Source organism: Chelonus insularis, unplaced genomic scaffold, assembly GCF_013357705.1.
Source record: "Chelonus insularis isolate UGA/USDA-ARS -01 unplaced genomic scaffold, ASM1335770v1 contig_61_pilon, whole genome shotgun sequence".
NCBI lineage: Eukaryota > Metazoa > Arthropoda > Insecta > Hymenoptera > Braconidae > Chelonus > Chelonus insularis.
In genome coordinates, this window is record NW_023276669.1 from 264744 (window position 1) to 336832 (window position 72089).

A 72089-nucleotide genomic window follows, 5' to 3' on the forward strand; every position below is an offset into this window, starting at 1 on the left:
TAATACCAAGTATGAAAGAGAAAATTCGTCTCAAATTACAGTTACCTGACAATGCCAATAATGTAGAAATATTAAATAAAATAAATTCAATTTTAGATAATTTTAGCAACCCATTTTGCAAACTAGAAACTGAATATGAAAAATTTAGAAAATTTAGTCATTTCTGTCCTCCAGACTTTATCATTAGTCAGGCAAGAGTAGCAAAAAAAATTAACAATGAAATTTATGATAAAATTATTAATGTATTATTAACAAAAAACATCCAAATGTTGTTTTTGAATTCTGTCACCCTTTTTTTAGAGGTAAAGTTATTCTTTAATCAGCAAAGTATGTAAAGCAAAGTTTCATATCTTCATGTGAAGAGTATGAAACAATTTTCTTAAAATTTTTCTTAGCATTTATTATAGATAAATTGTATAAACAAATACGTTTTTTTAAATCAATGTATCGGCTTTTTATAAACAATTATCACCAGAATGTCCGTTTTTCCTGAAAACTCTGCGTTTTCGAAGCTTGGGGAGAAAATGTTAGGCCGTCGGTAGAATACCTCCGAGTCCAAGTCAGCACAGATATTCAGCATTCAATTAAAAGAAATTTTATATAAATAAAAAAAACGTATTTGTTTATAAAATTTATTTAAAAAAAATTTTAAAAACATTTTTTCATACTTTTCACATGAAGATATAAAATTTTGCTTTACATATTCCAAAATTAGGGTGACAAAATCCAAGAACAACATTTGGATTTTTCTCAATATTGAAAAAATTGTTTCGGAAAAACTGAGATAGCCATTTTATAGAGCAGGAAAAATTCTATCTGTTTTCAAATTGGCTATAAAATGCGCCCTTAAACTAAAAAAATATAAAGGTGCAACGTTCACGAAAAAAATTTTCAATTAGGAATTATTTTTTTAATTGTTATTCCCATTCTATAATTAATGCACGATAGCATAGGACTCAAATTTACGGCTACTAGACTGTAAGAAATGTGATCCAAGGAAGTTTATGAAAATTGCTGCTTCCAGATTTTGGTAAAAATTTTTTTTGCCACTCTATGTTTTTTTTATGACTATGAAACCGGAAATGCGCTAGGGGCCCATGCAGGCTCAAACATATCAGGTGGAGTTTATACATCTATTACATGCATGCCTCCAAAATATGCATCATCAGTGAATAGCATATTTCTTACACAACTTTTTTACTCGGATGATAAATAAATTTTCGGTAACAAAGCAATATTTAATGTTTTGATAAACGAATTAAATTATTCACATGCTAAAGGAATCATTATAAAAATGAATGATAAGAAACAAACCGTTTATTTTCAATGTATAACAATGTATATGTAAAGCATTTAATGAACAACGTTCACTACTTTGTCAAGAAGACTTCAGATTATTATGAACTCTAGAAAATTATTCAATTGATTTGAGTTTAGCTAACTAGAGTATAACTGGGATTGAAGAGCTATGTGTATGGAAACGGTTGAAAGGGTTGCATGTATGTAACAATGTATGTGTAGACATAACCTACGAAATGTATGAGGGCGTTTGCCCTTATGTTATGACAGAGATCTTGAATTATTCATTATTTGAGCTTCGAGCGTTTACAATCGATATATTGAATTTTCGTTTAAAAGTATTCCAATTCGGTGAATTAGAATCGTCTTACAACCCTTATCAATTTTCATTAGATGAATCAAAAAGTACCCGCTGAAAGATGTCAAGAATTTTTGCACTTTTATCGGATGTATCGGTATTTTTGCATGATAAAGGCTGCACAATTACACATTTTGCTAATTTACGATTCATAAATTATTATAGCAATCCGATTTTCATGTAGTGTAGACTTGAACATGTCTTTACTTTTTAAGATTTTTAGAATAATACTTACTAACTTCCCATTAGGAAGTTGTTGAAATTGGGTCGATTGGTGAAAGTTGATTTTTCATCATATCTTCACGTTTCATGGTTTTTGCAAGCATACTGACCAATTTTTAGAATGATGTGTGTGTGTACGTACGTATGTATGTATGGACGTCAGCATTTTTTTTTGTTTTCGATATTTCAAGAACGGATTGAAATATCGACTTCAATCAAAAATAATTCGAAAGATATTATCATAAAGAAGATTTAAATGAAATTTGAACAAATTCGGTTAAGCCGTTTTTTTTTATAACAAAATAACTCATAAAAAATAAAAAGATTAGCTATTTAAAATGCTTTTTAGTCAAAAAGTAACATTTTCATTTGAAAATTGAGTCGATACTGACTAGACATTATTGTTTACAACTTAATATAACTTTTATCAAACATGCATTGTTTATAGCAATACGAATTTGTTATAAACATTAAACAATTGTGTTCATCGATTACCTAATGCGTATATCACATGGATTTGGATGCTCTCAAAAAAATAATATTATTAATGATGGGTTATGACTCTTAACAATCACGCATTGTTTATAACAATATGAATTCGTTATAAACAATTCAAAATTGTATTCATTGAATAAGTAATGTGTTGTAACGATATTTTTCCACTGGAGTAGGTGTACTAAATATTCACCTTCCTCCAGGACACTATTTTACCAGCTTACATCCCTGGTTCGCTTATGAAAAGTATAAACGACGGGCGCCAAGTTATTTTTAATTGCCAGAATACCTAAACTGGCAAAGCTTACATCAAAATTCCTAAAACCTTAAACCTAGACCAAAACTTACAACTAATTTTAAATCAGAATCCAACCAAAATTCTCAAAAATCTTAAAACTAGTGACAAACTCTTAAAACTCAACTTAAGTAAGATGCTGCTGGTAAAAGGTCCTGACAGGGGATCTCCTGGAGCTCAATTATGTGGGTTGTGGAGAGAGGGTCAGGGCCGGTAAGGAAATTTATCGGTTGTACCCCATAGAATTTACCCGAATAATCAGGAACACGATGGAGTTTAAGATTCCCCGTTACATAAATCCATTAAAAAACAAGTATCGAGTAAATATGACTTGATTAAACAAAATCAATCTTTCTATAGCCATGCTGCATTAACCAAATAAAACTATTTCACAATCAAATGCCTTCGACCTAAGTTCTGGAACGTTCTACAATTTCTTATATTATTTAAATATTCTACAAAACTTTATATATTATCGAATCTCAATAAATGACTCAAAGCTAAATACAATCGAGTTCTATCTTATAATTTTCTCTAAAACCCGAAGCAAAATCATCGTTTCTCCAATTGACTGTGTCATTCTGAACTGAACTTATTGACTAGACTAAATCACGAGAGCAAACCAAGGGTGGATCAATCATCTTTCATTATATTAGCTGAAATCTACTAAACTACTGAAAATCCTACCAAAATTTAGACTTGATACGACTTAGAGGAGCTGCAGAGGATACTTAGATGTCGTAATCTAGTCTCGACTGGTTCCTGGATGAACTGGAACCTCCTCTCTGCACCAGGGATGTCCCTGCGGTCCGCCATGTCTCTACTGTCTGCTATCTTCCTCCTTTACTTGCTCAAGTTCTTCAACCTCCACTCGCTTCTTCCATCTTCACGCTTCAATGGCTAACTCCTAACTCTCCTCTCCAAAGCCAAGTTGTTACTTCTTCAACAGCCAAGTTCTAACTATCTTTCCCTCTTCAATTGTTCGATGTCTTATCATTTTCCCCTCCAATAGCACAAGTATTTCGTGATTTGTAGGATTGTGTCCCCATTAGTAGTTTCCCCACAAGGCCTGCAAACTTATAGCTAATTCTCAAACTTAAATCTAATTTGTTCACAAAATCTCCAAAATGCACATTCCACACCTCCATCTCTTCTATTGGAGTGCAACGTTGCTGGACTTGATCGGATGATGACAACTCATAGGGCTAGAACGTCTCCTAGCATGGATCATCTAACGGGTGGCACGTTTCGTTTAGCCTTCTACTCCACGTTAGCGATCCACTTCTCCACTTAATGGTTCTCAACTCCACAAATGATTATTTCTTCTCCTCTACCAACTCCTTTTCATCCTATTGAGTCTTTTCCTACTACCAGAGCTACATACATGATCTTCCAACCTTGCCAATTATCGTGTATACTGATATTTTAAATTAACAATCGAAATAAATAATCATTAACAAAAGTATATAATCGAGTAAAATAATCTTTTAAGCACAACGTGAACAATTACTGTAATGACCATTAAAATAGGTCCTGGAAGCTCCAAAAATATAGAGAGCAACACGTGAATAATAGCTAGAGCAAACTAAGTGGGCTATGATTAGCCTTCAATATTAATTAATTATTATTTAAGACGTCAATGGGACGTTATCCTAAAAATAATTCAAAAAATTTTTGCACGTTCGTGATGACCGGAAGACATTTATTTGAATTTTTTAGAAAAAAAGTAAGGGTGAACATTAATTATTTGTGAGAAAAAAAATTTATATCTCCCACATAATTACATGATGACTGGAAGTCACGTGCGAAAATTGGCATACATGTTTTTAGAGATGTATAGAACATGTATGTACAGTTTTAGCTTGATGAAGGTAATTATGTGGGAGAAATTAATTTTTTCTCTCCCACATAATTTTTTTTTTGCGCTAAAAAATCGGCAAAAAGTACCCAAAAAAGTGTAGCTAGATCGATAGGAGGTTAAATTCTCTATCGATCTATATGTATAATTGTGGGACCTAAAATTGAGAAATTTACTCTAACATTTGAAGCGCGTAGATCTTGGAAAAATTCTCGTCTGATAAATTTCGAGCTCGGAAAGACTTTTTAACTACCCAGCATGAGCCTAAAACATCCCCTCTTCACTTACCGTACAGTGTCTTTGTCACACTTACGGTTGGAGTGTGCATTTCACTCGCACTCATGCTTCAAAATACTCGGCGCGTGTGCAGAAGTTTTATGTGAGTGCGAGTGAAACAGAGAAATATCTATTTCTCTCTGTCGCACCCAACGGCACCAGAAGAGGAAAAGCGCGCTCGGGACCCCAAATATTAAAATCTGTATAACTTTTAACAGGTGAAAGATAGAGCAGAATTTTGAATAGATGAATTGTTTAATTTTTCATTCTGCACATTTTGAGCCCAAAATCGGGCTAATCGGTGCATTTTTACAAAAATTAGAACTATTTAAATAATTCATTACTAATAAGAAGAATGAAAAAATTAATAAAAAAAATTTTTTTTTCTCTGAGAATATAGTTTGATATCTCATGTTTCAAAAAAAATCGCCATAACGTGATATTTGTAGCGTTAATTATTTTTTATTAATTTTCTTAGACGCAATTGAAGCTTTTGTTAATAGTGAAGCTTCAGTCGCGAATAACTTTTCATCTATCATAGATATGAAAAAAGGTATTTAGTACTTTTTTTATTAAAATTACATTCTGAACAGCTTTTATTGAAATTCGCGATTGGGGGCGGTTTTTCGCGATTTACTACCCCCCTATGCGTAATATTTTATTTTTAATAAATATTAAAAATTATAATTTGTCAAAGATAATTTAAAATATTATCTACCGATCAAATGAATCTGAACCTTCTGAAAATTTTCATTTCAGGTGCTGAACATTGTGACAGAAATTGTTTTTGTCGTTGAACTCACTCACAATACTTTATTTAAAATAAAAATTTTTGTCTCCATTTAAATTATCGACGCGTTTTCGTTAAATATTGTCGTTGATAGCAGTTAAATATCATCGTAAAATATTAAGTAAAAAAGAATAAGAAAAGTAATAGACCTAAAAAGTATCAATAATAGTCACTTAATAGTTGTAGCAAATGAACATTATTTTTCAAACGAGATATTATAAAACTTCATTAATTAATATCGAAAATAATTCATTACAACAATCTTTATTTGGCAGTAATCAAATAATTATAATATAAAGGATATCATACTGTTAGAAATGATCAAAAATTGTAATAAGCAATTTCTTATTATTAATAATTATTTAATTTATTTTTAATTATGATATAGTATTTTACATAAATTTTAAATTAGTTTTACGATTATTTAACAGCTAAAAATTATTTGTCATAATTTAAAGTAATGTTTAATAGTTAGTAGTCGCGAAGAAGTGTTTTCTATAATATTTAATAATAACAGTTAAATATTGTTAGTCATAATTGATTATTGCTAATAACAATTTGATTGAGTAAGTTACAGTAAAAATATCATAATAATATCAACAATAATGATAATAAATAAAATATATAGTATTTTTATTTATTTACTATAGTCGTGTAGACCGCGTGGGCTGCACCTTTACCAATATTTTTTAATTGTTTTAAATGTTTACTAATCTCAGTTAGAAGCAAACTGTCGGTTTTTAGCCTTATACGCTTACAGGCAAATTTAAATTAAACTTAAACGGTAATTTTGAAATCTGTTAGGACGAAAAATTTCAATACAATTTTTTAAAATTAATAAAATTAATTTTACGAAAATCCTCCGGTTCTCAATTCAATAAATAAATCACTCGGGTTTACATTTTTAAGAAGGAGAATTAGTTTTAATTTATTCTTCTTACTTTTTTTGATTGAGTAAGTTACAATAGAACTATTAAAATTTATCACATCATAAGTTGTTATTAATCACTACGCACGTCAATAAAATACTCTGTTATCATGAGAATAGAAATATACGTAGCTTCAATCATGTATTTATATACATTAAGTATACTTCAATGATTACTTCAAAATATTTCAGAAATTACTTACCATGATTGAGACATGTTGAATTTTTAGGAAAAAATTTTATTGAACTAAGAACATAAATAGTAGATGTTTACTATTCAAGAAATGAAAATTTTGGACATCTTACTGTTTCTTGAAAACTGGACTATAAATGCATCGGACCACAATGAAAATTTTTTGGAGTAGTTCCAAGCATTCAAGAAAAATAATTCTTATGCAGGTAGCATCTTTACTTTTATTATTAGACCAACAACAACGGTTGTATTTTTCATTTTTCTTCAACAACAGTTGGAAGAAATGAAATATAATACAAATAAAAAAGTAGTATTTTTTACCTTGAGTAATTATTATGAACTTTTGAATAGCTTTGCAAGGTATCAAAAGTTCAACAAATGCTGACAAACATCATTTAATGCTGACCCATCCTCCATAGAATGATAAAATCTCTGCTTATGAAGCACCAGGCTTATCTTGTGCTCGGCAGTAGATCTTTCTCAGTACACGAAAGCTGTATTATATTCAATACAGATCCTTTTATGTCTATTTTTTAAAAAACTGTTGACACCTTTGTATATACAAAAACAATGAGTTTAAAAAATTGATTTTTTTTTATGAATTGCGTGTAAAGCACTGAAGTAGTAACTTTAAATCAAAAAATATTTCAGTATTGTGATTTAAAGTGATAGCACTGAAAAATCAGTTAACAATCGCTAAAGTCATAAATAGAATTTAAGAGTACAGATTCATGATATACATAGTTATCATTTGAATTTTTTAAAAATAATTTTTAATGTAATTATTATACGAGTAAACCAGATTGTGATGTTAAATACAATTAAAAAATGATTCTTTACTATATTAGTACGCCTCAACTCCCTAATTTTTTTAGTAAAATTAAGCAAGTACTCTGGTTTCATTTTATATGCAATAACAAAATCAGGCTATAAAAATAAGTATGTTTTATTCACCTAATTTTTTTTTTAGTGTTATAACAAAATACAAATATTTTAATGTAAAATACAAAAATCATTGATTATTTTAACCACTAAACCTAATGCTGTTTCAACATATTTCATCATTTGAATAACAATTAAAGCATGCAAAACTAAAAGAAGAATTTCTATTTTATACATATACTGTAGTCTATCCATTAATGCAAAATAAATTCTTTTCGATGCTTTGCTTCCGAATTCACTGAGTCTTATAATTGTATGATGTAATTTAACGGGCTCATTGCAATCTTCTTCTATAAGAAAAAAACAGTATAGATCAAAAATTGATCAGTTGAAACCAGTTTACCCTACATAAAATAAATATTAATTTCTTACCCAAATCACTATAAATTTCATCTTCTAAAGCAGGCAAATATTTATCAAGCATTAATTCCGCTAGACCAGTAGTATTATCGACTGTTTTTAGTATATTTATTCCAGTCTCAGTGGACATAACTTTGTCTGCTTGCTGCCAGCTATAAACTCTCAAGTAATGAACTCTATAGTAAGTATGAAGAGTTATTATTTTCACTTTATGCTTTGTTTCTTGTTTCAAATCTATGAATATTTGAACAGCAGGACGAAGTCTCTTTAACACGAGAGATTTAGTCTTGTCAAGTATCTAAAACATTGAAAATTCTTTTTATTAAATTTTAGAAAAAGTCAAAGATACGAATAAAATAATAGAATATTTTTTTTTTTAGATTCTTAACACAGAAAAATGTAATAAAAATATGTAAAAATAAATGATCTGAAATATGTAAATATATTCTGTTCTTGCAAAAATTTTAATAATGACTTACATGACAAAGATAATAACCAATAGATATTATGTATGCAATGATAAAATTACGGTTTTGTTTGATCAAAGTATGTATTTTAATGAAACAGTTTTTTTCTCTTTTGTAAGAACATTTTATGACTTATACGAAACAGATTGCCAACTAAAATAAATGTCAAAATAATTTAATTATGTAAAATTTCAGTTCATACTGCCAAAAATCTAATATACATTAGTTTTTTAAAAAAAAGAATTCGTTTCAATATTTATACTGATCAATCTAGTAATAAAAAAACAGATGAGCAAATATTAAAATTGTTTATGCTTCCTTTGAAGTATCGGTAAGCTTTATATATTCGTAATTTTTGTAATTGAGTATAAAATGATTTTTAATAAGCCCCTTTAGATTTCCCTGAATAATACGGGTTTTCCTTGTATTTAAACAATTGAAAGTGATTATTAAAGTTAAATAATCATTTCATTTGAAAAATATTCTTCTTAACAAAATTGAATTTTTAATATACCTACCTGTTTTGGATCTTCTCTGATGATAGGTAGTTTAACTTCAACAAAATCAAAACCATAGCAAAGAGTTTTATCGAGATTATGAATCGGTTTCTCCACGAGTTTTGTTACAGGTACAGATTTTTCAATAACTGTAGCCAATACCATTTCAATAGTTTCTAGAGCCCAATTTGTGAAGGAACTCGCACTTTTTACTTTTTCATAGACTTCCGTAGATTTATCCCAAAGATAATTAACGCTTGGAATTTGAAGAGCTCTATTAAATGCCTGAATTCCAAGATGATTTTCTATTTGCAGTGAATCCATGATTGTATTTATTATTCTTCAAGAAAAAGTTAGATTTAATAAATTTATTAATATTTAATGAAAACATATACTAATATTGGATGTATAGATAATTATTTAATTATTTTATAAATAAATGAAAAAGGTTTATTCCAAAAATATACATACATAATACGTCCAATAGTATTCGAAAATATCAATTTTATAATTTCTTTTCGTCTCTTTTTCGAATCGGGTCATTGACAATCAAGAACTGTACCCTGATCTCTGACCCATGTCAATATAAAACTTAATTGTATTAATGTGTGTTGTACTAAATATATTATGTATTTTTTAATTTGTTCATATCACTATATTTTGTTACACATTTCTTGCTTATACGTGATACTCTTTGGTACTAATAAATCATTGAAATTAGTTAAAGTGTCTGTCACTAAATAATAAAATTTCTTATATATAACATCAAGTTGTCAGTGTTATTAAAGAGAATTTAATTACAAAGATATTTTATTTAAAAAAAAAAAACAATTTTTATGTTTTAACAAAATATTTTATTTTTAATGATGACAATAACACCGAACTGAACTCACTGTCTACTACATCATACAGAACACATCAATACCACTTTACTGTTTCTTTCACAGTAAAAAAAAATTTGAGGGCGCTGCAGTAGAAAAACACTATTTTCTTCAGTACCATTATCAATTGTAGAAGAAATTCGTATTATCGACATCAGATCACATTATTCATCATGTTTTTAAAGTTACATATAGATTAGAGGGAAACATAGTCGTCGATATTACTGTAAATAGCCAAATCGGTCATTATTTTCCTAAAATACTAATCGATTTAGGACAGCCCATCCTTTATAATAATAAATCTTGTACAACTGGTATGTCTCTCTAATTAAATTGCCAATAACATCTGTAAGTAATTTTAGCGTTTAATGTTTATTATAATAATAGTATACATTATGGTAAATAAATTAATTTCATGTACTGCTCAATTCACTAGTATTTAGTTTACCATTTTTGATAAAAAAATGATGATAATTTAGAACATTTATTTGCTGTTTATTCCGTAAGTTTTCTTTCAACTTCTTTAAAAGTATATGTGATAATTAACATGATATTATAACTTTATTATCGAAACTTATTGTAAATATTCTTGTACAATCAAGCTACCAATTTATGTTTATAAAGGATAAAAAATTATTTATAGTAAATGATTTATTAGTAGATGAACACAACTCAATATATAAAAAGAGTTAATATTTAATTATTCATCTAGAAAAGAAAAGCAATGAAATCAAATCTTAATCACAGAAATCAAATATGTACATGTATTTATTTAACTTTTGGTAATAACTTGGTTAGCCTAAATTAGTTTGTTTTATGATGTAAAGATAATGTTAATGAGATACCTTTCATGGATAGAAAAAAATATTTGAAGTATCAGAAATGGAAGTACGAAATATGGCTAATTTGTTAATAATAATAAAATAAAAGAAGATATAAATTAATATTAGTTTATTTATTAGAAAATGTAAAGTGCTAACTCAGACTAAAAGTTCCCTAGTAGCCAAATCAATGTGAGACTGACTAGATTTAAAATACAATTATAATAGCACAGAAAATCAATGGTAACATGTTCTTTTTATTTTAGAAATTTTATTGTCGTTCCAAGAGGTAAAAAGTTGAAAAAAAACAATCATGAGGGAGGAAATGTCATACACTGGCGGGGTCAAACCGATGCCCATTGCAGGTCGTATGGTTCGTCAACGTGAACGTCTTCTTGGAATGACTGATGAAGAACGAGCTTGGCGTGCACAATGGTTAAAAGATCAGCATTTAGCTCCTGAGGAGCCCGTTCCTAATCCGGAATACTACAAACAACGTTATAATGCGTTTAGAAGATTTTATAGATGGCCCTTAGATCAGCTTGAAAATTTTTTAACACCCAAAATAGGAACTGATTGGGCTTATTGCTGTCGTCACGGAATAAGCAAAACATTTTTTGCTCTCATGTTTACATATTATATGGTTTATTACTTCAAGTATAATTCCAATGATTGGACAAGAGTTGGTGGATTAAAAGTGTCAATGTCAAGACCTGTCATGTATCGTGACGATCCGAACTTTCCAAATTTCCAAGAAAAAACTACAAGAGAATTCGCTGATTATGGTTTCAGTAAATCTCCACTTTAAGTTAGATTTGGTTGTAAATATAGTATAATGAGGAATAAATGTGTTAAATAATATTAAATATTGAACAATTCTATTATTTTTTTCAATACTAATCATTTACAAGTTAGACTTTTATGTAATAGTCATATAAAGATATAAAAATAACTGTTTAGTACAACTTTTATGGGTTTACAGTATAATTAAAAATGGTTTAACACTTAATTCTTAGTGATATGTTTTACGAATTTATTTTAATGATCTTTTTTTTCTTCAACGGCTGGTGAATTTGTGATTTCTTTATCAAGATTCAAAAAATGTGTTAGATGAAGAATAGAAATAACACTAGAAATATAATTTCCTACGTCTTCTTTTTTTACAGTTTTTAATTGAGCAGAAACTGAATGATATACACGATTAGCCATCTTTGTTGACAATTGACCAATAGTTTGAACGGCATGAAGAACTTTGTTTTCATCTGCTGATACGGGAGCTGTAAAAAATTTTTAGTTTATTACTAAAAATTTATTATTCCATTTTATAAATTATTTTTTTAAATTTTCTATTTATTTAATACCGGGTTGATTTTCTTCACCAAGAACTGAAGGAAAATAATGATCAAGTAACCTGTTGACAAGAGCACTTGTATTGTCCACTCCTTGTATAGCTAATGAACCATAATGAGTACTTAGAAGTTCATTTGCTTTACTGATGCTAATATCTTTAAGAGCAGTAGCCTGATTTGCAGCAGATTCTTTGATAGAGACTAATTTTTCAATTGTTGGTTGGAGTGAACTACTCATAACATTTCTTGCAGCAACGTATATCTGAAAACATCAACAGTAAATTTTTTACAACTTCATATTCACTAATTCAATTTTTTCAATGATAATAAATTTTTATAGCTTGAGAGTTAATTTACTAATAATATAATTATAGTGTAAGTTGATGAAGATCAATATTTTATTGATTCACTTTAATCATTTAAATTTTTATTTGTATTAAGGATAGAGTTACAGTTTTAATAAATCTTCATAACTTACTTCTTCAGGTGGTTGTTTAACAATAGGAACTTTCTGCTCAACAATATCCAATCCTTGACACAATTTTTGGTCGACAGAATGTATTTGATCTTCAAATTTTTTAGCTAGAGGATTTGCTATTGGAGCTGCTGTAGCAGTTGCGTAATGAAGTCCAGCTTCGGCAAAACTTAATGCCCAATTAACAAGATGATGAGAGTCTTTTAGATATGAATATGTAGATCCAGTTTTTTCTATGGCTGAATGTACTGCTGGAATATTTTTTACGCGATCAAGTACTTCTAAACGCGGTCCTTGACTTGTTGGACTTTGTACTGTTGGATCTGTCATGATTGCTAAGATAATTTTTCTGATTATTTTATATTCAGAGATGAAAAACAAAAGATATTCAAGCACGCATAACAATCATTTTTCAATCTATTTATCTAATCTAATTGAAATAAGCTTCAAGAATATTTTTGATTTGAAGTAAATGAATTTTGTGATAGAAAACTGAAAATGTAGCCTAGAAAGTTCCGGTAACTCTGATGTCGAAAAGTATACATATTATTTACGAAAATAGTTTTAACAATGTTATAAATATGCTTGAACTTACATGTTTTAATGATAAGTTGTGAACTAAAATATTGCTTTTGGCTAAAAAAGTTATCAGCATCTACTGTATCTAAATATGAACTAACGTCTTGTGTGTAATATTACTTGATTAAATACTTTTGTTTGGCATAGAAAAGTGGGAGAATCTTTCAGGAGTGTATGCTCCACATGGCTCTTCTTATGTCTGACAAAAGTTTCTTTTCATCATTATTAATTTACTCATAAAATATTTGTTTCAGATATTTTTTAGTTGATCAGAGAAATAGAAACAAATAACTTTTCTTTATAATTGAAATCTTGTAATATTTACATATTTAATCAAAATGATTGAAAGAATTCGTAATTATTTACTGATATAAAGCCCTGCCGTTTAAATATTGACGTGGGGGTCACAAACACATCATCAAAATAATTTATATATCATTCACGGAATTATGTATTTCAATACGTGGTTATTATTAATATTTTTATGAATCATTAATTTCAATGTGATGACAAAACTTTCATCATTTAAAGATCAATGTTCAAAATTAATTAACTGTATAGGTGAGTTAGTAATTATTTTTGTAAATTTAGCTTCAAATTGTCTTTGCTAATTACGTGTATTAGCTGCAACCTGTCATTACTTACAATTAAGGTGAAAATAACTTTTTCTTTCCTTAACAAGAAATGTTTTCACCAGAAGAACATGTGATTGAAACAGTCTGATATTTTTTTCCACTAAAATTAGTACTTAAGAAAGATTTAAATTACTGTCTTTATTGAATCATTAAGTACAAAAAATCATTAATTTACATAATAAGATAAATTTGAATTCTTATTCCTAGCTTTTTTTTACAATAGTCAAGTTTTTATAAAGTACATCTTTTGAATTAGTTATAAATGGTTTTTAAAGTATCAAAAATCTATATGAAATATGAAAACTTTATGATTTTTTATAAAATTTTTTTATTGCATTAACAAGTATTCAATTATGGCTGTCACTCTGTTTTGACATGGCCATTAGTTTCTTAAGAGTCATTTTTATTTTTTATTGGACTCGTGAATTTATGAACTTTATTGTTGATTACATGAAGACATTGGGCGATGTGTAAAAACTCAACGACAGTGTTAATGTAAGTCTTTACTGCATACTTGTTGACCGTTTGAAGATTTCGAATAACATTAGTATAAACCCGTCGAGCTGCTTTATTAGACAGTTTTCCAATAGTCTGTAGAGTATGTAAAAGTTTGTCTTCTTCCACTGAGGCTGGTTCTGAAATTAGCATCAACATGTTGGTAAAGTTTTACTTATTAGCAGTTACAATGTAATTATCAGTTTGGAAAATAGCAAATAAAAAAACATGTATCATAGTTACAGTCAAAACTTACCAACAAATTCTTCATTACCAGTAGCAGGAAAGTATCTATCAAGTAATTTATCAACCACAAGAACTGTATTATCAAATCCTTGTATAGCTGCAGTTCCATAATAAGAATCAAGAATTTGATTTGCTCTATTCCAGCTGCGTTCTTTTAGCACTGAAGCTTGGGTTATAATTAAATCATTAGCGTAAGTGATAGTAGATACTGCTGGTCTTACGGTTTGCAATGCAAACATGTATCCTTTTTCCATTATCTAAACAATGAAAATTATGTAGATATCAACATGAGTACGAGTTAATAATAACTTACTATACATGTTTTTAAAAAATAATTATAGATTACCTGTTCTGGTGAATCTTTTACGATTGGAACAGACTCTTCGATCTTGTCCAACCCTATACAGAGAGTATAATCAACAAAATGGATTGGAATCTCTAATTTCATAGCGATTGGTACAGCAAAGGGTACTGCTTGTTTAGTTGCATTACTCAATGAATTTTCAGCCGTAGAGAGAATCCAATTAATTAACTGATGAGAACTTTTGACACGAGAATATGTTGACGCTGATTTAGCTAATGCTCGTTCTACTAATGGAAGTCCACAGACTCGATGAAAAGCTTCAAATTGTGGCAGTTGAAGCATTGTTTCAGTCGCTGTAGCCATTGGACGGTTTAAGATGATAGATATAAATTGTTCTACTCAACTAAATTATAGGTATATGGTTAATGATTCTCTTCTAAGAAACCTTTTTCTTAGTAAAATTTTATTGATATTTTCTCTTCCGCAATTTCTTCAAATCTTATGAGACCAGCACTTGAAAAAAAGGTCACTTTCTCTGAAGAATTCTCTGAAATAGTTATAAAATGTAAAAAAGATATTTTAAATGAATTGTTGGAGAACGAGAGATTGGTCTCTTAAGATTGATCAATTATTGTTGATGGAAAGTAAGTATATGTAGTTATTTATTTATAATATCAGTCTCAATTGTATCACTGAAAAATTATAAAATACACTCAAATAATCAGTTTTGATTGATTTATTTAATCAAAATTTTAAGCAAAAAATCTTTTCATAGTTATTGGTGCTTAGTTCATAAAACTAATAAGAAGTGACAGTTTCTAATTAAAAGAAGTTTGTACCATGTTTAACATAGTATATATGACTGATATAGCAATTTGGTTTAAAAATTCACTGATGTGTAAGTTAACACGACTTTTAATAAATATGAAAGTGTAACTGTTAAATTAATTTATATTTTTATAGATAATAATTTTTCACTTATTTAAAAAAAAATAAGAAAAAATAATAATAGTATTAATACTTTATATAAATGTAGACGTAAATACTTATCATATAAAGCATCCTGCTTTCAGGCAATGACATATCGACAAACAATAATTTAAATCTCGAGAAATATAGTAAACGAATCGCATGAGCTTAAAAATAATTAAATTATCGCCAAATGATATCAAAAAATGCTCACCAATTGCGTAAAAATCATGTGAAGAAATTGAAAAAAATCATGAATTTATATATAAACCAACACTTGATGTTTACAACAAAAGTTATAAAAGATAAATATGTTTTGACACACGCACAAAGTTTACTAGTATTTCTACACGGTCTGTGACATCAATGAGAATGATTGTTGGAGAGACATGCGACTTATATGAATATGAACAGAGGGAGAGTGTAGTGCTAGCCGGCAATATTTCAGAAGAAAAACTACCACACATAAAGTTTGTATTCCTCATAAACACTGGTTTGTTACTCTGATACATCCTACTTTTCTGTCTCTGAAAGTTCAAAGTCCAATGAATATCTTTTCAAACTTCATCACTACTTTTATGATATAATTTCCAAACTCTGTTATCGGGGTAACAGATAAAGGAGATTACAAGTTACTATTATTTTCATCAAAATGTATTATATTTAATAACGAGATTAGTCGTGACGTTGAGAAATATAGCAAGCAGTCAATAAATCGATTGGTCAAGTTTCACGGAAATCTGAAGACAAGCACTATTGTGAAAGTAAAAGACAGTATGTACACATACGAAATATAATAAGTATATTTGTGGCTTGTGGTGTCTCGTCTGGAAAAATTCATCTATGAATCATGCAAAGAGTATACAAATTATCGACTTATCATGAGCAGACCAGACGACAGAGAATTTTTTTCTTTTTCAAAAGATTTTTTCAGTTCTACTTATTATGTCGTTAATGATAATTGTTTACAACGATGTAAAATGCTTTGTTAGTCTACACATCTTTGTCATTGAGGTCATTAAATTAGTAAATATTCATTTTGTTATCTTAGGGAATATCAGCAACAAGTGTTTTTCAATAATAAATTTAATTTATTTTAATACAACTCTTTAATCGATACCATTTAAGGCACGATTTAGACATTGAGACATGTGATTATTATGGTTTTGTGATGTTAACTTTTTAGGTTCAGGACGCCCAGCTAAGAATATTGCAGTTTTTTCCTGAAATCATATTTGTTCTATTTATATGAAATGCCTATTTGTAAATAAATCTGCCTTACACAAGTTCTGTAAATTTTTGTTCAAAATGAATATTGATCTTGTGAAATAATGGCATAGTTAACTTAAAATAAGATGAATTTTTATCTCATTGTTTAATGTTTGGTATATTTTTGATAGAATAATTTTAAAGTTTAATACAAAAAATTTTATTGTTTCTTTTTATGAATTTAGTTTAGTGTAGTTTTTAACGAATGTTTAATAAAAAAAATCTCTGAATTGAAATTTTACATTTAAAACGTTAAAAATTATTAAAAACAAAGTAAAAACGTTGTTTATAAAATATAATTCTTAAAATTACTTTTTCATTATTTCCATATCGTAATTTTACAACTTTTCAAATGACTATGAGTTTATAAAAACTCTGTTATTATCTTAGAAGGTAAATATTCATTGAGAAAAGTATTTATAAAACTTTTTCGAAAGAAATATTTCAAATATATTTATATTCTAAATGAAGCTATAACTTACTAAAAATGCAGTAGTTGAAATGTTAAGCCTTTGAACGGCTGCTTTTAGAATAGAAGCTTGAGATTCTTGTACTTCTGGCTTATAAGTAATTGAAGCTACCTATAAATTAAACACAATTAATAATTCCAAGAGTTTTCAGTAAAAGGTAAATCCATTATTGTATTACTTGAAAAATAACGTCAGCTATTGAGAGCAATTGATGTGAAATTGTTGTAAAAATAACTTCAAAATAAAGAGGACTCTTTGCTGCAAATATTGTTGCCGCATTTATTAAATGTACAATTCTGCGTGCAGATTCTCGTGTCAATAAAACCAAGAGTTGCTCAAGAGTCTTGGGACGTTGTTGATTTTCTGGTTCTGGGAGGCTTAATAACGCCCAGAGTTCTTTAGATTTCTGATAAGCTGTTTTGGGATCAGTTATAGCCTGGAATGCGAATAACATTTAGAGAAAAATAAAAATAAATTTTGAATATTAAAAAACAAAACAAAACTCATAGAACTTCATAAATCCCAATAAAAAAGCTGAAAAATTTGTGAAATTATTATGTGTGTGCGTAATTTATTTTATAAGAATTTGTGATTTCTATGAGCTTATTTCATCAGAAATATTGACTTCATTTTTTTAATTTTTACTGCAATCAACCTGCGTGACTACAACTATGGAAAAGTTACTAAAATCCTAATTTATTTAGAAATATTTAGAATAATTATTAACTTTTTATATGTAAGTTATTGTAATGGGTTCGATTTTTTAAATTGAAAATTTCAAGTGTTTATATCTGTATAAAAAATTTCTTCTTTTCATTGAAACTTATTAAATGTTCTATGCCAACATATTCATGAATCATATTCATTTTCAACACATTCTATAAAATCAAAAAATTATCATTACAGGACGTCATTTTTGAAATTTCTTATGTAAGAAAATTTATCATGTATCAAAGTGGTGAATTATACAAAGAAAAAAAATTCATTTCTCACTGCAAATCCATGTTAAATAAAATACATAAATATATTCCAATCCATGTTTTAAAGTCTATCTCTCTACTAAAATTAATTATTCTTGATTCAAAATGCTATAATGACATCAATAAAAAAAAACTCACGATGTTTTTTATGAAAATTTTTATAGCAGGAAATATTATTTCGTAAAATTGTTGCAGTTACTCAAGCTGATTACAGTCTACAAATGTAAAAAAATATCGGTGTTAAATCTGACCAACTTCATGACTTTTATAAGAATATGAAGGCACTCGATTCCTTGATTCTTCAAAGCTCGTGCCTCTGCCAACGTACGACGAGTAAGTCTTCTTTGCACTTTCCTTGAAAGTCTAGCACCATGTTTCAGTGTTCGAGCTGCCTTACTGTTTACTTTAATTACACTTGCATTGACTTCTGTTACTTAATGATGAGAAACAAAAAATTATTTACAAGGAAAAAAAATCTTTTTTGGCTTTTCAAAAAAATGAAAAGATTTTTGTCAATCTACGTAAATTTATTTGGATCATTTTTGTACACGGTACTCGCTAAAAATGAAACAATGGAAATAGTTGAAAAACACTGCAAAATAGTAATAATAATATCATTTTTTGAAACAGTTATATTTCGATAACTGGAAGTTATTGTTATTGAATCGATTGGTAAAATTTGAATTTTCATCATATTTCCACGTTACAACATACTTGCAAGTATACTGATCAATTTTAAAAATGATGTGTGTGTATACATATGTACGGATGTCAGCATTTTTTTCGTTTTCGATATTTGAAGAACGGATCGGGATACAGTCATACTCCTCTAATTTCCGCAACTCGGAAGACATGATTCTCGAAATTGGAAATTGAGGGTCATGGTACCGCTCTATGCTAAGTAGCGCGAGTGGGGAAAAAAAAGTGGGGAGTGAGGCCTGCTCATTGGAAATTAAGGGTTAGGAAATTAGAGGAGTCTGACTGTATCGACTTTAACCAAAACTTATTTGAAAGATATTTTTATAGAGAAGATCTGAGTGAAATTTGAATGAATTTCGTCGAATGTTTTTTTTATAACAAAACAACTAATAATAAATACATAAAAAGATGAACTATTTGAAATACTTTTAAGCGAAAGAATAAAAATTTCATCCGAAAATTTACGTTGATATTGACTAGAGACTATTGTTCACAAACCAATTATGTGTTGTTAAGAACAATTTAAATTCGTTATAAATAATTAATAATGGGAAGTTATGGACAGACATTTACTCTACCGTACCCAGGAAAAAATGAAATAGATCTACATTGATCTAATTAGATTTATTTTTTTGGCACAATTAGATCTACTCCGTTCTGTGTACATCTATTTTGATCACTCTAGATCTCTTGTGATCTCTGTAGATTTATTGAATTTTTTCATTATCGAAATTAATGGAGATATCCATAGACATATAGTAATTTGTGTAGATATTTAGTGATCTCACTAGATATACATAGATTTACTTCGATCAAATTTTCTTCAGTGTTTTAGATATGAGTAGAGCAAATTAGATCAATAATGTGGATCTGTGTGGATCTATTTCATTTTTTCTCAGGTATTTAATGAGAAGAGAGAAACCCAACGACAGATAAAACTTATGTTCTATTTTATTCAGTTAGTTGTGTTTTAAAATTCACTTGTTATCTTTTTCGATAGAAATCTCTAGAGTTATTTATTTAAATGAAAAAATTTATACAGAACACAGAATTAGGTTTAATAAAGTAAATAATAATTCTCGCAATTATTTGATGGTCGTTTTTTATCATATCTTGAATCAATGTACAATTAAAGACATTTAATCTAACAATACAATGATTTTTCCATAAATAAATATAATTAAGAATATAAGAATTTCTTATTTTTGCGCATTTTCCATATAAAATTTTTGTTTGAAAAATTTCGTCCGAAAATGTTAGCAAAAGAGAAATAATAAGTATCAGAGACAGCTTGATAGCTAATATTTATCTATTAGCGTGATTGATTATTTTTCTGCGTGAATACATGCGTTAGATTTGTTACAGATTTAGTTATTTGAATGGATATTATGTAGAGCCGTATATATTCTATTAAATGATTAAAAGTTTATAAATCATACTTTAATTGTACACAGAAAAAATTATTAAAATATGCCTTGGAAGTAATTAACGATGATCATTTAGTCATTAAATTCAAGTAGGTATTATTCTTTAATCAGTAAAGATATTTTACCTTCTCCTCTTTTATCAGTTGGATCGGCGGGTAAATAATGATCAACATATCCATCAGCAACAGTTAACGCGTCGTCCAAAGTTTCTGCGGCAACGGCAGCTGCTTGACTACCGATTTGCGTTACACTTCCGGCTCGTTTGATTACTGGTTTCACGAACTTATCATTCATGTATTCTCGTGTGTTTACGTAAAGCTTTGTGCAAGTAATTGAATTCAACGTCAATTACGTAACTGACTTATTTGTAACATCGTATATACAATTCATGTTTTAAAAAATTAAGCATAGAAAATATAAATAATTTTAAACTTACAATTTGAGGGGGTAAATTTACAGATGGCACTCTCAACTCAATAATATCAATTCCTCTACAAATCATTTGGTCAATTGCTGACGTAATTTTATTTAATGATAGAAAAGCAGGTTTAGCTGACGCTGTTACAAGTGCCAATGATTGTTCAACGGTATCCAAACTCCAGTTTATTAACGAATTGGATTTCTGTAGAAATATATAATAAATAATCAAGTTATAAATTGCTTCCCCTAAGAAGCTGATAATGAACATGCTAGTGAAATTTTTACTAATTCTATTATTCTCATAGGATTTACAAATTTTATAAATTAAATATTACCTTTATTTTTCCATAAATATTAGAAGTCAAATTGATGCTAGATTCGATAGCTGGAATATTTGAAATTCGAGTAATAGATTCCCAATGAAGATCTGTGTGACATCGTTGAAAGGATTTCTTTGCCATTTTCAGCTATTAGTTTTCTGAAAAGTAATTTTTTAATTGAAAACATTAATATTAATTTCATTATAAGAACAATAAAAATAATAATTCTTTATACAGTGAAAAAAGTTTAGAAAATTCATTTTTAGGACAAAAAAATTACCAGCATCAAGTCACAACAACTACCTCCCTTAAAATGAAACTGTATAGTTGATTCAAAATCACTGTAAAAGAAATAATGTTAACAAATTTTTCAAGAATATTCGCTTTATTCTTGAAAAAATAGTCTAGTTAAGTTAGACCTGAAATAGTAATTTTTCAACCTCAGTTAAACTTGACTGAAATATTCCTAGGCATGCAAAATTTGACTAGAAATAGTTTTAAGGAGGTTGCGAGCCAAGTGTCAGGGTAAAAAAGAGGGTAAGATTGCTCTGGAAGCTTTTTTTTGACGTCTTTTCGTATCCGTTTAACTATGAGGATGTTAAAAACCACTGAAAATCCAGTGTTTAAGAAGTGTTTGAAGAAAACTAAACGTGTAAAGTTTTTTTAATGTTAAACGCCATAAATAAACAAGAATTTTTAGTAAACATCTCTAATTATTTAAAAGTCGACTATAAACGCTGTAACACTTTAAATTTTTAGTTTTCTTCAAACACTCGATTTGCAGTGATGCTCAGATTTCCCGATAGTTGATAAAACTGATTATTTTCACAATAACCTATTCCACTCCAATACTTTGAAAAAAATAATTTAAAATTCGTTGCAATATTATTTTTTGTTCATATTTGATCATTAAATAAAGTCATAAAAACTTACGGAATTTCAACGAAGCTCGTCAGTGTCATTTAGAAAATACTTTATTTACTGTGAATAAAAGACCATGAATAGTATCTCATCAATTTGACCTATGACTTATGATTATAATTTACGTATGATCTCAAAAGTTTGTCACGAAAAGATAAATATTTAATACAATTTTCTTTCATGTATATTTTAATGAACACAATTTTTTGCTGTTTATTTCTGCTCGAAATTCATTAACTGTTGAAAAATCAACATTACACTACATACTAGAGAGCAAAGAATACTTTCTCTTAAAGAATGAATAAAAAATCTGTTTTTTTAACGCAATCGCTGCAGCAGAAAAAATTTTACATCATTTGATAACCGTTGTCCATCTCAGTGATAATTAACATCGAATTTGTTAGTCGGTGCAGAGGCTATAAGATCTTCTGAGTATTGTGTATTCTGTGATATATTTTTATAACAATCAAATAAATCAATATAGAAAAAAAAAACTTCAAACTGTTTTATTTTTAAAAACGATTAGACAATATTATTAATATCTTCACAACAATAAGATATTTATTTTATGTAAATGGAATAAAAGTTCTGTATACTTGAGATGCATCATAATAAATATTTCAGTCAAGCTTTTACTTGTATCTTGATTCACAAAAAATTAAGAAGAAAAAACCTGTGAATCCATGATAATTTTCTAATTTGCTAGGTCATTGTATGAGAAAAGAATTGTTTAGTAAGACCCGTGTAAAAGAAATTGGTTCCGGAGGCATACTGCCAGAGTTCCAAACTTTGAGACTGCCGTTGAGACGGAGTAGTACAAATTCGGAATTTTTTAATAAAATTTTTTTGTAAATAAATAGAAATTTAAAAAAAAATGGAGAATTATTCCATATTTAGCATATTTGGAATAAAAATTTTTTGGAAGAAAACATTTCAAAATTGAGGGGCTGGAAGTATATAGAAAAGTTTGGAGTAAAAGTTGTAGAGAATTTAATTTTCTACAAAAAAATATGTATACTATTTTTTCCTATCTCTTACCGTTTATTATTTACATGCGATTAAAAAGACTGTGGAACGTCGAATTTTTTAAAAAATTATTTTATACTTACAAAAAACACATTAGAGCACTCGTTTATCACTCTGACTATATTTTCTGAGGTTTTTTCTTTTTAATGAGCTTTTCATTAATTAATATTAATTTGAAAATTTCAAATTAAATTTTTTTGCATTTAATCTAATTGAATTTTTTTTTTCCTCTTCCATTCGATTCAGCATAAAATTTACGATTAAATGTGTGCTCTTACATGTATTTCCATTTTAATTCAAGTGAGATATACAAAAATTAAGAATTAAGCGACTTTTAATTTACTACGTTACTGCCACTGAGAGAGACCTCCTCCTCGTGGGTATACCTGGTAACTCTTCTCTTATTGTAGCAGGCCGAAGGCTAAGAGCCGCCATCACCACTACCTATACAATATGTCCAACCAAAGCAATAAAGAACAGTGAACGCAAAAATTGACGAAGCTATTAAGTACCATGGCAGAAATGGTAGAGATATGAATAAATAAACAAACACAAACATAAAATTTTGGCATATTGTTGGCATACTTTCAAAATATCGGAGATTGAAAGCTGAAACAGGGTAGTGAGGTTCTCTCGGGGCACGGACGATCTAGCGTGCTTCTACCCCCGAAGGGTTCTGAGCTGCCTTGTTATCACGTCGTAGGTCTCTTAAAAATGCATGTTAATATAGAGCTCTTAATAACCCAAGCCATATTCATCGGCCAGTGGGGGTGTGAAGATCTAGTCCAAAGGGGTGACTAGTAAATCACACGCAGACCGCTTTCCGGAAGCCCGTCCTTCTCCCGAAAATATTGTATGACGATACTGCGAAGGTTATTCCACCTCTCATATTTGATTGGGCGTGAACGAGGATTCACCCTTCAGTTTTTAGTGTACGAAGGTATTTCCGAACGCCCGATATCCTCTGTGGTCATCAGACTTCGACACCAGAGGGAAAAAGCTTGCGAATTTCTTTACCGAATTTGGTTTAGAAGTTCTTTATAAAATCGAAGAAGGTCCCACATACAGCTCTTCAAGAAGAGAATCGTACATAGACGTGACTGGACTCTTCTATAGACTGCGCCATAGATACCAGCGAATCAAAAAGCTTGGTGCAGATACCCACCGAATCACAGCAGCGAGACTTCGATACCGCCAGCAGGTAAGAAGGTACTCCCAAGCGATGAAAAAGGCGAAAACAAAGAGCTGGAAAAAGTTTGTTACAACCGAAAAAGTCCTGAATGCACTTCGCACTGCAGAGGGTAATGGAACCCTGAACTTTCGAGAAATAGCCAAGCGATTGCTGGCAGTACACGTGGTCGTTGACCATCCAGAAATTGACACAGATGAACAGAGCAGGATAAAGATAAACGCTCTTAACCTACCTAGCACAGATGATGCAGAACCATTTAACAAAGAAGAACTCAAGCAAGTCGTCCGAACGCTCAAGAACGGAAAAGCTCCAGAGATAGACTTGCTGGAAGTGAAGGTTGTTAAACGTGCAATCGCGTACCTCCTAGAAAAATTTCTAACACTTTTCAACGAATGCTTGTCCCAAGGCGTCATTCTTTGGGCTTATAAGGAAGGAACGATTCGTATGCTTCTAAAGAGTCCCGACAAAGATGTAGCAGACCCTAAATCATATCGACCTATATGTCTTCAATCAGTACTAAGCAAAATCTCCGAAAGTCTTATAAAAATTTGTCTTTCAACTAGCGTCCTTAAACAAGGGACCATCTCAGATCACCAATATGGATTTATGGAAGGGCGATCAACGGTGGATGCGATACTGGCGGTGCGAAGAGCGGTGCAAGAGTCTACGGAACGTAACGTGGTTGCATTGCTCTTCGATATCTCAGGCGCGTTTAATAATGTATGGTGGCCTTTAGTCCTCGAAAGACTAAAGTCACGAAACTGCCCTAAAAATATCTGCAAAGTAATGCAAAATTACTTTACAGATCGTACGGCGTCCGATGATGAACCTCAGGTTAAAAACACTCAACATATGGCAGGCAGAATGGGATGCGTCCCAGACGGGTCGCAAAACATACCAATTCTTCCCGAACATAGCAGATAGGCTTGATAATAATTGGATACGCCTGAACAATCTAATGACACCAGTATTCACAGGACATGGCATATTTCGTGCACAATATGCTACAGAAACAGATCCAACCTGCCCTAATTGCAATAGGGGAGATGATGACACAGTGGAGCACTTCTTGCTGCACTGTCCTGCACATACAGACAAACATAGGGATCTCATATCGGTCATACGTTCGGGAACGAACGTTGAGCTCAGCCTAACATGGCCTGAAATAGCACCAAAATTCGTCTAAACAAAAGACACATGTAAGGTCCTCGAACAATTTGTCAAAGCATGCGCGGAAGAGAAATTGTTCGAGGGAATCAGAAGAATCCGCGAGGGGGTGCGAGAAAAGAGGAGTGTAGCGCAAACAGGAGCAGCAATGCCCAACACACAGAATCCTTCGCCTCATAGAAGTAGTAGGTCATTACCAGCGCCGTAAAACATAGCTCGTGAACTTAATTGATCCATACCTGGGTATTGTCGGAGCACCTAGGCACAGGTTGCAGGCCTGCAACCTTTGCAGAACACCTGTAACCTGTGGATCAAACGGATACGGATTTTATTCTTCATTTTTCACCTCACGTCGTAGTGGTATGTCGTAAGGCCTTGGGCTCGTTACGTGTATCCCTGTGCCTGTTTCAAGGTGCAGGTATATGCGTCTCGGGAAACGCTATTGCGAAGAGAGTAGAGTTATAATTTCCCAGAGTTATGCTCTAGTAGACGAGGTACTCAATTTCCGTCCTTTCGACGGGGGAAGCAAGGATTGTTTGTCCAATCTTGAGTTCACTGAAATTTCACACAGAGTTCACTGATAAGTCGAAGATCACAGGAAAGTTGTACGATTTCCTGTACTGGCATTTGCACCAAGAGTCGTCTGATTTTCAATGTGTTGGCGTCAGTCACACAGACACAAGCGAGTTGTTCTGATGGATCTTGTGTGCGTGACTGTCCATGAGGCCGTAAGGCGTCTATGCCGCCATCATGCGCCTTTTGTAAAAAGGTGCTGATTCGGACCAACTTGAGCTTACTGATGATGTCTAATGAGAGTCAGGCTGCCTGATGAGTTTACAATCATCTCTATCGATGATTGACTGATGAGTTATTCCATTTCTGAGAAATATGCTGGAGAGTTCTCTGGGTTTCACTAGAGAGTTTGACTGCGTAAGTTCTCTGCTAGTACACACGTACCGAGTTGACTGTTACAACGAGTTGTCTATGGGTTGGCGTCGTCCGATGCTGCCTAAGAGTCGTCTGAGTACGAGCTACGTACGAATACTCGAGGTAACCGGCGAATACAGACGACAACGGTCTGTTTTTACCAAAAACTCTGCGCTCTCGAAGCTTCTAGATCTTTTAAGAAGGGATATCAATATTCAGTAACAATGGATGCATATTTAGTTTCCTAATAGTTCATTTTTACTTATCATCAATTTTTGATTGCACCCTACTGTTTCTGACTGTTAAAAAAAAAAAAATAAAACTTCCGATAAGTTGAATGTGGTGTGTGTTATATCCAAAGATATTTATGATTAATCAATTTGAAGAATTAATAAAATTGTTTGGTAGCGGCTAAAAGGCTGAACGAGGGATCTTGGACTAACAGGGTTTTCCTCTTCTGATATGTAGTACTAAATGGATTTGTTGTTTAAAAGAAATTATTGCAATGAAGTTTCATCTAGCGAGAACCTACACCTCAATGAATGAAATTAATGTGATGAAGTACCTCGAGAAGACTCTGAGGCACTAAATTTCCTTTTCGTTTACTTTATTTAAACTCGAATTACAAGTCGGTATAGACTACAATTAATAAAAGGAAAGAAACTCAAGAAGAGATGTATTACTCTATTTTTGTTTAGTTTAATTTTAACTGAGTCTTTTTGGAAGGCGTCTCGTTACGATAACTAAAGAAAATCATATTACTAAAATTTCAATAGATAGGGAAATGCTAGCGAATTCCATGGAATATTCAAAAGCAAAAATAAGGTCAGATGTAACAAGTACGACGTGAAAACGTTATTTACAAACATTAGTTTACATTCAATAAAATAATTTAGTGATGTCTGAAGAAAGAAAACAGTTTTGTGCAATTACAAATTGATTTATACGCGCGGAAAAAGCTGAATGTTTTTCCGCATGTGTATTGTTCTCCTGGTTACTAGTTGATTGAGTTTAAAGGGACAACATTCATTCTGCTTTTCATACGTATCTGCCGTTCTTCTAAAACTGACAAACGTAAAATTTTTATAAGAAAATTTAACGTTAGTAATAAATGGTGATTTGACTTAAAAAAAAGCAGATGAATGAAAGTCTGATGAACATTCTTACGTCAGCACTGAATCACGTGTGAAATTAACTTACTTGATGTGTTACATGTATAACGCCATTAACAATAATACGTGTGTGAATAATTCACATAGTTTTATGTGTGTAAAAAATGTCTACAAAATGACTATAGTTTATTTATTGCATCATGCATTATCTATGTAAATTTCAAACAAGTGTAACGGAATTTTAAAGTTGGAGTGAGGGTTGACTACTAGGATTAATATGACATATAACACAGAGTTATTTATTTGTTGTTGAGCCATCGCTAGCTCTACATAACAAAATTGGTGGCAGCCAATAAAAAGCTTAGAAAAGTATAAAGTAACAGTTGCAAAAAAAAACAACTCTTAACTACATTCATCTTTTTAGTTAGGAAATGTAATAATAAAGCATGCAGGTGCTTACTCCATTCTGAACATAGGAGTAATCTTGGACAAACTTGATGACGTTTGCTATTTTTCGATCTAGTAAGCGGGTTTTACCAAATTCCTATGAAGAAAAAACATCGACATAAACAGCATTTAGTACTCTTCAAAGTCACTATAAATTTATCAAAGTAACTTTCGGGTTAAAAAATAGTCCATCAATATTTTGAAGAATAACGGCTAAGTCTTTAAGAGAGCTAATTGAAAAAGTATGTTTTGTTGACCCGGAAAATATCATCATCGATGCATCAACGCTGGAGGAACATAATAATAAATTATGTCTTACATCCCGTAATTTGCTGGCGGTCTCATAGTTTAAGTTGGAAGAAAAAACTTCTTCAACTTGTTCGGGAGCGAAGACTCCGCTTCAGTTTAGTGGTGATTACGAAATAGATATATTAAGGTACAAGAATGTTTACGACATATGTCAGGGTATTAACTTACCACTGTAGAAGATGCACTCTCACACACTAGACAACAACAAAGTCTAAAGAACAAACAGACAAGTTGATGAATAAAGAAAATTACTTGCATTGAATTTTTATTTGCTGACACCAAACGAAGTTTATTGATTGAATAAATATAATGATTGAATAATTACAAATTCTTCAAGTACTCAGGTTACAGAATTTTTCTAACAAGGAAACCTCGCGAGGTGGTCACCGTCGATTTAGCTGAGGTTTCTATATAATAATCTACGTCGAAAATGATAAATCACGTATTTTCTTTTCTGCAGAGAAACGTTCTAGAAGGGTGAAAATCACCCTCAAAGTTGACACCCTATAAAGGTGATTTTCAATTTTCACATATTTCTAATCGAAATTTTCATAAATGACCTTATACGTTAAAAACAACATAAAATCATCAAGAATGATTCAGCCTTAATGAAGCCTTTGTTTACAGGGACATAAAATGTGGTAACTTGACTAAGACAAGTCGTTTCTGTAGTGAACATCAGCGCTTACGCGCTTTAGCACATAGACGTTATCATTCCATGGAAAATTTAGAACTTCATATGCCAAAAAACTGTTCTGCTAAATATCAACACCGGTTGGAATTGGCGGCAACAATTTGTAAATTAGAAATGGGACGTGCCTACGAGACGAAATATAATTCCTCATAGAATGCTGGTCATAAAACTTGGAAACTGAAATTAAAGTCTGATCTATTCTATCTTTAAAAACTTTGGACACCCCGAAGCAGTTGGTCCAATATTTGAAACAAATTAGAATGGTTTGAAGGCGCTTTAGCTGATATTCCTACATACAAAATACAGGGTTGTACATCACGTGGTAGAATAGCCTTTACTATTAATTATGAAAAGTTGAAAAGTGAGCCAATATGGCCTCAATATGGTACAATTGTTGAAGTTGTAGAAGGGGTTACGTGTCCGTAAAAAGCTGACCTTCGAAGATATTTTTACGCTTTCTGTATTAAGTATCATGAATAATAATAATTTATGCTTTCCACGCTCACTCGTTGTCGCTGAACATTATGCTGAGCGCGGCGAAATTCGTACAGGTGATCTACAAAAATATTGGAAGATAATGTGTGACCGACGGTGTAATTTGCAATGTGAAGCAGCCTTAGAACTAGTAGGCAGAGCTGGCGTTAAAATACTCCATCAAGGCTGTGGCCTTGATGAAATCAATGCTTTTCAACGATATTTTGGCTGCAAGGGTACGGCTATTATTGTGTTCGAATTTTACACCTTAGGAAAAAGAAGTCCACCCTTATTCGATGGTCGGCGGGTCGTTGAGGAGCATTGTAGTCTCTTCATTGCACATGCTTTATAAAGAGATACGGTAGTGTCTCGTGCGCCAAACATAAATCGCCGCTATCTTTCTCTTACGTCACGACGAGGCTCTACCTCGTCTTTATACAAATTATAAGATGATTTTTGCAGGTTATAATTTTTAAAATTAAAACTGTTATTTATTAATTGGCTTAAATAATTTTAAGATTTCATGCTTCTATTAAATCTTAACAGTCATAACTCCTAAATAAATATTGATTGTGGTATCTGCTGTTACTTTTAATTTGTTCAGTCAACCAACTGACAGATTTCCTAACCTCTCAGGTTAGGTGAAGCCCCCGAGTCAATTTCATTGTGACACGGCACTACACAGAATACTTATGGTAGTGTCGTAGAAAAAATCTTGAGAGCCCTGTATCTATCCTTCAACTTTCTCCTCCACTAATTAACATTCGAGTCACTATCTAGTAACTAAACGAGCCAATCATCTATCGAGACGTCAGCATCTAGAGAATTCCTGAGCCAATCACAGAGCGTTGAGTGACCAATCAAAATTTGGGGGTGGTAGTCCAACCTTTCTTTTTGGACTTTCACCAGTTGCTTTCAATATTTCGAGGAGAAAGCACGCTTTGTTTTTTTGAGAGTTCATAGCGGAAGAAAAAGAGAGTTTTTGAGAGTTCAAGAGCTTCGAGAGTATTCATTCAGCTTCAGAGACCTTTACAGAGGTTAATTGAGTGAATCGATCCATCCTAAAGTTCAATAATTTCACTGCAAGAGTATTTTTTTCAAGTGATTAAAAAACGCACGTGAACAAGTGTCAACCATCTTGCGTGAGAGTAAATTATCTAAACCAACGCGAGTGTGATTTTCTGAAAAAGAGACTGACTGGTGCAATAAACCTTAAATAAATTAGTATATTTTCTTGAAAATTGATGAGTTAAGAGTTTTTTTGTTTTGTGATCCCTCTTTATTCCTCCTCACATTTCGGTGTTCGAGTTAATTTTTTTTTTTGAGATAATAAATTCTGGGCTTCACGCCACATAATTCAATACCGAATTTCCTTTTTTCATTGCGTCGACTTTGTACACAATACGCGTTTTGAATATCGGTAATCTATATAAATACGTGGAATTAACAAAATTTTTTTTTTTTTTTTAAAGGCCGTTATTCCATCTTTACCATATTTTTCCGTAATTTTTTATTTTTCAAATGAAACTTTAATAAACCGTCTTTGACCATTACCCATCATTATCGTTAATAGTATATCTCCATGTCTAATGCCCTAATGTCCTTGACATATCTTTTGAAATCACTGTAAAAAGTACTTCCTTACAATTTATCTAAAGTTTTATTCTTGTTACTCATTATTTGATAATTTACTCACATATTTTTATCACCCATGTTGGAGTTAAACTATCATTAATTTGACTGTGATGCATCTTTTTTTATAGATATTAATATCAAAGCAATTCCTGTAGATCCAAGATATGTTATTCCTGAATTAAGATTGATTGCACTTTCTGTGCAAAGTTTTACCCCAATTATAATTGCACCCACTCCATACAGTAATGATCAAGCATTAATGGAGACACCTAAACCTACATTATTAAATTATGTTGCCAACGTTAATGATATCATTGCAGTTACAGGATTAATCCAGTTGACACTTGAATTAATTACTGTAGGAGGGAATTCTGTTGGTTCTGGTGTTATTATAAACGATAATTATCATTTGCTTGTTGAAGTGATTTTATTCAAAGAAGATGCTAATCTACGGACTACGTAGATGTAGCTGACGACAACGACTCAATAGAGGGTGTTAGTGATATGGTGGAAAGAGTGAGCATCGACCAAGTGTCATCAAACATTGCAGGCAACTCTCAGGCCGAAGGTGGCACCGAGACCACATTAAAGGTGCCTGAAAGAACATCTCCAGCGCGTGGTAGGTCAAAGTCACCACCAGCAATCGCCAACACAACACAATTCAAGCTGACGTCTCAGATGGCAAGGTACCAAGAGCTCCAGTTCATGTATCAGGATGTGCTTGAGCTAGTAAGACAGCCTGCGCTCATGACAATGAGTGTAATTGAAGGTAAGCTCCCACAACTCAATGAGCTGTGGACCTACTTTGTGGTAGAGCACGAGGCATTAGGTGTCGGGTGCCGGCTAACACTCTTCAAGCACCCATACATGACTGATCGAGTCTATGAAAGTGCGTTGCGACTTCACTATCACACCGAGTCAACGCTTCACCGTGTCAAATCTGAATTGCACGAAAAGGACATTCAGAAGTCACTAGACGAGTACAGATCGTCAACTCAGGAGGCAACTTAAGTCATTTTGCAGCAGGCAACTCTCCCGGAAATAACCCTTCCGACGTTCTCAGGCGACTCCTCAGAATGGACCCAGTTTTGTAAGATGTTCACGTCTCTGGTACATGATCGTCAAGATCTACGACCAGTTTCCAAGCTCCATTACCTGAAGGCCAACCTGTCAGGCCCACCATCGCAACTTATCAGGCATGCCATCATGAATGATGAAGGGTATAAGCCAGCTAGGAAGCAACTGAAAGAAAGGTATGATAACCCTGAACAGCTCTTATTCTCTCGCATAAAACATCTGTTTAGCATTCCAACACCAGCATCTAAGTCAGCTGAACAGTTAGACAACTTAGTAGGCATTGTAAAGCAGAACTTGGATGCACTCAGGGCACTCAATGTTCCAGTCGACTCAGCCGACTACTTTTTGATCTATTTGGTGGCTAGTAAACTCGAGCAACATCTCCGAGAGTCCTGGGAGTCAGCTCAAGATGCAGCTCGTCAGGCAGAACGATGGCCTACTCCAGTGATCACGAAGAAGTCCAGATCACAACAACAGTCCACTCGCCAGCAGACAACTCAATCGCAGACGACTCGAGCCTCCAGGCATGGGGCTCAAAAAAGACAGGCTGATTACCCATGTGACCAGTGCAACAGTCGAGATCATTACCTAGTAGACTGCCAATCATTTGCAGCTCTCTCTCAACTGGAGCGATACAACCTGGTCCTCTCAGCACGGTTGTGCTTCAATTGTTTAGGCCACCACTCGATCCAGGTGTGCCAGTCTGACAAGCGGTGCAGTGTGTGCAATCAAAAGCACCACACAATGATTCACACACCCCGAACAGCATCCTTACGGAAGAGAGGCTATGGCCCAGGCCAAGAACCAAACTCACACTAGTCAACTCTCAGACGACTCACATGATTCAACAATCACCAAGAACAATACAGACAACGCAGAGATTCATGGAAGATTCTCTTCAGCACTTAGAGCAGCAGAAGAGATATGTATTAATGAGTCTTCAGGTCAATGAGACAGCTTAGCAGTCTTACTCGCCACAGCCAATGCAGTATTACTCTCAGACTACTCTCAGCTTCCAGTAAGACTCCTAATAGACTCAGGGTCTGAGCTGACGTTCATCTCATCAAGTGTGGTAAAGACTTGTCATCTCCAACGTCGTCCATCAGTAATATCAGTGCTGGGAATTGGTAACGAACCAGCTGTACTAACTAGAGGAGTGACAACAGTGACACTTAGATCAACTCACACACAGGAGCAAGTTACAATCAATGCTCATATCCTCAAATGTGTCACTGGTACTTTACCAACCAGACAACTCAAAGAACTCAACTGGTCAGCCCTCAACTCTCTGCAACTTGCTGATCCAGACTACTCAACTCCAAGACCCATTGACATCTTAATAGGAGCAGATTGTTATAGTCTGATTGTGAAAGCGGGCATCAAACAGTGTCCGCAGTCATCTCTCATAGCCCAAGATTCAATTTTTGGATGGATGCTCATTGGAAGTCCACACCCGACAAGATGCTCAAGTCAGAGAACTCATCACGCAGCAAGGGTCAACTCATACCAGCAAGTACCTGATCTCTTGACAAAATTCTGGGTTCAAGAAGAAGTTCCAGAGACCTTAGCCAGCCAACTCAGCCCAGATGATCAATCTTGTGAAGATCATTATGTTACGACTCATTCAAGAGATCAAGATGGGAGATATATTGTGAGAATACCACTCAAAGCATCACCATCTCTTCTAGGCAACTCATCAGCGAGAGCTCATCAGTGTTTACTACACATGATCAGACGACTCACAAAAAATGACTCATATGTACAACTCTATCACAACTTTATGCAAGAATACGAGTCACTGAACCACATGAAACGAGCCGAGGCAAGTCCAGTCAACTCTTTAGTGTATTATTTGCCTCATCATGGTGTCTTAAGAGAAGACAGTGTTACTACAAAACTCCGGGTAGTATTTAATGGCTCTAGTCCATCTTCTAGTGGTCTGTCAGTGAACGATATTCAACATACTGGTGCCAAAGTCCAGAAAGACATTGCAGACGTACTCATTTGGATAAGGCAGCATAAATTTGTGTTTATATCAGACATCACAAAGATGTACAGACAAATCAAAGTCCATCAAGATGATTGGGATCTTCAGAGAATCCTGTGGGTGGACGAGCACTCCAAGATAATCCCATATCAACTCACAACAGTCACGTATGGTACCAGATTAGCTCTCTTTCTGGCTGTTCGCACAATGATCCAGCTAGTAAAGGATGAGGGTCAAAAATTCCCTCTAGCTGTTGATCCACTATTAAAAGGAAGATATGTGGACGATATTTTTGGAGGTGCTGACACAGTGAGTCAACTGATAGACATCTCAACTCAAGTCAGACAACTCTGCATGGCAGGTGGCTTCCCGTTGGCGAAATGGCACAGCAACTCAATCTAATTCCTTCAGTCAATCACAGACAACTCATCAGAAGAGCAGATCCACTCACTTGAGAGCTGTAAAACAAAATTACTTGGGCTCTCGTGGATTCCAGCGAACGACTCATTTAAGTTCAACTCAAAACTTCCTCGTGAGAAGTCTAAGCTCACGAAGAGAATAACTTTATCAGAAACAGCACAACTCTACGATCCACTTGGATTTCTAGCACCTTTCATTGTCAGAGCAAAGATGTTGCTACAAGAAATCTGGCTAGATAAACTGTCATGGGATGACCAAGCCTCAGATCACATTATCACCAAGTGGACCAGCTTCAGATCAGAACTCTCACACGTTTCAGACCTCTCAATTCCACGATGGTTAAAGATTACTCAGAAATCTACCGTGGAACTTCATGGCTTTTCAGACGCCTCACAACTAGCTATGGCAGCAGTTGTTTATATACGGGCTACTTATCCAGATCATGGAACTTGTTCAACTATAGTCTGCTCAAAGTCTAAGGTTGCTCCATTGAAGAAGATGTCTATTCCTAGACTAGAACTCACCGCAGCATTGCTGCTTGCCAGACTAATCACTTATGTAAGGAACAACTTAGACATTCAGCCAACTCAAATAGTATGTTGGACATACTCCTCAGTAACTCTGACCTGGATTCAGTCTCACTCATCCCGTTGGAAGGAGTTTGTAAGAGATAGAGTGTCAGCAATTCAAGATCTCACTCCAATCAGCGTTTGGAGGTTTGTACCTGGCAAACAAAATTCAGCGGATTGTGCTGCTCGAGGTATCAGCATATCCCAGCTTCGGAAGCACCCCCTGTGGTGGACAGGTCCACAGTGGTTAACAGCAGACGAATCATCATGGCCAACTCAATCATCAGTGTACGATTCAAAAGCTCAGCAAGAAGAGCGACCAGTGATTACGCTAAATACTCAGACAATTCACCATGATTATCATTGGGATATGATATACAGACATTCTCGTCTAATCAAATTGCTCAGAGTGACTGCAATTTGCTTCAGGTTCAGCCAACTCCTTAGACGAGTACCTCAGTCATCTCTTACCTTTCCTCTCACGCCACGAGATTTAGAGACAGCAAGGATTTTTTGAATAAAGGCAACTCAAGAATCGTACTTCTCACAGGAAATCAAGCAGATCAACTCAAATTCACTGCCCGTCTCACACCCCCTCGCACGATTGACAGCATTTATTGACACTCAAGGAGTCATACGTGTTAGAGGGAGGTTAGCAAATGCTAGCTTGGACCAAGAAGCAAAGCATCCTGCAATCCTACCACAGAACACTCATCTTTCCAGACTAATCATTGCAGATGCACATGAAAGAACATTGCACGGTGGGACGCAGGCAACTCTGAACCTCATACGATCATCATACTGGATCATCGGTGGACGACTCCCAGTACGATCCTATATTTATCATTGTATGAAATGTGCTCGTTTACGTGGCGAACGAGCGAAGCAGTTAATGGGTCAATTGCCGTTGTCAAGAATCACTCCAGCCCGACCATTTGCTGTCTGTGGTGTGGATTACGCTGGTCCCATCACGCTAAAGACTTGGAAAGGCAGAGGCGCCAAAACATCTAAGGGTTGGATGCGCATTTTTGTGTGCTTCGTTACATCTGCACTGCACTTAGAGATTGTAACAGATTATTCAGCAGACTCATTCATTGCAGCGTTCAGACGGTTCACTGGACGTCGAAGTGTCTGCAGAACTCTCCACAGTGATTGTGGCACCACATTCCAAGGCGCAGACACGCTCATCAGACAACTCTTCAAGCAGGGGACTCAACAGGCCAGTCAACTCGCAGCTGTATTTACAAAGGATGGAACTAAGTGGAGGTTTAATCCACCAGCTGCACCACATATGGGAGGAAAATGGAAAGCTGCAGTCAAATCTGTAAAGTTCCATATTAACAGAACTATAGGCGACTCACTCTTTACATATGAAGAGCTTTCCACACTGCTTGTCCAGATAGAAGCAGTCCTCAATTCCGGACCACTCGAACCTCTCTCAGCCGACTCTACAGACATCTCAGCGTTGACTTCAGCACACTTCTTGGTTGGTGAACCGCTCGTAACATTACCAGAGCCTTCACTGAAAGATGTGCCAATGCCACGCTTGTCCAGGTGGCAATATATTCAGCAGCGACTCCAATCGTTTTGGTCAACGTGGTCAAAACAATACCTTCAGCAGCAACTCGCCATTCCCAAGTGGAAACACCCCCTTCACAACATCACAGTCGGCTCACTTGTACTACTCACTGACGAGAGGTTCCCACCAACGAAGTGGCCTCTCGCCAGAGTGATTGAGGTGTTCCCAGGATCAGACGGACTCATCAGAACAGTCAAACTCAGGACAGCAGCAGCAGAACTCGTCAGACCATTCACAAAACTAGTCATCTTACCATACACTCCACCAGCAGAAGATCAGCAAAGGCGTTGCTGATGGTGGGACAATGTTCTGACTTGGAGGGCCCCAAGTCAGCAAGTCTCAGAATATTTGAAAATTGTTAATGCCGGACTTGTCCACCGGTGCGTCAGTCAACTCACTGGACCAATCATCGGTAAGTATTTCCCTCATGGCCCAGAAGGCAACTCTACGGCCCTAGTGATGCCAACAAGCACGCGGTTGAGCACTTGTGGCGTCAGTTAGCTCCAGGCAAATCACGCGGTCATCTCTGTATAAATTTTCGCAGTCGAATCGCAGTTTTGTGCAGTCAGCTCACCTTTGGTAGTACCAAATACGGTCAAGTAGACTCAGACAACTCTCACGAACATAAGTGAATCATCATAATCAATCTCATCAGTGCCAGTGGTCTAGTAAAGTCAGTTGTAGTGTCTTTGGGCGCGAAGCTGAACTGGCGTCGACGCCAAAGTGCCTCACGGATAGTCACACATACATCACACACTCGAACAACTCAGGTGTATAGTGTGCCTGTTGCTATTCACTGTGTGAGACTTTTTTTGGTGAAAAAATAACTATCAGACAATTCATAAGTGTATGAACACTGAATGTACAGTCAACTCACATAAACTTAGTGATTATTAATTTCTATTGTTTAAGTTAAGTGTTATTGGTTAATAAAATCTATAAAACCCATACAAATTGGTGTTAATAAACTATTTTTAAGGAACCTTCTAGCATCCAACCTGTTTCTTTGTTCTGCTCATATCATTACAGTCCACTAGTTTTTAGTTTTCTCGTCCGGTCGACTCGAAGTCAGAACACAGTATTAATATAAAAAATTAATGAAGGTTGGATTAAAGTTTTTTTTTTGAATAATTTTTAAATGTTTATTACATTTATAGTGTTGAAGACTACATATTATTATAATTAACATTAGAAATCAGACTATGTAAGAATAGAATAAAGTTTTGTTGCGTACTTTTATAAAATAAAACTATTTCATAAATTTTTTGAAATAAAACTAGAAAAGTTAATAATCTGATGTTTCTTAATAAATTTATCATTTAATTTTTCTATTTCAGCTCCGAAGTGAATGTTTTTCATTTCTGATAGAAATAGAAATTGTTTTGTTTTTTTTTAACTATCAACTACGGATTGAGGTTAGTAATGTACATAATTTTTATTTAAGTACAAAGACATTTTTCGTTATTAACAGATGAATATGCGACTAATCATTAACAAAAAAAAATTTAATATTCGAATCTTAACAAATTTACTTTTTTTTGAACTACATAAAAATCTATGCTGTTAATTCGAATATTAATGAAATAAATAAAAAAAACATCTAAATGATTTTAACATATATAGCAAAACCAAGGAAAGAGTAATCTTGATTTGGTGTTTAATCTCACGCCTCCTGATAAGATTTTATTATGGGGACGTGACGTAGGACACCAAATCAAGACTACTTTTTCCTTAGTTCTGCTATATTAGATACAATACAAATTATTTGAAAATTGCTTTATTAATAATAACAGGTTTTTTTTTTATTTCACATCTACAAATTCAAGCTTGAAGCTTTATAAGAAGCTTTCGAATTGAATAAATTGGAAATTTGAAATTGAAAATTAAAATGAAAAATTATAATCTAAATCTGAAATTAAAAAATAGGTCTGAGCACACTTTGACTGTGCCAAGACGACAAACTTCCCATTAGTAATTGTTTATAACAAATTTAAATAATTATAATCAATGTATGTTGAAAGCATCCGAATCCATGTGATATACACATTGCTTAATCAATAAATACAGTTTTTAATTGTTTATAACAAATCCATATTGTTATAAACAATGCGTAGTTGTTGATAGTCATATTTGGTTGTGAACAATAATGTCTAGTCAGTATCGACACAATTCACGAATGGAAATGTCATTGTTTGACTTAAAAATATTTTAAATAGCTAATCTTTTCATTTTTTTTATGAGTTATTTTGTTATAAAAAAAACGGCTTAACCGAATTTGTTCAAATTTCATTCAAATCTTCTTTTAGATGATATCTTTCGAATTAATTTTGGTTGAAGTCGATATCTCAATCCGTTATTGAGATATTGAAAATGAAAAAAATTCTGACGTCCATACATACGTACGTACACACACATCATTCTAAAAATTGGTCAGTATGCCTGCAAGATATGATGAAAATTCAAATTTCACCAATCGACCTAATTTCAATAACTTCCTAATAGGAAGTTAAAAATTATGTCTATAACGAAATTTTATTATAAAAAAAAAATTTTTTTTGCTCTTTTTAAATTTAAATAGTTTGTTATTTACATTTAATGTAACTTATAAAAATTCAAACAATCAAATTGCACAAATTTAAATAAAACTTTTTTAGATATAATGTTTTTTACTAATTTATAAATTTTTTTGTTGAATTTAATTTTACACTATTCATTATAATATGGACTGGTTTAATTAATTTAAAGAAAAATAGATCATATTATTAACTATAATAAAATAGCGATTAAAAATTTCTCTTCAAATCAAAAAATTAGTTCCTTTTAATGAGGTTTAGAAGATTCAATCAAATTTAATTGAAAAAGCGCGTGCGAAGCGCGCTGTATGTTTGCTAGTAGTACACTAAGAAACGAATGGAAATATAAATATAGTACTGGAAGTTATTATTCAGCTGTTACAAGACAATATATTAATTCTATACTATCAACTATTTATTGTTTCAGTTTCAAGAGAATTTCTAATTGCAAAGGAAAATTTGCTCCAAGTCAATTGAATTTTCGAAACAAGTAAATATTATCTAAATGATCAGAGTAGAAATGAGTCCAAATCTGCAGAAATACACATTTTTCGATCAAACACTGTTATATCATTGTAATATGCATGTAACGTTATTAATATGACTTAACTTATATTAGAGTAATGTAACATCGAAGTAACACAGATGTTACTATTCCCTACTAAGGGATAAAGCAATGTAACATTACTTCGTTACTTCAAGTATATATACTCGTTATATTTTAACGAAAAAAATTTTCTAAGATGTTGCTAATATATTAACATTATACTTGTTTTCTTACATTTCTGTTGTTCTTGAGGTAAATTTAACGTACTATCTATCACTATCACTAACGTACCATCTAATAGGAATTTATTCATTTTTATAGGAAGAAATATGGCGAGTTTTAATAAAAAAAAGACTTCTTTTAGAGCAAAAGTACTACTTAGAAATTTTCATTCCCTGAAGTACCCTGCTGCGACTACCCTATTAAAATATGTCAAATCCTACAGACTTTCCAGAAGATTTCTTCAACACAGAATGAAAAATTAAAATAGATTTAGGAATATTTGTTTCGAAATGAAGTTGAATAAAAAATATGGTTTTTAGTCAGAATTGAGAATAAACATTATAAACCCATAGAATTCTGATTTTTCCTATTAACGAATTTTAATAGGATTATGAATATTGTATCTATCATACATCAAATCTCGATTGAACTCTGCATTAATTCGGGTAGTTCTATCACATAGGATCGGATTTTGAATTATTGATTCAAGTATTTACTGGATAAATAACGAGAATTTCCAGTTAATTATTACTATAAATTTAATAGTTAATTTTAAAGGTGACTCTCACTTCGGTTATATTTTAAACTTTACATTTTACATGCATGATTTTATAATTTTCAATTAATAATTTCTTTATTAAATATTCGACAGCTGAAATTTTGTTTGTGAAATATCTATTCGAAAACATTCCTGGATTAATGGTCTCCTTTTTCGTAACCAAGGTAGTGTCGCCGGAGATGGCCCGGCAACTAAATGGAGAAAAATGAGGAGTAAATTCTACTTCTAGCGTGGTAGCTTCTACTCCAGTGCCTGGTCAATATATGGATGACTATTCTTAGGAGTAAAAGCTACTTCTGCTCCGTGGTAACAATAATACTAGTCTGGGAAGTAAACTTAATTATAATATACATGTAATAGCATTAACTCCATAGATAAGATGTATAGGGTTCAGCAGGTCTTTCGATAGATAGACAAAAAAAACAGTAATTAGATAATATATATATATATATATATATTGTATATATTGTATATTGTATATATATATATTGTATATTGTATATATTGTATATATACAAATATATTGTATATATATATATTGTATATTGTATATATTGTATTGTATATATTGTATATATACAATATATTGTATATATATATATATATATATATATGTACGTACGTGAATTGTGCATTTCTGTTGCAAAAAATTTTATGCTTTATACATTTATGTGACTTTACTACATTTGTGTGACGTCACATAAATGTAAAACATAGAAATTGGGCATTTGTGTAACGTCACAAAAATGTATCTAGAGTAGCGGTAGATACTCGGCGCCAAGTGCACATTCACCTTTTCCCTCTCTCTCTCTTTCTCACTAGCGCGCTCTTTCCCCCATGAGCGCCGAGGCTACCGACTACTCTATACACGAAAAATTTTGTGTGACGTCATCAACGCATCTTTATATGCAAATATCTTTATAATTGCTACATATTATGATTTCATATTTAATAGGTAGTTATCTTATATCATGAGCTTCCAATTAAACGTTAAACGAGAATTTTTCATTAATTATTAACGGAGTTATAAATAAGCCACGCCCCTAACAGCGATATTTCTGCTATTCAAGATTTTTTCGCTCGCTGTTTCACTCTATTTAATCGAGCGCTCTATCATGTGTTCTCTCTTACTGAATGTGTCTTTTGTCACTTTTTTTCACATTGGGCTTCCTACAGTGCCCTCTTTCTTGCGTTACGTATTGTTATCACTCTCTTTCACGTTAACCTCGTAATAGTTCCTTCTCTCTTGCCTAACCAAGAGACATCTATGTTCTGAATAATGAAAAATGTTTCCCGCGTGTTGTATATCGATTTAAATAAACTTTTTTAGGAATTATTGGTAAAGAAAAGTTTTAAATGATCAATGAAAAATAAGTGTTTGTCGAATAATAAAAACAAAAGAATATGATTAAAAAAAGTAAAAAGTGTTTCCCGCGTGTTGCATATCGATTTTAATAGATTTCATTTGGAATCATGAATAAAATGATGTTCTAGATGATTGAAAGAAAAAACAATTATAAGAAATAGAAAAAAGTTCAACAAAATAATGTCTTATAGAAATAGTGAAAAATATGATATTTCAATAAGACATTATTTAAAGCCAACCACAAAATTTATAACAATTTTAAGTAGTTCCTATGCTACATAGGTGTATTTTCTGCTCTTTTATTACTTTGCCAAGCCAGTTTTTTATTTTTCTGAAATAGAAAAAAGTTCAACAAAATAATGTCTTATGAAAATAGTGAAAAATATGAAATTTCAATGAGACATTATTTTGTTGAACTTTTTTCTATTTCAGAAAAATAAAAAACTGGCTTGGCAAAGTCATAGAAGAGCAGAAAATACACCTATGTAGCATAGGAACTACCTAAAATTGTTATAAATTTTGTGGTTGGCTTTGAATAATGTCTTATTGAAATATCATATTATTCACTATTTTCATAAGACATTATTTTATTGAACTTTTTTCTATTTCAGAAAAATAAAAAACTGGCTTGGCAAAGTCATAGAAGAGCAGAAAATACACCTATGTAGCCTAGGAACTACCTAAAATTGTTATAAATTCTTAAATTTTCGAAATAAATAAAAATTAAATAATTTTTAACGTTGTTGTCTTGAGACAGTGCGCTCGGAGAGCGCGCGTTGTTTCTAGTAACCTTATTGAAAAAAAAAATTAATTTGGAAGAAGAAAATTTTTTTGGAAGTTTGGTGACTGTCTCCAAAATTCCACTTTGATCGCACGAAATGTTACCAAACTTTCACTTGCACGTATATATACTACTATATGAATTTCTGGTGTCTATCTGTCTGTTCGGGGTAATCTCCAAAACGGTTAATTCGATTGCGACCAAATTTAACAGATATGTAGAGGGGGTTGTTCGGAAAGTTATATGCTACTTTTTGTTAATGTGAATTGTTTATAACAATTAAATTTGTTATAAACAATTGAAAACAGGATTTATTCAATATATTTGAGATCTTTTAACGGTAAATTTTTTCTTCTACTGAAACAATGTTATCCGCTGTGTAAAATGGATATATACATACTTCTTTTGTTCGTAACATACCATTTGTTGTAAAAGAACAGAAATTGAGTTTTACGATCATTTCCTTTCATCATCAGTAAGAGTGCTCCTGTAACTGGAGGAGTTACCCAGTGAACACAGAATGTAAATGTGATATAACAAGGAAGTAACAAGTTACGTAACTTTTTTGACTTATAGGTGACATAACAATTATATCAAATTTGAGTTTTATGATATGTACCTAATTGTTACTTCTATGTTACGTATCAGTTACATGGCATTGTGATTGTAGTATAACGTCACAATTGTGACGGCTATATTATGTCCTCGTGACCAAACAATGTTACTTTGAAAAAAACGTCACAACAGTGACTCTTATGTTATGTTTATGTTATGTCGCAGCCGTTTCCTCAGTGTAACATAGCATCAATAAAATGAAATAACATCAGTGTAATGTAACTTACGTTACATATGTTATATGGATACTGCGATACATGAATTATTTTGCATTGGATATAATATTTTGTTACATAACTTAGTGATGTTGCTTATATGTTTATGTATATGCTTATTTGTAATACATAACTTATGCTACATAAATGGAACATTAATGGTACATAACTTTGTTACAAGTATACTATGGTAAATGTATACATGGATGTTATTATATATAACGTTCACGTTTTAATCTTCAATATCCGTTATTAGGTAAAAAATTAAGAAACTAATTGTGATAAATCTATTTTTTGTAACAAATTTTGATATTTCCTCAGTTATTCTGCTCCTTTTAGATTCTTGAAGAACAGAACTTATTATATTATATGGTTCTTAACCATATATCCGACATTTATCGTATTTTTCTGTTACTTTTCTTTTTTTTATAGATTTCAAAATTATTTTGGAAGTTTGATGACTGTCACCAAACTTCCATAATCGTTGTAGGGAAGTTCGGTGACAGTCACCAAAATTCCAATTCGTCACCAAACTTCCACTTTTGTCGCACAAAATGTTACCAAACGTCCGCTTGCATGTATATATATATATATATATATATATATATATATGTATATATATATATATATATATATATATGTATGCACAAAGTATGTTTCGGAGACATATTTTCGAGCGGACGAATAGTTTGGGGACATTTGTACACTTTGAGGACGGTCCCCAAAATATCTTTATATTAAATGTATGTTTAGGGGACATTTCGAAAATATATTAAACGTATGCTTTGACGCCTGCTCAAATTCGACAGACGCAGCAATAGGTGGCACTAGTGCCGTCATAAAAATTTTACTAGTATATCTTCATGTCAAGAATTTTATATACCGTATATAAGATGACGGTACAGAATTGTTAATATTGCGGTCAATTATAAAAAAAAATCAGATACACATGGGCGACTACAGTGTTGCTAATTGTACGAATTATAAATTTATGTAATTTGAAAACTTCGATCAAATTTATTTATTTTTTTATAAGAGGTTTCGATTTAAACAATTCGCAATACTCATAATTTTTTTATTAATTATCTTTATAGAAGATCCTACGGAAACCCATTTTACGTGATGAATTTGTGTAAGGTATTTGCCCGCGATAGATTAATTTATTTCAGAGACTGTCCCTAATCTATACATGAATTGAACTTACAAAATTAATACAGATATAAAAGTTATATTTTGGAGACAGTCTCCGAAATATACATTTAATCCAATTATAACGTTAGCTTGGATCGTATACAGACAAATGTTATTTTGGAGACAGTCTCCAAAAGATATATTGAATCCGTTCATAGCATTTGTTTGTAATTACTCAAGTGTATACTTCGAGGACTGTCCCCAATCTATACTTGTATATTTTGGAGACAGTCTCCTAAATATACATTTAATCCAATTATAACGTTAGCTTGGATCGTATACAGACAAATGTTATTTTGGAGACAGTCTCCAAAAGATATATTGAATCCGTTCATAGCATTTGTTTGTAATTACTCAAGTGTATACTTCGAGGACTGTCCCCAATCTATACTTGTATATTTTGGAGACAGACTCTGAAATATACATTCAATCCAATCATAGTATTAGCCTGAACTGTATACAGACAAATGTTATTTTGGAGACAGTCTCCAAAAGATATATTGAATCCGTTCATAGCATTTGTTTGTAATTACTTAAGTGTATACTTCGAGGACTGTCCCCAATCTATACTTGTATATTTTGGAGACAGACTCTGAAATATACATTCAATCCAATCATAGTATTAGCCTGTACTGTATACAGACAAATGTTATTTTGGAGACAGTCTCCAAGGGATACATTCAATCCGTTCATAGCATTTGTTTGTAATTACTTAAGTGTATACTTCGAGGACTGTCCCCAATCTATACTTGTATATTTTGGAGACAGACTCTGAAATATACATTCAATCCAATCATAGTATTAACTTGTAATTAATAAAATGTATATTTTAGGGACTGTCCCTAATCTATACATGTATATTTTGGGAACTGTCCCCAATCTATACATGTATATTTCGGGGACAGTCTCCAATTATGTATTAAATGTTTATTCTAGCGACAGTCTCCAATGCATACGGATTATTGATGAGTCCGTAAAACATACATTTAATAATTAATTCGTTATAATTATTCATTTAATTGTTTATACTCTAAAATTGACTGTATTCCAGGTTTAGAAGGCTTTTTCCGATATTTTACTGATTTTATCTAGTTGGGTCCCAAAACATACATTGTACATATATATATATATGTATATATATATATATACACAATATATACATATAAATCTAATCAAAGTGTTATTTGGGGACATTTCTTAAGTACAAGGTATTATTTGGGGACATTTGTATAGTTTGGGGACAGTCCCCAAAAAAAATTTTATATCTAACGTATTATTTGAGCCACTGGTTTATATATAAGGTATTATTTGAGGACACGACGTTGCCACGTTGTGGTGAATGTTTCTTATTTTTTAAAAAAAAAGGTGAAAATGAGGGCAAAGGTACACTGTAATTGCATACGTTGTACGTGTAGGGTTATTTTTTTTTCTTTAACCTAAAAATTGTGCGTTAGAAGAATTCGAATGTACCTCATAGATCCTTTTTTTCATTATTTAAATATTACTATGATCAATAATCACTTGTTAGTAACAATGTTCAATTGTTATGAACACAATTCCATATTATTGACAATTATTATTGACTATAATAGCGTCTTTAATGCTGTTTTCTCAATCCTGACACGAGTTTAAAATTTTTTTATTGCTGATTTCGTTTTTTAAAAAATTTTTTTTCTGTGAAATACTGTCATCATATTTCTGTACAATTATTCTAAACATTTGATATTCATATTTCTGCAATGATCTTGAAATTTTGTCAAAAAAATGGTATAATTTATAAATTGAGAAATTCAGGTCATTTTCCATTTTTGCTAGTTTTTCGGTTCTGCAAAAAAAATGGCTGGACCGATTTTCCTGAAAACTTTTTCAGTTCTAAGTTACGTAATTACGCGTCGAATGCAGTTGGTCCTACGTCGATATCATTTTTTGTTCTCGAGATAATCGAGGCGAAAAATAATTACGAACGCACGTACGAACATACGCACATACGTACATACACACACACACAGACATCCACGTAAAAACTATCGTATTCAACTCTGGGGACCTTAAAACGTTGAGATATGTCAAAATTAGCGATTCCCAAAATCGGACCCATTACTATAACTTCCCACTGGGAAGTTAATAATTATTTAAAATGAGAATTCGGTTATTTGCAGAGTCATTTGGGAAGTGTACATGACGCAAAGTTTTACTTTTACTTTATCAATAGAGAACATTACGAAAATTGGGCCACGTCTTATAACATTTTTTTTGTTTAATAAATATTTACTAATGTTTTGATCAAACATTTGATCTACAATTTTTACGCACACTTATATGATTTGTTTATTGAACAATTAATAAAAACAATTTTATTGTTTTGCAATTTCAAACATTTTTTACAGGTAGAACAATTTGAAAATATCGGATTTTTAAACAACAGTGACGTGGCGCCATTTTTTTCACAGATATCGAACGATATCTTCTTTTGGCGGATTTTACTTCCTTTTTTCAATAAGTTTTCATATTAGATTAGATATTATTGATTTTAAAAAATATTAAGAACCTACGATATCAAGGAATTGCAATGGTAACTTAACTTTACACAAAAGATCAATAGATAACAATAAATGTTTTTTAAAAATTTATTTTCTTTCGTCGGTTACTTTAGTTTAAATGAAGCTCGTATTTACGGTATAACAACTCAAATTTTTCGTGATGATCTCGAGTTTGATTATTTATTACAAATTCTATTAGTATTAAATATAGACGTTCGTTTAAATTTATTTTTCATTTTTATTAATGAATACCAATCTTTCCCCACCGCAAATCTAAGTGTGTTATTCTTGTAGACACTTTTAACACGCTAAGCCTCTTTGATGTTAAATGCAGTAAACAAACTATAGATTTTTCACACACTATGAAATGTGTAAAAAGTGTCTACAAATAATGTATAGTTTGTTTATGGACATTTTACATTGAATACGCTTTATGTGTGTTATTTTAACACGTTTGTGGAGTTTTGAAATTTGCAGTGCATCAGGGTAAAGAGATTCAGTCTGACAAAAGATACAGGATGTATTGGTTTTTTCCTATCCATGCTACGATACGAGCTTATTCTCACAAATTTGTCCGCGTAAATGCTGTTTGACTGGCATAAACAGTAATGAATTAAAAGAATTGATGGACGGAAATTAGGAACCATTCATTTTTTCAGCCAATTAATAGAATTTCTTATTCATTGTAAATAATCGATGTGGCACGATTGCGTTATGAACAAATGGAACCAATTTCCATCCATGTAACATAGTTAGTAACTTTTTTTTAGTGAAAGAAAAAAAAATCACGTTGAAAAAATTCGGATTAATTGCATAGATTCCGTTTGTAATTATTTATAACAAATTTAGTTGTCATTTTCTTCATCTTTTTCAGTTAGTTATAAATAAACATTAGCATCCATATCCAAAAATAAAATAAACTTCCGTTTTACATCATTTATATTTTAAGATAATCTTTAAATAAATAATATTATTTGTATTTTTTATCAATATTAACATAAGAAATACATAAACCATTCATTTGCTATATTTATACATTGGGAGTATACCTATATATATCGTAGAAAAATTGTGGCCACGAGAGAGAGAGAGGTCCGCGTTAGATGGCATTTAGGTAAAACTGACAAAGAAGAGGCTAGAAATTGAGTTGAAATATGCGAAAAACGGAATTAAGGGCGAGGCCTAATCTGTATCTCGATAAATACTCAATGAATAAATCTCATTTTTGATTTAAATGAAAGCTAACAATCATTATTAATTGTGTATCGAAAATTATTCCGTAATGTTGAATATTTATCGAGATATTTACGCGCGAACTTTATAGTATAGAGTAGCGTGTTACTCGGCACTGTAAATATGAGCCGCGAGAGGTCGCTAGTTTGACGAGAGACAATAGATGGATAAGGGGCAGAATGTGCAGGTGACGTGGCGCCGAGTATCTACCGCTACTCTAGATAAAATCTTTTCCTAATGCATTGGAATAAAGATATAATTTGTGAATTGCATTTCACTTGTCATATGTTACAAATGGCAATTATTTTTTTTCTGCCTTAAAATACTTGCTAGAATGCAAACTCAATTAATATTTCAATTATTTCAAATTTTAACTTAAATAGATTAGGCGAAAGTCATGTTCTCATGTTTTAGAATAGCGTAGTCGGCTGCGTACTGAATTGTGGATCTGAGAATGCCAGAATCGAATCTTAATATAAACAGGATTTCTTTGGACAAAATTGCTAATAAATTTCATTTTAGGTGCATATTTAGGATTGTTCAATAGGATTCCACTGATTTCAAAAGGAAAATAATTTTTAAAAAGTTTTTACAGGATATTTCCTATGTATTTTTCCTATTAAAACTTTATATTATAAGAGGACAGTTCAAGCAGGACATTGATGTTATTTCATTTATTGATGCTATGTTAAACTGAGTTACCGACTGCGACATAACATATGCATAAAATAGGAGTCGTTATTGTTGTGACGTTTTCTTCGAAGTAATACTTTTAGGTGACAAAGGCATAACATAGCCATAACAATTGTGACATTATATTATACTTACATTGCCATTCAACTAGTACGGAACATAGGAGCGCCAAATAGAAACATAATATAAAACTCAAAATTTATATAATTGTTCTATCGCCCATGAGTCAAAAAAGTTAACGTAGTTCCGTAACATGTTACTTTGTTTTTATATCACATTTACATTCTGTGTTCACTGGGCTAGAATTTTTTTGGCACGCATTAAAGCTTTCGATACAACGGAATCTTTGCAATAGTTTATAACTGAATTTAATAAAAATTTGAAGTACGTTCGTTAGAAAAGTCAATTGCATAGAAGTTTTGAAAAATTTAATTCATCAATGTCAATATCATGGAACATAATAAAATAAATAAATTCTTCATGTTGCATTTTTTTCACAATAATATAAATCATTCTAAGAACAAGAGATAATCAAGACAAACTTTATTTTGTAAACTTATATAAATTAGCTTATTGATTAACATATATAATTATTAATAAAGACAAAATATAGACAAAACATTAATGATTAAAAATCTTTATAAAAATGGATATCATGTTTTCATCCAAAATTGCATGTCATTGATGAATGATTGAGATATATAAGTAATAATCCATCATCGTCTTCACCTTTATATCTCGTATTCCTATCAAAATTGCAGAAAAAAGAGATTTGGCCCAATTTCAGTATGTCAAACGATTAGTCTTGAAATCTGATGAAGGTTTTTTTCGTCGATTACATTTTATTCCGTCAATTGAAGGATGTGCAGAAAACGTTAATTGACGTTCAAATTATTGATCGAAAAAAAATCGAAATCTATAATTGTCTTGGCATTTAACAAAATTTCAACCATTTTTGTGCATTAAAGTGCAGTACCATTTGAAGGGACAAATAAATAAATATAACAGTAAAATAGAGGTAAAAAACAAACAAAAAAATTTATTACTTGCGAAAATTTGTCCCTTTTCAATTATTGTATCCAAAGACATACAACTGTATTACACATTCTTAAGTAAGAAAGCGAATGAGTCAACTCACTATCAAACTATCTATTCTTTATTACATCTATCAGTATGATAACATATCTTTGCGAAAAAAAATAGAAAAATAAATATTTATGTTCAGTAGAATCTTTGTGGAAATTTCATGATGAACTTCATAATAAAAATTTCAATGAGTATGTAATAAAAAATATCATTTCTGTAAAAATGATCCTCTTAATAGAAGATATTTAGTAAAAGAACTGAAAATTATTATCTGGTTCCTAAACATTATGAATTTACTCAGATTTTGATTTTCAAACATTAGACCTAAGATCGATGATACATTTACATGGTATGTTTATTTCTAAAGTGTACCATCTCAATGTTAGTCTATATACTTGATTGATAAATGACGATCAATAGCGGCTTGAATTCACAATTTTATACCTGTAATCAATTGATAACATTAGACATTGTAGATAATAAATCCTCAGTTTTCCGTCAAAAGTTATATTAATTACATCGATACATAAATAACACTAGTTGTGTCAATTTTCCAAAAGTTGATTGATGAGGTCAAATGGATCACATCAAAATTTGTGATATTTTGTTCGTATTACTTGCTTTTAAACTAGTTTTTATAAAGGCTTCATGGAGTACTCCTCCATTCGAAGAACCAGAAAATCATGTTGAAGCTGATGTGAAAATGCGTTATTATTCAAACACCAAACTCACTATCATTGAATTCAACGAAGAAGTGAATCATTCTTTTTGCATTGCAAAAATAATTAATTTCGCAGGTAAGTACTTGAAATAAAAGCGTTTAAATTATTATAATTTTCTAATTATATGAAAAAAAATTACATAATGAAAATTTATAGATAGTGATAGCCCTCAAATCGGCAGATTCGATTACGGCAATAATGAGTTACTTGGGGCAAGTATCGAGAATGAAAATGGAGTTTGGAAAATTTATGTTACAAATAAACAGGATTATGAGTATCCCCTAATGCAAAAATATGCATTCATTGTTACCAGTGGCAGTTCAAGTTACAATATTGACATTCATGTTAGGAATATTGATGACAATGCACCTATTATTCGATCAGATCAACAAAGTTGTGAAATACAAGTACGTTATGTATTCTAATTAATAATTTCAGCTTTAGAAAATTTTTAGACCAAATTAAAAATTAGTTCAACTCTTACGATATAATGTAAAAAAAAAGATTGTAAGAACCCGTACCCGACTGTAGGTAATGCTAGAAAAAAAATATAATTATTCTTTCATTAAGTTATTGTTTGACAAATTAAGGTAGAATTTAATTTTTTGATATCGAATGTATCGGTATTTTTGCATAATAAAGGCCGCACAATTACACATTTTGCTAATTTACGATTTATAAATTATTATAGCAATCCGATTTCCATATAGTGTAGACTTGAACATGTCTTTACTTTTTAAGATTTTTAGAATAATACTTACCTACCAAAACCGACTTCACCAGATGTCGGTAAAATTTGCGCCAAGTCCACGTTCTAAGTGACTCTGATATAACAACATTCATATGTGATATACTATTGGAATGTTTGGATACCAAAAATAATTGAAATCACATGGAATGCCAAGTCATTTATTAAATGGAATAGACTCTTTTTGGTTCCAATTGATAATGAAACACTAAAGACTTTTCAAAAATCATTTTCATTTTATTTACAAAAATATTCTTCGAATAAAATTTTAAGAATTAACAGCGATCTTTGGAGTGATTTGAATTAACCGAAAAAAATATTTATTTGTAAAAAAATTGATGGCCTTGCCCAATTTTGATAACGTTCTATTTTTAAAATACTTCATGAGCATTTATGATTTAAAAAAATTTTCAAATATTTCAGTGAAAAAGTATACGGTTATCATATTTTATATTTTATTCCCGGAATTTTTGGAGGATTTCAGTTATTTTTGTAGATTAAATCAAGTAAAACGCCAAGTTAGCCGCGTCTTTTTTTCATGATCTTTTCGAACTAGTAACGTACTATTGACTTATGAAATTTAGGTTAATTTTGAATTACAAAAAAAAATTATCTTCAAAATAAAAAAACTATGGAACTTGGCCCAATTTTGCTTTAAAGTCTGCCCAATCCAGTTTCAAATGTCCTTATGTACGAAGAACTGTAATATATTGGCTGTAGGCTCTAACGTAAAAGTAAGTGACAAAAGACACATTCAGTAAGAGATAACACATGATAGAACGCTCGATGAAGAAGAGTGAAAAAGTAAGCGAAAAAATCTTGAATAGCAGAAATATCGCTGTTAGGGGCGTGGCTTATTTATAACTCCGTCAATAATTAACGAAAAATGCCTCGGTGCTCATGGGGAAAAGAGCGCACTAGTAAGAAACAGAGAAAGAGAGGGAAAGAAGGTGAATGTGCACTTGGCGCCGAGTATCTACTGCTACTCTAGACCTATGTACGATTACCAACTTAAAAAATTCGGAAATATAAATTTCTGGCTACGGATAACATATAATATGGCAGATAGAATATTTTTCTCATATGTAGTCTATTGATGTAGAGTTGCTAACTCAAGAAATCTGAGAATCTTGACTTTTGTCGAATATTTTTTAGAAAAGTTTAGACTTTCAATCTTAACAGATGAATATCTTTTCAATAAATAGATTGAAAATTATGATTAATGCTGCAAATAAAAGCTCATAGATGATTTGTATGGCAAATCTATTGATGAATTATGCGTATGTGCTGTACATTAAAAGTTAATAGAAAAAATAGAATTGAGAGGAAAGGGGGAGGGTAAAATTTCTTGTATAGAGTGTCTGCTGTTGCGCGCTGTCATAAGGGAGTGCGAGAGAGAGAGAGAGAGAGAGATAATGTAAAAAATAGTGAGAAACAGAAAGTGGGACGTGGACTTGGCGCGAGTGATGAGCAGATCACTCTTGATTAACTTCCTTTTAGGGAATATTTTTAAGTCAAACAATAACATTTCCATTCGTGAATTGTGTCGATACTGACTAGACATTATTGTTTACAACCAAATATGACTATCAACAACTACGCATTGTTTATAACAATATGAATTTGTTATAAACAATTAAAAACTGTATTTATTGATTAAGCAATGTGTATATCACATGGATTCGGATGCTTTCAACATACATTGATTATAATTATTTAAATTTGTTATAAAGAATTACTAATGGGGAGCCCGTCGTGATAGTACAGATAGAGTGTGCTCAGAACTATTTTTTTTGAAAGCTGTATGTGTGACACATACGATCATTCTCAATTGTTATCATCAATTTGTTTATAAGAATTGACGGCAACAATTTTTAGTTATATTTTTCCGTATTTTATTAGTTTTTCAGCATTGAAGATCATCATTCATATTTAATAAACATATATGTAAATATATTTACACAATAGATAGATATAATAGTCATTGATTAATTCAATTTAGTTTTATCCATTTTAAAAACAGAAACGTAAGAAAGGAATTTTTTCTGTGCATCACTGAAAACTGTGGTGAAAAACAAACTTGAGTGTTTGATAATTTTAAGAACAGGACTGGATGAAGGTTTTTGAGGACCAATTTTTAATTACAAGCTCATTTTTCTCGGAGTGTTATAAGTGCAAGACATTGCCTTCGCAGCGGTACCAATATAGAAATAAATAGTTTTTACGAAAAACCAACATAATTTTGTTCCAAAAATTTCCTGCTATGACACGGGGAAAATTGTAAAGCTTGTAACGCTTTTTGTAGCAGGTAAAAATGATAAACTTAATTTTACTTCAAATATTATGAATTGCAATCATCTTTAAAAGATCATTGATATTATGGTAAAGTTATAAAACTTTTACAAACAACTGAAAAAAATTTTGGAGCTTATCATTTGAATAGATTGAAATGAAACTTCACGGTGAAGAAATTTTTTTTGCCTCATATTCAGTTCTAAAAATTGATTGTTGACGAGTAGATTTTGACTATTGGAAGATGGACATCACTCGGCGTTGAGTAAAAACTGTGTTACGATAAATGAATTAAATCGTTGTTCTTATTCTTTTTTTATTTAAAGATTCCTGTATACAAAAGGGTATTAGGATAGCTAAGCAGGTTAAAGCGTAGGTTTAAGTCATATACGTGCGAGTAGTTGTAAGTTCGAATCTCCGAGTAGAAAAAAGTTGTTAGGACAAAAAAATCGAATTTAAATTTGAAATGTATCAAATGATAATAGATCAAATATAATTCTGATGAAATAAAGCCATATAAATAATTAAAAATAACTTCTCGTTCAATTGTTATGAAAAATTCATGTAATTATAATATTATTAGCAAATTGCGGCCCTCCCCTCTGAATACAACATATTACATTCGATGAATATTGTGACAATAAATAATTCATCAATAACAATTGAAAATTTTTATATTGCGATTTTTCTCATTGTCGTTAATGTTATTTCAAAAATTGCAAAGACATATATCTCGTAGTTTTTTATGCTCTTCCGATTGAAATTAGTCCTTAAAAAAAAAAATTCATAGTTTTTGAGCTATAGATTCTTAACTCCCCAGTGGGAAGTTATAGTAATGGGTCCGATTTTGTGAATCCCGAATTTTGACATATATCCACGTTTTAAGGTCCCTAAAGTCGAATACGACCGTTTTCCGGTAGACGTCTGTGTGAATGTATGTACGTATGTACGTATGTACGTAACAAAAAATCATATCAATGTGGGACCAATTGCATTTGACACGTAATTGCGCAACTTAGAACGAATTAGGTTTTTAGCAAAATCCGTCTAATAGTTTCTTATGCAGGATCTCAAAACTGGAAAAAATGGTAAACTACCTGAATTTTGAAAGTACTAAATTATATCATTTTTTAGACAAAATTACGAGATCTTTTGGAAAATATGAATATTCTATGTTTGTAAAAATTGTATCACAATATGATGACAATATTTCATCGACAAAAAAATCTTTCAAAAACAGAATCAGCAATGAAAGAATTTTAAACTCGTGTCAGGATTGAGAAAACAGCATTAAAGACTCTAAAATAGTCAATAATAATTGTTAATAATATGGAATTGTGTCCATAACAATTAAACATTGTTACTAACAAATGATTATTGATTATGGTAATATTTAAAGAAAAAGTTTCAAATTGTTATAAACAATAAAAATAGGGATCCATCCTATATATTTAAACTCTTCCAACGCATAATTTTTTTTATTACTAAAAAAAGTTACTAACTGTATGGCATTAATAAAAACATATTTTTTTTGTTTATAACAATGAAATTTGTTATAAATAATAAAAAAAGGATATATGAGATATGTTTGAATTTGTCCAACAAGTAATTTTTTTTTTACTAAAAAAAAGTTACCAACCGTATGATACTAATGGAAACTCCCTATTTCTGGTCATAACAATTAAATCTGTTATGAATATTAGAAAACGGGTTGTGTGCGAGGTATTGGTGTTCATCTTGCACAAATTTTCTGTTATTACTAAAGCAAATGTACTATGTATCGTGATTAACAACGATTTTTTTTCTACAACATTTCAATTGTTGTAAAGGAACAGAAATTTAATCTCATGATAAATTCTGAATTTCCATTGGGAAGTTGGTTGTGTGGACCTTGCGGATCGCACCCAGATCACTGCAGAGCACTGATGTTTTGTTATATTCAATAAAAAAAATGTATATCCGTAAGTTTTATAAATATGTAAATAAAGGTATTTTTCATCATTTTTTATGCTATTTAGGTAACAGGGAAATCGTTCGAAAAATGATAATTTTCAGGGATGCACTACAAAAAGGGAGCCTTAGGGTACCAAGAAATTTACCAATTCTTCAATAATCTGTTCCGAGCAAGACAGAGCAGAGAATATATCTATCTATCTCCGTCTTATTTTTTAGAGAAGACTGCGAGTTTGAACAGTTGACGAGCAAGCACATTCCCCACCCTCTGTTACCAAGCCTGAAGCTTATGATATCTAAACGTAAACAAAGCAAATGAAAATATGCTGGCTCTGTGGTCAGAAGGTTCGACATTTATTTTACCGAACGGTGTTCGATTCCAATTGCGGCAAAAATTTTTTTTTTATTTAAATTGCAATTTTATTATGCCAAAAATGAGTTTTAAATTTCAATTTTTATGTAACATTATTTTTCAATTAACCGCTGACAAAATGCAATAATTGGTTTTTTATACGAGTTCAAAATCAATTCCTATAGTCTTTTAGAGACAACATTTTCTGAAAAAGAGTATTAATAGTAACTCTTTCCTCACCCTCAGCTTATTTTCAGAAAAACAAGTTTTTGTTCGTAATTAATTGGAAGAATATTTTAATAAAATATATAAATATATAAAGTTACTTAAACAAAAAAAGAAATTTGCCATGACTAGGATCGAATCCTGCCTGGCAAAATAGAAGTCCAACACTCTGACCACAGAGCTATCAGGATAAAAATTTCTTTATTTAGTGCCGGAACTCTCCGTAAATTGTTTAAATTGCTGCTAAATATTTTTTAATAATTTAAAAAAAAAAACTACATTTATATAACTGTATTAAAGAAGGGTTTATGGCCCTGTTCAAATATCGTCCATTAATTAAAAGAATTATAAAAAAAAAACTTGAATTCTTATTAAGAATCAATTTTGGCTTATTAGAATTATAATTACATTCAATTTCACTTAAAAAAAGGAAAAAATTGGCCGAGATCGGAATTGAACCCTGCTTGGCAAAATAAAAGTCTGGTACTTTAAGGCTGGGCTAAACCTAAGAAATGTTCCGAAATTGACTTTGCGCTCTTGCGTTGGGCGGCACAAGGCCGAAGCTCGATTGTGATTGAAATTGAGTAGGTAACAGGGAAATTTCTCGAAAAATGATAATTTTCAGGAATGCACTAAAAAAGGGGCGCCTCAGGGCACCAAAAAATTTACAAATTCTTCAATAATCTGTTTTAAGCAAGACAGAGCATAAAGTATATTCATCCATCTCCGTCTTATTCATCAGAGAGAAGACTGCGAGTTTTGGCGCTTCACCGACAAGCTCTATCCCCTCCCTTTGTACTCAAGCAAGTAGCTTATAACTTATAAATCTAAACACTTGTAGAGTTAATGTATTAGCTCTGCAGCCAGAGCGCTAAATTTTCAATTTGCCGAGCCAGGTTCAAACCCAGTCATAGCTAATGTTTTTTTCTCTTCTTTTTTTGTTAAAATTGCATATAATTACAATTTTAGGATACCAAAATTAATTTTAAACATCAATTTCAATTCTTTTCATAATTATTTTTCTAATCAATGACGAAAAAATAATAAAAAAATCGAACAGTGTAAAAAAACTTATCTTTATAACTTTATATCTTTATGTATAGCTACATTAGTTGAAAGATTATTTTTTAAACAATTCGTAATGATAAACATCAAAAAACAATCAAAACAATCCACAATGAGTTCCGGCGCTTCGCCGGCAAGCTCTATTCTCACTCTCCGTACCCAAGCCGACAGCTTATAACTAATAAACATAGAAGGTCAAACAAATGTATGCTAGCTCTGTGGTCAGAGCACCAGACTTTTATTTTGCCAATAAGGGTTTGATCCCTGCCACGGCCAATTTTTTTTTTTTACATTCGTTAAAATTACATATAATTATCATAATTACCTATTCATATTAGTTTAAAATTAATTTCTAAATTATTCCAAAAACGACATGTATAGTTACTACGAATTCTCTTTATTAAAAAATGTAGACTCTATAAAACTTTAGAAAACAGTTTTAATCCAACATAAATAGGTCATTATTGTAATTATGTGTAATTTTAACAACGAAAAAAAGTTGGCTGTGACGGAGATCGAACCCTGTTCGGCAAAATAAAAGTCGCGTGCTCTGACTACAGAGCTAACATGTTCATTTGTCATTTACATGTTTATAAGTCATAAGCTGCAGGCTTGGGTACGGAGGGTGGGAAACGAGCTTGCCAGCGAAGCGCCGGAATTCGCCGCGGATTGTTTCAACTGTTTTTTGTTATTTATTATTTTTGTTTGTTGGAAAAAAACTCTACAACTAATGTAACTATATAAATATAAATTTTTCTGCACTACTTTAATTCTTTATTACTCTTCCGTCATTGATTAGAAAAATAATTATAGAAAAAATTAAAATTGATATTAAAAATTAATTTTGGCATCCGAAAATTGCAATTACATGCAATTTTAACAAAAAAAAATTTTTTTAAAATCTTTCCGTAACTGGGTTTGAACCCTGCTCGGCAAAATAAAAAACTGGCGCTCTGACCACGGAACTAGCACACCTTCATACAAATATTTTGTGTTTCTTATTTTAAGTTGTTTGCTTGGGTATGGAGTATGGGTATCCAGCTTTCCGGCGATGTGCCGGAACTCGTTACAAATTGTTGTAAGTGCTCTTCATGTTTTATAATTATTAAAAAAAACTGCTGCCTCTTTTGTAGCGACATAAAAACAAGTTTTTTCAAACTTTTTAATAACTTTTTTTACTCTTCCACTATAAATTGGAAGAATAATTAATAAAAAAAATTACTATCTAGAACTAATTTTGTTATGCTAAAATAACGCTTGTATATCATTAAAAAAAAGAAAAAAAAATTGGCTGCAGCTGGGTTTGAACTCGGCTCGGTAAATTAAATCTAGTGCTCTGTCTGCAGAGCTAATATATGAACTCTTCTATTTTTTATATTTATAAGTTATAAGCTACTCGCTTAGGTTCGAAGGGAGGGGATAGAGCTTGCCGGCGAAGTGTCAGAACTCGCTACCGATTGTCGTATGCCTCTCTCTTTCTACGAACATGAGCCTTTCTTACTTCAACTCATACTTTTTTATGTGCAACACATGCGCAGAAAGATGGAATGAGTAAGACTGCGACAGAAGATATAACGCTCTTTGTCACTTGTCTTAGGGCCCTGAGTAATTTTTATATGCACTGTCGTAAAAATCAATAATCATTCCATGCCTTTTAGAGACCATTGCTACGCCACCTGTCGAGAATGGAAAAAATACGATTTTGTTATCATCGCCTGGAATTTTTCTCGCGAAACTGTTTTTTTTTATTTTTTCGTTATAAAATATTTTTTCAAATATTCCGAACAATAGTATGTACATCGGTAAACAACAATTTACAGTATAGGTACAGTGGTTATTGTGAAATAAATCATTTTCTCGTTGACGGCTGATGACAGCAGTATCCGCCATGACACCTCAAAAATCTAGTGAAATATGAGTGCATACTTTATCTTCATTTTTAATCATGATGAAATAATTAATGTTATTATATTGGTGTTTTCCGATGTGAAGAATAAAATAAGCTTTTGATTGAGTCCTAAATTAACTAAATTCATCCATTTTCGACGCCGTCATTTGTAGAGAAAAATTTGCTAGGAACTTTCTAGGAGGAAATCTATCTACAGCCCAGCCTTAACCACAAAGCCAGCATATTTCCAATAAAAACTCCACGTTTATTCATGTTAAACTACATGCTTCGATCCGTAGACTCGAAATTGAGCTCGCTTGTTGACATTTATACTTAATAGAAATAATAATAATGGATGAATATATGTATTTTACGTTATTTTCAGGTATTACATTAATTAATGTTCAATGAGTATCATCATATTCATTTTCATTACTGCAATAGTCATCAAAGTGTAGAGCATTGTAGTGTGACACACTACATATACATCACAACATGTATTGCACACACACATATACAAATTACTCGCCAAAATGCAGGGCACCATCAGTTCTGGATACGGATTGAGCATTTTTTCAATATAGATGACTGAGGTCATCTGCAAGCATAATGCTGTCACCTATCGGAATTTTTTCGAACTAATTTCCGGAAAAAATCATCTAGAATACAATATTTCTCATTATTTCCAAATTATTCAATTTTATACTATAAATTGATTTTGGGCGAAAAAAGTATTGTTATGTAATTTTGCTCTTTAAAGGTGCCAATATGTAAACCATATGCTTAACCTTAGAGACTTTAAGTTCCTCTTTTTAGTCCCAGCCTTTCGACCAATAGACAGGGATGAGGGGATCTTCGATAGAGAAAGTGAAAATGGGTGATTTATACAAAAACAATAACAAAATTTTATTGAATGAAAATTATTGAAAAATTATAACAACAATTTAAACGTTACCAACAGATGATTTCTTTTACTCTGGTCGAGATGAATTACAATTAATTGGTCCTTAGTCGATGTTCCAGTCAGCGCAATTATTCACTTTTTCTCGCGAATTGATTTAAATATCAATTTAAAAATAATTTGACGATCAAATAAACTTCATACAAGAATTTACAAACTTTGAAGTATTATCAATACAATACTCAAGACTTATGATTTCAAGAGATGTTCCACGACGATCTGATCTCGATCTTACTTTTTCGACAACTGACTGATGCATCAAACCTTACGTATTTATTTAGTCGAATGTGACATAATTAGAAGTCCCTTGCTTCAGGCGCGCACAAGTCCCTTCGCATGGTCTTTTCCCTTTTTGGAAAAGCTTAACGCTCTTCTTACGTCACGTACTCTTTTTTAGAGTTTTATTGCTTTTCGCCACGTGGGTTTTCCAAAAGCAATAAAATATCTAAAAAATGACTTCCTCAACTATTCTTCGAAATCCTTTCTATTTTAACGAAATCTTAGGAAAACTCAAAAAATAACTTGAATAATAATCGTTAACCTCAATCCTTAAGTTTATTGCTATTCATTTTTAGCTTTTCTTAAAATATATTTTTAATAATTATGTGAAATAATTAAAATACATTTAGACATTACACCCCCCGTGTTAGACGGAAGTGCGAGTGACAAAATTTGATCGAGTACGACGTTTTTCCTTTTTAAAATTAAACTTTTACAATAAGATTAGTAACACTCAATTCATACATGGTTAGTTATTTGAAATTACTTTCTAATTGTTGGTTGACAGTGATAAACTATTTTGTAACTGTTCTAAAACCCTTTTGAAAACCTTTTGGCAGCTCACTGGTGGCTCCTTTGTCATCCTTCTGCAAATTAATTGAAGTTGAGTAGGCCAATTTTGCGGAAAGTTATTGACTTGACAAATACTCGAGTTGTCATTTCTGTTCTTTGATTTTCTATATCTGGATATAATGGAGAACTAGTTTCAACTGTTGTAACATCTTCTCCACGTTCAACATTTATATCCAACATCCTTACATTTGGTGAAGAATATTTATCTGAATTATCTTTTGCTAAATGAACCAATAAGTATGTTATTGATTCCCAGAGGGCTCCTATTAATTTCAATGACCATCCGTACACGCTATGAAGTGTGTAACCATGTACAATGGTATCTATTATCAGTTTACATATTTTCAGAACCATAAACACGCCAATGAACCCTGCGCTGATAGTCCCAAATCTGACAAATCTTCCCCAGGTCTTCTCCCAGGCCTTCTTAGCTAATTTTTCCAACGATTCTTCATCTAACATATTATAAATTGATGGCTTATTTGACATAGATCCTCTGGTTGCCTTTCCCGCAACTGTCTCTAATACTGCTGCTTGTTCCATGGTGAACATTATTCGATTCTTCATGGTTTCCAAATCCTCGGACGTATAAATTCCGCTACTCGCCAAATGAACGGGGTTTTTATATTCCCAAGTAATTTTCGAGTCAGGTTTTAGACTCATCGGCGGTGCTGTTTCGCTAGGTTTTGGCATGAACTTATACCATGTCTGTCCAATTCTATAAAATTGTAATAATGGCGAATTACAGGGAATTTGTGCTGCATGATTTGTGATTATATGAGTTTTTGGTGATAAGAAAAAACTTTGATTGTTTCTTAATATTGGTATTCTATTATAACAAATTTCTGTATGCTGAATCTTTACTTCAACTGGAACACAGTGTACAATATGAATAACTTCTCCAGCCAAAATTGCCATGAATCCAGGTCCTTTCATGAATCTGTAGGCGAATTCATCGGGCTGAGTTGATGCAATAGCCAGGCTGTTCTGTAGAATCTCCTTCTCCAGCTTACACCTATGCATCATTACATCATGATATAATGTTTGGAGCTGACGTCTAATGTGTCTTTCAACATAAATAAATTTAGTATTAATATAAAGAAAAATGTCCATGTTATCAGTTGTTGTGTTGACTGCTTTAGTTGCTTCTACGTGACCGAGTGAAGTTCCAATAACTATGAAAAGTTTTGGATGCTCAGTCTTTAATAATTTGAGACCACATGAGTCTTCAGCTCCAATTACAGATAATGAAAATGTAGTATCTTCTGACTGAACTGTATAAATCGTTTCCTTTTTAGTTTCTAATCTTTAAGCTAATCCTCTATATAACGTTGAATCTGTTGTCATAGAACAATATCTACGCGGTAATTGATCCCGGAAGGTATGTCCTCCTTCGGGATCTACACATGTTCCCGAATTTAAATTACATTTAAAACCGGACGGCAAATAAATTTGATTGGAATCCGTTTTTACTCGGGCTATGGCCGATCGTAAACTAATACGAACAGTGCCCATTACTACTACAGAATTCAATGTACCGTATGGATCTGAGTACTGTGCACCTGAACAAGCGCCATTCTGAGTTGATGAGCCTGCTAAGGTGATGCTTCTAATTGTAGTTGTATTTAATAGTAAACCATCTATTACTGCGTTAGCGATTCGAAGCGTGCCATGATCGTGCGCTATCTGGCATGCTTCCCTTGACATGGAATGGACATAATCCATGTACGCGTTATCGACAACCGAAACATGAGAATGCATTCCATAATAATGCACCGTTCTGCTCATTTCAACTTTACATTGTTTTATTTCAACATGATCATATTCATTGATTTGCAGTAAGAAAAGGTTTACATTTGCTATTTGTACATGTTCATCTTCAACATTGCATTCCTCAATGTCTAATAGAGATATCGTTGTCATATTCAACGACTTAGAACCGCAATCATACCCAATAATGGCTTGAACTGCTCCAACTACAATCAACAATAACAAAATTTGGAATCCCTGCATTGTTACTGAAAAAGAAAAAAAACAACAAAAATTAATTCCGATAATCTGGATCCTTCTCCTTGGTTATTCACTTTTTTGACTTCTTCAATTGTCCTTTAGCTTCGAACATCGTTATTTCCGATTTTTTTAGTCTATCAGAATGAACTATTTTTGGTTTATTCTTAATTAGTATTTTGACATTTCCATTTGGATATATCTTTAAAACTTCAAATGGTCTATCATAATGATCACTTAATTTATTTGGCTTTAAACCTTTTTCTAAGAAAACATTATCCCATATATGTAACTCGATAGGTTTCATTTTTCTGTCATAATATTTCTTTGACATTTCTTTCGAATCTACTAGATTTTCATAAGCTAATTTACGTATGTTCATTAATCTTTCCACTAAATCTGTTATATAATTTTCATACGTTGGCAGACGATCTAAGTTATGCAGAGGTTCATTCGTCGGAACGCGCGCTATTTTTCCAAAAACAAGTTCATAAGGTGTAAATTTCGTACCTTCATGAACACTCGTATTATATGAGAACATGGCTAATTCTAACCACTCGTCCCATTCGTCATCTTTACATGCGAATTGTTTTAAATATTCTCCCAACACATGGTGGGATCTCTCTAGAGAACCATTTGATTGTGGCCTAAACGCGGTTGTCTGCAACTTTTTTATTTTAAATCTTTTCATTATTCTTTGCATAAAAGCATTAATAAAATTACGACCTTGATCAGTCAATAAAACCTTCGGTGCTCCAAATACACAAATAAATCTTTTAATAAGTGCATCCGCAACCGAAATCGCGGTCATATTTTCAAGTGGAATCGCGACACTATACTTCGATAATTGATCCTGAATTGTTAAAATATATTCTTTTCCTCGTGATGTAACTGGTAATGGACCTACTATGTCCATTGCAATTTTCTCAAACACTGTACCTGGAGTATCCGTAATAATCATTGGTTGCCTATTTTTAACACGAGTTAATTTTTTTAATTGACAATCTAAACATTGTTGTATTCGACGTTGCACGTCGCCCTTTAAATCTTCCCAATAATAATTATGCTCTAATCTATTATATGTTTTAGACACACCTTTATGACCACTAATGGGCGAAGAGTGTGCTTCAACAAAAATTTTATCACGTTCATCCGAAGGAACGTGCTTAATAGTTCCTAGACAAATAATTACCTTTATGTTTTCATTCTTAAAAATTTCTTTAATTATTGATAAAACATCATCCCAAGGAATATTTTCTATATACTTTGAATAAGCAACTGAAACTGTTTCAATATTCTTTTCTTTTAACATGACATTTAAATTGACCAAACATCGTCCTAAATGACTTTTTACTCGAATTATAGATTCTCCTTTTGATTCACGAATTATACATGCAAAATGAACTTTTCGATTAACCTTGAACGAATAAATACTCCCTACTCTAGGAGCTTCAATTATAGACATTTTATTAAGGTCTTTTAATTTCTTAGAGCCCTCATCACAAGGATGTCCACTCTCATCAACAAAATAAACTAAATTATCCTTTCTATACTGAAATAATTCTTTCGATAAAATAATATTCGACCTAATTTTCTTAAATTTTTGTTCATCAACAGCTACATCCTCCAATGAATCATCCGATTCATTGTCCGACTCGACTTTAGACTCGGAGTCAGAATCATGAGGATTTCCAGAACCAGCAAATCTCGTATTATCATCACTAGAGATACCTTGAGTATTTACATTATCAGGTTCTTTAGAGTCTAACACCTTTTTCGGTGGCCTACCTCTTTTCTTGAGCATAGCTCCATCCGTGTTTACGACTCCTTTTCGCGGCCTACCCCTTTTCTTTTTGGGAGTAACATTGCCGTTTTCTTTTTCCTTTGACGATTTTTCTAATAAATCATTTAAATCACTGACTTTATTGTTCATTCGCAATTCGAGATCGGAGCAATCTTTCTTTTCATTTCCTACTTTTGCTTGAGCACGAGTAGTAACATTTACAATTTCTACCAGATTTCGCGACAATGCATCCGCGTTCAAATTAATTTTTACCAGTTTATATACAACATCATAATCATATTCTGCTAATTTTAAACGCCATTGAAGAACTCTCGCGTTTGCTTTTTTTGCAGATTGAAACCAGATCAATGGTTTATGATCAGTAACTAACGTGAATTCATGCCCATAAATGTAAAGCCTAAAACTTTTAACAGCTTGGACAATAGCCAAAGCTTCCTTTTCATATATATCATATTTCAACTCAGCGCCTCTTAACGCTCTCGAATAATAAGCAATAGGTTTATCTTTACCTATTTCCCCTTGAGATAAAACTGCACCAACAGCAATGCCTGAAGCATCTGTTGTAATTATAAATGGTTTTGAAAAATCTGGATATTGTAATACTGGAGCTTTACATAAAGCTTCCTTTAATATCTCGAAAGCACTCTGTGCTTCTTGAGACCATTTAAAATCTCTATTCTTTTCTAATAAACGCGTTAATGGTTTTGCAATTTTTAAAAAATTCTTATTAAATCTTCTGTAATATCCAGTTAAACCCAAAAAAGCTCTAATATTTTTTTGCGTTTTCGGTACCGGAAATTTTTTAACCGCATCTAATTTTGATGGATCAGGTTTTAACCCTTTATTACTAATAATATGACCCAGATAATTTACTTCACTGCGTAAAAATTCACATTTATCTGGTTGCAATTGCAAATTAGCTTTGCGTAAACGTTGCATTAAATCATCAATTCTTTTTCCATGCTCATCCAAATTTTTCGCGAAAACTTCAATATCATCTAAATAAACAAACATCGATATACCCTGCAACCCAGTCAAAACCGTATCCATTAACCTTTGGAACGTTGCTGGTGCGTTTTTTAACCCGAACGGCATACGTTTAAACTCCCAATGTCCTTGTGGAGTTGAAAACGCCGTCTTATGGCTATCTTTTGGATCCATCTTAATCTGATGATATCCGGAAGCTAAATCAAACACAGAGAAATACATTGAACCTCCTAATTGATCAAGAATATCAGTAATATTTGGTAATGGATAAGCGTCAGTAATAGTTCTTTCATTTAATTTTCTGTAATCTATAACGACTCGCCATCTTTTATTACCTTGCGAATCTGGTTTTTTAGGCACGATCCAAACTGGACTATTATAAGGAGACTCAGAAGGCCCAATAATGCCTGTGTCGAGTTCCTCCTTAATTTGTTTTTCAATTTCTGTCTTTAAAAGCTGAGGTGTATGATATTGTTTCACTGTTATAGGAATATCTGAAGTAGTCGGTATTTTATGATTGTATACATCTGTTGACCCTAGTGGTTCATCTGGAATATGAAACCGATCTGCATATTTTTTTTTAAAAATTTTTCAACATGTTTTTTTTCTTCTTCGCCTAAATGGCTTAATCTCAATAACTTTATAATTTTTTGTAAATCTTTTATCATTTTCAAAATTTTCAACAATTGACAAAATTTTTTCCACATTAAAATCTTTAAAATTTAGTTTATTAAAATCTGATTGAGTTTCAATTTCACAATTTCTGTTCAAACATTCTTCTTGATCAATTTTAGGATCATGTAAATTCTCTACTGACTGTATGAATAAAGTAGGAATTTTCAATCCCACTTCATTTTCAGTCGTATTGAAAACTTGCATATAAGCACGACCATCATTAACACGTACTAAACAGTCTCCCAAAAATACGCCTTTACATGCTTTTAATCTTGGGACATAAACTTCGACAATATTTTTATTTTTAACTTTTACGAAAAAGGTTGACTCTGTATAATCACTCATCCTCGACTCTATTAGCTTTTTTAAATGGGTATTTTATATTATCTACTTTCATTACTTTATTTTTATAATCAATTTTTACCCCATGGATTGCGAAAAATCGAGATCCTACGAGACCTGCATGCGGAATACCTCAAGTATCAGGAATCACATGACATACAGTCTCTTTATTGAATAATTTAACTTTTATTCTTCCTAGTGTCTTTATTGGTACATTTGCAATACCGTGCAATTCAACAATTTTACTTTTATCAATTGTCGTCGGATCATTTACATAGCTAAATTTAAGTAAGTTCGACGAAGCTCCTGAATCTATCATCATAATTACATCTTTATTTTTATTTGTTTTGCCTACAATAATATACGGTAGATCGTCTAAATTTTCTAATTTCACGCTCATGATTAGTACTCGTTTTCGGTTTCCTCCTCGAAAGTCAATGTCACTGGACGCTTTTGAAGTGCCTCTGACCCCGCGCCCATCTGGCGAGACACATTCGAGTTTTCCTGTTCGTCGTATTTTTTAGCTTTAAGACGGAAACAAGTGGAAATGTCGTGACCCGATTTTTTACAAAATTTACAAGATTTACTTTGATTACTTTCATTCGAAGGATTAATTAATCGACACGTTTTAGCAATATGACCATTTTTTTCACAAATTTGACATTTTACGTCTGGTGAAACTCTATTTGAATTTTTAAAACAATTTTTAGCAGTATGTCTAGTTTTATTACAAAGCTGACAATTTCCTCTTGAATTATTATTATCTTTCTCTCGACAATTTATCTTTATATGACCAGGTTTATTACATGAATGACAAATAATCTTTGGTTTTTCTTGACTATTATTATTTAAACTTTTGTCTTTATCGTTATTTGGTTTATTAGTTACAAATTTAACGGGTTTATTTTTATCTTCATTTTTATTTTCTTTAGTTTTTATACTATTTTGGTCTTTACGAATTTCTTTTTGCGCAATTAATCGTCTTTCTATTTCTATTGCCTTTTCTAAGGCCTCAGTGACGTTGTCATATCGAGACATTCGTTGATCTATTTCATTTCTTAAATTTTGAACAAAACATTGAGCTACGGCTTTATCAGTATTATCTTTATAGATTTGAATTTCATTTGGAGTAGCAGTCGGATTATTTGATTTGAAACATTCTACTATTTCTTTTGCTTTTTTCCGTAATCTATTAACAAAGTCTACTACTAATTCATAATCTTTTTGAAACATTCTTCCTAGTTCACCTTGCAACTGAAAAAGTGTTTTAGAAGGGACATAAACTTCTTTAAGATCTCTTAAGAGTTCATTTACAGTGCTATATGTTATTTTATTTAATGCATCTTTAACTGAAGGAGATAATTTACTACCAAAAATTAATTTAGTGAGATTTGATTCTACTTGCTCTGGTAACATACATTTTGCTTCCTCACAACAATTTGAAAAATCAATTAATTCTTCTGGTTTGCCCGTAAATATAGGAATGCATATTAACGCGTCTTTGAGAGATATATTTTGATTATCAGACATTTTCCTTTGTTCCGTCATATTTATATCTAAATTTTCCGTCTCTACGTGAGCTTGAGTATGATTTATCGTTTCGTCACTATTATCACTCTCGTCAGATGTAACGAGTTCACTCGATTCTGATATTTTTGTTAAATCGCCGATACCCGAATCAACAAACTTGAAACTTTTAGGTCTGGTAGGCGGAGCTAAACCTTCAGGATATAGTAGGTCACCGGTACTTCTCCACGAATAACCTTTTTTATTATTATTAGATGATCCAGAATTATCAGACATTTAAACTATTTCTCCATAGAAGATCATTGCAATCCCGGACGAGCCCCCAAAAATTGTTATGTAATTTTGCTCTTTAAAGGTGCCAATATGTAAACCATATGCTTAACCTTAGAGACTTTAAGTTCCTCTTTTTAGTCCCAGCCTTTCGACCAATAGACAGGGATGAGGGGATCTTCGATAGAGAAAGTGAAAATGGGTGATTTATACAAAAACAATAACAAAATTTTATTGAATGAAAATTATTGAAAAATTATAACAACAATTTAAACGTTACCAACAGATGATTTCTTTTACTCTGGTCGAGATGAATTACAATTAATTGGTCCTTAGTCGATGTTCCAGTCAGCGCAATTATTCACTTTTTCTCGCGAATTGATTTAAATATCAATTTAAAAATAATTTGACGATCAAATAAACTTCATACAAGAATTTACAAACTTTGAAGTATTATCAATACAATACTCAAGACTTATGATTTCAAGAGATGTTCCACGACGATCTGATCTCGATCTTACTTTTTCGACAACTGACTGATGCATCAAACCTTACGTATTTATTTAGTCGAATGTGACATAATTAGAAGTCCCTTGCTTCAGGCGCGCACAAGTCCCTTCGCATGGTCTTTTCCCTTTTTGGAAAAGCTTAACGCTCTTCTTACGTCACGTACTCTTTTTTAGAGTTTTATTGCTTTTCGCCACGTGGGTTTTCCAAAAGCAATAAAAGATCTAAAAAATGACTTCCTCAACTATTCTTCGAAATCCTTTCTATTTTAACGAAATCTTAGGAAAACTCAAAAAATAACTTGAATAATAATCGTTAACCTCAATCCTTAAGTTTATTGCTATTCATTTTTAGCTTTTCTTAAAATATATTTTTAATAATTATGTGAAATAATTAAAATACATTTAGACATTACAGTATAGTAATAAAATTATTAGTGATTTTTCATTTGAATGATGTGGCCGCCATCTTGGAATTTAAGCGCGGCAAGTCAATTCATAATTTGTTCATTATTCTTTCTAACTTTTTTAATAAAAATATTCACTACATACAAAAATACGGAAGCCCGTAGAGCTCTCCTCCGTTTTTCGGAAAGTGGCGCCACACAGTGACTTCCTTTAACAAAAAGTATAGAAAATAAAGAAACTTGCTCCTTCTCGAGCAACGAGTGATAAGTGTAACCTCAAATTCTCCGCTAAAAGTGAGAAAAGTGAAATCTCCTCCACGAAGTTGGAGATTCAAATCACATGGTAAAAGCGGAATTCTTCATGCATGCCCAGCCAAAGAATGATATTCCGCAATAACGGTTAAAAAGTGGGAAAATTAGTTATATTACAGATTTTTTTAGTATTCATCATGAAAGTAGAAGAGCTCATATAATGACAATAATAACAAAACTGATTCCCCTACTTTCTAACTGTTATGGTTTAGCGGAGAATTTGAGGTTACACTTGTCACTCGTTGCTCGAGAAGGAGCAAGTTTCTTTATTTTCTATACTTTTTGTTAAAGGAAGTCACTGGGTGGCGCTACTTTCCGAAAAACGGAGGTGAGCTTTACGGGCTTCCGTAAAAAAAATTGTTGTTTACGTCAGTCCGGCATTAAATCTTCTGTAATTTGGTACCCAATTTTATAGAAATAATAGTAAATTGGCGAAGAAATTAGAAATATCCCGATCCCATGTATTTGGATAGGGGGAATCAGTCGCCTCTCTGACTTCAGCCCAGCTTTAATTTAGATGAGGAATTTCTATTAAAAAAAAAAACTACTCCATCGATAATTGCTCGAATGGTATCACAATTTTTGATAGACCAGGCATTAATGACGCCGAGTGCACTAGAAACGTGCCTTTAAAACTTTGCAGATCTTTTACGTTCTCTTTAACCAAATTATTTATAATTTCGATATCTTTATCCTTAATTATAAAAATTTTTTTTCCTTGGCGATTTTCATGCACGATATCAACGAACTCGTTAAAACTGGTTATGTCAGCTTTCTGCACTATGATTTTGTCTGCAGTGCGCTGGCACGTTGCTCCTACACTAGTCCAAGAGCAGTGTGAATTACCTATGCATTAATTTAAAAAGGATAAAAAAAATTTTTTAAAGACGGTTTCCTGTAGAGATTGACGAAAAGAGTATTTATCCCAAACGTCATTGATTGGAAATGATTATTATTATTGTTTATTAACAATTGAAATTTGGCAAAGTGCATTTTTTGGCCTTTCACTGCTTATGCAGCGAGAACCGTTCGTTTTTTCGAAAAAAATGTAGATACCTTTTTTTGTAGAGAATTAAATACTCCAAAAAAATCTACAAGAGCATATACTTACCTGTTACAGATGAAGAGATGCAGCGCTCTGAACGCGCGCACCAAAACTAAACTTTTTGAGCGTTTCGGCAAAATGTGCCGTTAAGCGCCTTTTCAATTAATCAATATAAAAAAAAAAAGTTCTTACTATTTAAAAAATTCCAAAAAACTATAGAATGTTCAAAACTGTTTTCTGAACATTTCCCCGTTGGAATTTTGGAAAAAATTGGATTTTTTACGGTGTAGTGAACGTCTCAACTTTGCGCATCTGTATTATTAAACAATCTTCAAACATTATATTACCATTTTAGGAGTGAATAGGATTTTTTCCGCTCTACAAAATAGCTATTTCATTCTTTCAAAAAAAAAATTTTTTGTCCCTTTAAAAAAACTGAAAACATATTTTTCGTAACCTTTACCTTTATTAAAGGGCTTAGAATATTATTTTTTAAAAAAATTATCTCTAGCAAACTTTTCTAACTCCATTTAGAGAGGATGAAAAAATTTCAACCTTTATTTTGTAATTGTTTATAAAAAAATATTATTTATTTATTTTATAAGTTTTTAATTAAGCACTCCCATATAATTCCAAGTGCTCTTCTCGACTATATTATTTAAAAATTCATCAT

At 31.9% G+C, this 72089-nt stretch overlaps 7 protein-coding genes across 10 annotated transcripts in view; 4 read left to right on the forward strand and 3 right to left on the reverse strand.

Moving 5' to 3' along the window:
• Positions 1-7644: 7644 nt before the first annotated feature.
• LOC118070489 (uncharacterized) lies at positions 7645-9907 on the reverse strand. Of its 2 annotated transcripts, none has more exons than XM_035089111.1 (4): positions 9452-9907; positions 9002-9320; positions 8029-8314; positions 7645-7943 (listed from the first exon to the last, which is right to left on the reverse strand). In XM_035089111.1, exons 2-4 carry the CDS (start codon positions 9302-9304, stop codon positions 7708-7710), a joined length of 825 nt encoding a protein of 274 aa, XP_034945002.1. In that variant the 5' UTR covers positions 9305-9320; positions 9452-9907; the 3' UTR covers positions 7645-7707. The 2 variants fall into 2 exon arrangements, with proteins under 2 accessions (XP_034945002.1, XP_034945001.1); XM_035089110.1 differs by having other exon boundaries at positions 7645-7946.
• Positions 9908-10051: 144 nt separating this feature from the next.
• On the forward strand, positions 10052-11548 carry ND-B17 (NADH dehydrogenase (ubiquinone) B17 subunit). 3 transcript variants are annotated; one of them, XM_035089114.1, is made up of 2 exons: positions 10052-10209; positions 10949-11548. In XM_035089114.1, the coding sequence occupies exon 2, from the start codon at positions 10996-10998 to the stop codon at positions 11488-11490; it is 495 nt and encodes a 164-aa protein (XP_034945005.1). In that variant the 5' UTR covers positions 10052-10209; positions 10949-10995; the 3' UTR covers positions 11491-11548. The 3 variants fall into 3 exon arrangements, with proteins under 3 accessions (XP_034945005.1, XP_034945006.1, XP_034945007.1); XM_035089115.1 differs by having other exon boundaries at positions 10058-10175; XM_035089116.1 differs by lacking the exon at positions 10052-10209 and adding an exon at positions 10220-10363.
• On the reverse strand, positions 11544-22398 carry Lsd-1 (lipid storage droplet-1). Its single transcript, XM_035089122.1, has 14 exons — positions 22253-22398; positions 21335-21477; positions 21016-21201; positions 20705-20897; positions 18705-18880; positions 17652-17909; positions 17486-17584; positions 16855-16957; positions 14808-15118; positions 14472-14718; positions 14235-14355; positions 12510-12855; positions 12044-12293; positions 11544-11959 (listed from the first exon to the last, which is right to left on the reverse strand). The coding sequence occupies exons 2-14, from the start codon at positions 21458-21460 to the stop codon at positions 11721-11723; spliced, it is 2655 nt and encodes an 884-aa protein (XP_034945013.1). The 5' UTR covers positions 21461-21477; positions 22253-22398; the 3' UTR covers positions 11544-11720.
• On the reverse strand, positions 14029-16354 carry LOC118070490 (Lipid storage droplet-2). The gene is made up of 4 exons (XM_035089112.1): positions 15949-16354; positions 14808-15312; positions 14472-14718; positions 14029-14355 (listed from the first exon to the last, which is right to left on the reverse strand). The coding sequence occupies exons 2-4, from the start codon at positions 15126-15128 to the stop codon at positions 14111-14113; spliced, it is 813 nt and encodes a 270-aa protein (XP_034945003.1). The 5' UTR covers positions 15129-15312; positions 15949-16354; the 3' UTR covers positions 14029-14110.
• Positions 22399-32318: 9920 nt separating the features above from the next.
• LOC118070497 (uncharacterized) lies at positions 32319-35793 on the forward strand. The gene is made up of 4 exons (XM_035089123.1): positions 32319-32993; positions 33067-33226; positions 33281-34596; positions 34699-35793. The coding sequence occupies exons 1-4, from the start codon at positions 32319-32321 to the stop codon at positions 35791-35793; spliced, it is 3246 nt and encodes a 1081-aa protein (XP_034945014.1).
• A 375-nt stretch (positions 35794-36168) lies between these two features.
• On the forward strand, positions 36169-37149 carry LOC118070498 (uncharacterized). The gene has a single exon (XM_035089125.1). It carries the CDS (start codon positions 36169-36171, stop codon positions 37147-37149), a length of 981 nt encoding a protein of 326 aa, XP_034945016.1.
• A 13578-nt stretch (positions 37150-50727) lies between these two features.
• LOC118070488 (cadherin-related family member 2-like) overlaps positions 50728-72089 on the forward strand; it is a 37347-nt gene continuing 15985 nt past the window's right edge. Inside the window, exons 1-2 of the mRNA XM_035089109.1 lie at positions 50728-51273; positions 51355-51605. Coding sequence (XP_034945000.1) covers positions 51054-51273; positions 51355-51605 — 471 coding nt within the window. The 5' untranslated portion in view covers positions 50728-51053. The remainder of the gene's footprint in view (positions 51274-51354; positions 51606-72089) is intronic.

Coding starts and splice junctions, on each gene's coding strand:
- LOC118070490 (XM_035089112.1), bottom strand. CDS start 15,128: ATGGCTACAGCGACTGAAACAATGCTTCAACTGCCACAATTTGAAGCT. Junction 14,719..14,807: donor TAAAAGATTCACCAGAACAG/GTAATCTATAAT, acceptor TTCATTGTTTAG/ATAATGGAAAAAGGATACAT. Junction 14,356..14,471: donor TGGTAATGAAGAATTTGTTG/GTAAGTTTTGAC, acceptor TGCTAATTTCAG/AACCAGCCTCAGTGGAAGAA.
- Lsd-1 (XM_035089122.1), bottom strand. CDS start 21,460: ATGGCAAAGAAATCCTTTCAACGATGTCACACAGATCTTCATTGGGAA. Junction 21,202..21,334: donor ATATTTATGGAAAAATAAAG/GTAATATTTAAT, acceptor ATATTTCTACAG/AAATCCAATTCGTTAATAAA. Junction 17,910..18,704: donor TTATAAAAGTCATGAAGTTG/GTCAGATTTAAC, acceptor TTCGCATTCCAG/GCTATAACTGATCCCAAAAC.
- LOC118070497 (XM_035089123.1), top strand. CDS start 32,319: ATGTTCACGTCTCTGGTACATGATCGTCAAGATCTACGACCAGTTTCC. Junction 32,994..33,066: donor TAGGCCACCACTCGATCCAG/GTGTGCCAGTCT, acceptor CACCCCGAACAG/CATCCTTACGGAAGAGAGGC. Junction 33,227..33,280: donor TAGAGCAGCAGAAGAGATAT/GTATTAATGAGT, acceptor TACTCGCCACAG/CCAATGCAGTATTACTCTCA.
- LOC118070498 (XM_035089125.1), top strand. CDS start 36,169: ATGGGTCAATTGCCGTTGTCAAGAATCACTCCAGCCCGACCATTTGCT.
- LOC118070489 (XM_035089110.1), bottom strand. CDS start 9,304: ATGGATTCACTGCAAATAGAAAATCATCTTGGAATTCAGGCATTTAAT. Junction 8,315..9,001: donor TCAGAGAAGATCCAAAACAG/GTAGGTATATTA, acceptor TCAATGTTTTAG/ATACTTGACAAGACTAAATC. Junction 7,947..8,028: donor TGAAATTTATAGTGATTTGG/GTAAGAAATTAA, acceptor TTTTTCTTATAG/AAGAAGATTGCAATGAGCCC.
- ND-B17 (XM_035089114.1), top strand. CDS start 10,996: ATGAGGGAGGAAATGTCATACACTGGCGGGGTCAAACCGATGCCCATT.